This window comes from Mustela nivalis (assembly GCF_964662115.1).
Source record: "Mustela nivalis genome assembly, chromosome: 3".
Classification (NCBI taxonomy): domain Eukaryota; kingdom Metazoa; phylum Chordata; class Mammalia; order Carnivora; family Mustelidae; genus Mustela; species Mustela nivalis.
Window position 1 is genome coordinate 44,560,062 of NC_139022.1, and position 72,089 is coordinate 44,632,150.

Sequence of the window (72,089 nt, forward strand, 5' to 3'; positions counted from 1 at the left end):
AGTCAAGACATCTCTGCTGACTTCTGTGGCCTCGACAAGTCCACAAACTGTACATATACCACATGTACATATGTACATGTACATATACAAATACCACTTCAGAAGGCTTGAGGACTCCAGGAATTTGAGAGAAAGAAGCCATGATCTCTGTTAATTAATTCACTTCTGAGAGTAGGACCATCTACTTCATTTTCAAACTTGGGTTTTTAGTGCTGATACAGTTTTTAGAATATATATATTGTGTACATATGGAATATATATAATATACGTATATATAAAATACACAAGTACACAGATGTGTATAGTAGACATACAAAACACCAATATATACAATATATACAAATAGAGAACACAAAATATAAAAACACAAATGCACAAATATAAGATAAATACCATATACAAATGTATGTATAAATGAACATATATTAAAGGTATGTCCTCTTAAATATGTTTGATAAAACCTCTAAAATATCCTTATGTACATTAATGGATACCATGTGCAGCAGGACAAAGCCCAGTGGCTACATTAGGGGAGCAAAATATTAGAATTCATTGCTGATGGAGGTTGAGAAACAGAGTTATATTGAGAAAGTCAATAAAAATAAAAAATAATAATACAAATAAATTTTAAAAATGGGAGTAGTTCACAGAAGATATTGTCCTTGTCCTTTCCAGCAGTCTGACCCATTGAGGAGGGGAGGGTTGGTAAGTAGTGATAGAGAGGAATCATGGACAAACACCCAGAGGATGGGACTCACTGGCTTCCCAACTTGTCATGGTGTTGACGTGCCTCTACCCACCATGTAGGATGATCAAGAACATCCTCCCCCAAAACCTTTCCACCAGAAGCCGCCGGGTTTGTGCCTATGGGATTGAGGGACTACGTCCAGGAGGAAGTGCTTAGCAGCATCACAAAACTAGGAGAGAGCCTCAGAAGCAAGGGAAGGATCTCACAGTTGTATCAGCAGAACTTTCCTTGCGGAGGGTAAGAATTTGATGATCTGAGGCAAGAAGCAGCAGCTGGAGACAAACGAGAGTCTGGATATAAATAAAGCTAAAAGGAGGGGCTCTCCTAGGCAGGATGGCTGAGCAAAACTTCTATTCTTCCATGCTTCTCCCTGCCTGCTGAGCCCAGGGCGATTGGAGCACAGGGAGCGCCAGGCAGCTCTGGCTGCTGAGAGCTCATGGGGCACATCCCTTCTCAACTCCACATTCACTGAGATCACACAGGGAGCCTGGAATCGTAGGAGGATTCAGGATTTATGCCATAGAAATAGACAAACGATGTAAAATCTGAGCTTGTTGATTTTTTTTAATGAATACTCCTCAGAGAACCCGATGTTAAGTATTTACCAGCGCACCACTGGGTCCCAGACTGGTAAGAGAAGTCAGAACTTCGCATGTTGAATTGTGTCATGTTTTATAGGGAGCTCTTTCACATCTGTCAGCTTGCTTTGTTGACACAGAGACCGGTGTGACCTTCTGCCGGAGTGTCGGAAGGAGGTCTGTCTCATTAGACTACCGTGGTCCGTTTTGATTCTGAGTCTCAATCAGGCATTTCTGCTCTGGGGATGTGCTCCGACTCCAAAATAACCCCGTCATGAACTCAGTGCCCTGGGTATTTTGTTGCTTCGGAACTGCCAGAGTATATATCTGGGGGCGGAAGGTTGGAGAAAAACAATAGTGTTGCCCTTCCTGACCTGCACTGCATGCCAGGAAGTCTGTGGTTGGTAGTCAGCCGCCTTATCCCAGCCTTTCAGGGGGATCATTTCTAAATCAGAAGTCATTTCTAGAAACTGCAGTCCCTCACAACTCCATATGGGTTTGATAAGCGATTTGACTCTCATCAGATCTCGTCAGGACCTCAGCCTGTGATTATGCACAGAGCCATTAACTGGGCTTTTGATACTGTTGCTTAAGTAGTGAGGGAAAAGGGGACTGCTATTTTAAATGAAAGACCCGAAGGACAATAAAAAACAAACATGTAAGTTTCTTAGAGTAAGTCTGTGGCACCCAGAATAACTCATACTTTCACACAATGGGGAACTATATGTGTTTGATAGAAGAAGAAAATAGCTTCCCCTGTTTATGGCAAGGTGAAATCACTTGTTGAAAAATATGTTTATCTGAACGACACCTGAAGGAGGCTGAGAGCGGGTGCTAGACGATATGGCCACGTCGAGCTGAGTAGATGTGGGAGAAGTGTAGGTCTTATTTCAGAATGAGAAGAATGTGGCTAGTTGACTTAGGGACCCCACAAAATTTGAGAGCAGATTGGTAAGGAATCCTTTAAGGTAGTTTGCCTTAATTTTTTTATTTTTTATTTTTTTTCAAAGATTTTATTTATTTATTTGAGAGAGAGAGAGAGAGAGAGAGAGAGACAGCGTGAGAGAGCATGAGAGGGGAGGTCAGAGGGAGAAGCAGACTCACCATGGAGCCAGGACTCCGGGATTATGACCTGAGCGGAAGGCAGTCACTCAACCAACTGAGCACCCAGGCGCCCCAGTAATTTGTTTTTAAATGTAGTCATCAATAAACGTAATCATTGTTACTGGAGGCTTCTGGAACTCTGGGATTTGTCTGTGACTTTACCATCACGTGTGTCCTTGAAGTGCCCTGGGAGTCATCAAGGTTTTTGTGAGACTTCTTACACCAAGAATTCTCCAGCGTTGGACAGAGGGGGTGTCCAGGTTGGCAACCTTCTGCTACTTCAGCCTGCCGTTAAGCCGTGCAGTTCTCCCAAACTCAGCAGGGTGTGAGGGAGTATGTGGTAGAAGCACATGGAAGCTAAGCTCTGTTGTGCACACCTGATTCACTTAGCTATTCAGGCATTTATCTTCTTACTTTAGGAATGTGTTTTGAGGAAGTTAAAAAATACGAGATTCAATGCACTGAAAATGGGAAAGAATAATGATATAGTAAGACCCCAAAGGGGAGCGAGTATTACTAAGTCACAGTTCATGCAAACACAATCGGTTCCATGTCTTAGAATGTCTTTAAAAGGAAAACTAACCAGTTACCCAGGGGTGGGGCTTGGCAGTTGGTGTTGGGGACAAAACTCTTGCTTTTAAGAAAGATTTCTCCTCTGGGTCTCCTTAATGACAAGGTACTTTCTAGAATACTAAGCAGAATCCTCAACAGCATCTTCAACGGAAATTGCTGAACGGTGTGGGTAGGGATCTCAGTCACAGTGTTTGTCTGTGTGAGCTCACGGCCCTGAACTGCAGGGGAACGGGAGACAAACACAGGGGCCAAGCCTCTGTGAGACCAGCAGGCACAGAGCATTTTGACACTGTAGCCTAACGTGGGAGCAGATTCTTGAGGTTTTAGTGAATAGATGCACAGAATGGGTAGATGGAGTATCCTTGAAATGATTCTCCATAAATAATTATATCATGCAGATGAAAGTTTGATAGAGTGGCTTAGTAAATTCAGCATTGGCTTCTCTGATGGATGTCTTTAAAGGCAGTATTGCTTGTAATTTTACCTTACTAATTGCCCTTTGAGGTCCAGTTTATTATTCCCATTTTTATAGAAGAGCAAATTGAGATGCGAGTTTGATCCATTGCTCAGATTCACTCTGCTAAGAAGAGCAACTTAGGTTGATTTTAGATCTTTTTACTCCACGTCTCTTTTCTTTTCTTTTTTAGTGTGTTTTAATAGATTCCAGTATGTTATGTTTGTATCAGATGTACAATATAGTGATTCAACAGCTGCATACATCAACTGGGGCTCATCACAACAATTGCACTCCTTAATCCCCCTCACCAATTTGACCCATTCTCCCCACCCACCTCCCCTCTGGGATCCATCAGTGTGTACTCTAGAGTTAAGAGTCTGTTTCTTGGTTTCTCTCTCTTTCTTTTCCCTTTGCTCTTTTGTTTTGTTTCTTAAATTCTCCATATGAGTGGAATCATAAGGTATTTGTCTTTCTCTGATTTACTTGGTTTAGCAGAATAACCTATAGCTCCAACTGTGTCGTTGCAAATGGGAAGTTTTCACCCCTTTTTATGGCTTATTACTATTTCATTGTGTGTGTGTGTGTGTGTGTGTGTGTGTATCCTTATATATTTATATATATACACCGTGTCTTCTTTATTCATTCATTTATGGACAGTCCCTTGGGCTGCTTCCATCATTTGGCTATTGTAAATAATGCTTCTCTAAATGTAAGGGTACGCGTATCCCTTTGAATAAGTGATTTTGTATTTTGGGGGTAAAATACCCAGTAGTACAATTCCTGGATCATAGGTAGCTCTATTTTAACTTCTTGAGGAACCTTCATACCGTTTTCCACAGTAGCCACACCAGCTTGTGTTCCCACCAGCAGTGTAAGAGGGTTCCTTTTTTTTTTTCATATCCTTGTCAGCACTTTTTTCTTGTGTTTTTTATTTTAGCCATTCTGACAGGTGTGTTGCAATAACTCATTGCAGTTTTAATTTGCATATCCCTCATGATGAGTGATGTTAAGCTTCTTTTCAAGTGTCTGTTGGCAATCTGGATGTCTTCCTTGGAGAAATGTTGGTTCATGTCTTCTGCTCTTTCTTTAATTGGATTATTTGGTTTTTTGAGTGTTGAGTTGTATAAGTTCTTTATATATTTTGGATACTAACCCTTTATAGGATATGTCATTTGCAAATATCCACTCCCATTCAGTAGGTTGTCTTTTAGTTTTGTTGATTGTTTCCTTCACTGTGAAGAAGCTTTTTATTTTGATATAGTCCCAGTAGTTCAGTTTTGTTTTTGCTTCCCTTGCCTCAGGAGATATATCTAGAAAGATGTTGTTACTGTCAGAGAGATTACTGCCTGTGCTTTCTTCTAGGATTTTTATGGTTTTGGGTTTCCCACTTAGATTTTAAATCATTTTGATTTCCTTTTTGTGTGTGGTATAAGAAAGTGCTCCAGTTTCATTTTTTGCATGTAGTTGACCGATTTCCCCCAACTTTGTTGAAGAGATGGTCTTCTTTCCACTGGAAAGTCTTCCCTGCTTTGCTGAACATTAATTGATCATATAATTGTGCATTTATTTCTGGGTTTTCTTTTCTATTCCATTGATCTATGTGTCTTTGTTTGTGCCAGTACTATACTGTTTTCATTACAGCAGCTTTGTAATATATCTTGGAGTCTGGAATTGTGATGCCTCCAGCTTTGATTTTTTTTTTTTTTTCAAAATTACTTTGACAATTCAGGGTCTTCCATGGTTCCATATGAATTTTCAGATTTTTTGTTCTAGTTTTATGAAAAATGCTATTGGCATTATGACAGGGATTGCATTAAGTGTGTAGATTGCTTTGGGTAGTAGTATAGATATTTTAACAATATTTGTTCTTCTAATCCATGAGCATGGAATGTTTTTCCACTTCATTGCATCATCTTCAGTTTCTTACATCTGTATTTTATAGTTTTCAGGGTATAGGTCTTTCACCTCTTAGGTTTATTCTAAGATATCTTGTCATTTTTTATGCAATTATAAATGGGATTGTTTTCATGGTTTCTCTTTCTGTTGCTTCATTATTAGTGTACAGAAATGGAACAGATATTTATACATTGATTTTGTATCCTGTGACTACTGAATTCGTTTATGACTTTAGTAGGTTTTATTTGGTGGAGTCTTTAGGGATTTCTGTATATAGCATCATATCATCTGCAAATGTGGAAGTTTTACTTCTTCCTTAGCAGTTCAGATGTGTTTTGTCTTCATTGTCTAATTGCTGTGCCTAGGACTTCTAGTACTATGTTCATGAACAGTGGTGAGAGTGGACATCCCTGTCTGGTTCCTGACTATAGGGGAAAAGCTCTCAATTTCTTCTCATTAAGTATGATAATGGGTGTGGGTTTTTCATTTTTCATAGATGGCCTTTATTATGTGCAGGTATGTTTCCTCTAGATGTCCTTTGTTGAAGGCTTTTGTCATGAATGGGTGTTCTACTTTGTCAAATGCTTTTTCTACGCCTATTGAAATGATCATGTGGGTTTTTTTTATTCTTATTTTTTGTTTTGTTTTATTTTGTTTTTGTGTGACTTATTGTGAATATAGAACCAGCCCTTGTATCCTGTTTGATCCTATTTGATCATGGTGAATGAATTTTTTTAAGGTATTGCTGAAATTGGTTGTTGAGGATTTTTGCATCTGTGTTCCTCAGAGATACTGGCCTATAGTTCTCCTTGTTTGGAGTGCCCGTATCTGGACACTCAAGGTAATGCTGGCCTCATATAATGAATTTGGAAATTTAACTTTCTTTTTTATTTTTTTAGAATAGTTTGAGAGGAATAAATATTAACTGTAAGTGTTTGGTAGAATTCACCTGTGAAGCTATCTGATCCTGAACTTCCGTTTGTTGGGAGTTTTTGGGTTACTGATTCAATCTCCTTGGTGGTAACTGTTCTGTTAAAATTTTCCATTTCTTCTTGCTTCAGTTTGGTTGTTTATATGTTTATATATGTTTATATGTTTCTAGGACTTTGATCATGTCTTCTAGATAGTCCAATTTGTGCATACAGTTTTTGTAATATTCTCTTACAACTGTTTGTATTTCTGTGCTATTGGTCGTTACTTCTCCTCTTTCCTTTGTGATTTTATTTGACTCCTTTCTCTCTCTCTCTCTTCCTCTCCCTCTCTCTCTTTTTTTAATGGGTCTGTCTGGAGGTTTATCAATTTTGTTGATCTTTTCAAAGAACCCAGGTCCTAGTTTCATTGTTCTATTGTTTTGTTTTCTTTTCTAATTTTTATATTATTTATTTCTACTCAAATCTTTATTATTTATTTCTTTCTGCTGATTTTTTTTTTTTAATCTCCATAAGGTGCAAGTTTTGGTTGTTTGAGACTGTTCCTGCTTCTTGAGATTGGCTGGTATCACTATAAACTTCCCTCTTGCAACTGCTTTAGCTGGATCTCAGAGGTTTTGGACTCTTGCGTTTTTATTTTCATTTGTTTCCACATATCCTTTGCTTTGTTCTTTGATTACTTGGTTGACCCAGTCATTGTTCAGTAGCACGTTATTTAACCTCCATATATTTGTGGTCTTTCTAGATTTTTGTCTTGTGGTTGGTTTCTAGTTTCGTAGTGCTGTGGTCAGAAAAGATTCTTGGTACAACTTTGATCTTTTAAAATTGCTGAGGTTTGTGTTTTGGCCTAAAATGTGACCTCTTCTGGAGGATGTTCCCTGTGCCCTTGCAAAGAAGGTGCATTCTGCTATTTCTAGATGGAACGTTCTGAGTATATCTCTTAGATCCATCTAGTCCACTACATCATTCAAAGCCCTCTTTCCTTGTGGATTTTCTGTTTGGATGATCTGCCCATCAATGTTCTTGGGGTGTTAAAGTCCCTTACTGTTAATGTATTAATACTGGTTAGTTCCTTTATGTAAGTTATTAACTATATTATGTATTTGAGTAGTCACATGTTGGGTGCATAAGTATTTCTAACTTCTATTTTCCTGTTGGATTGTCCCCTTTACTATTATATAGTGTTCTTTGCCTCTTTTTACAGACTTTGCATTAAAGTCTATTTTTCCTGAAATAAATATTGCTACTCTGGCTTTTTCTCCTCACACTTGTTTAGGTGATAAATGTTTCCCCACCATTGACTTTCTTTTTAAAGATTTTTTAAATTTTTCTTTATTAGTAATTTTTTTTCAGTGTTCCAAGATTCATTGTTTATGCACCACACCCAGTGCTCAATGCAATACGTGCCCTCCTTAATACCCACCACCATGGTCACCCATCCCCCACCCACCTCCCCTCCAAAACCCTCAGTTTCTCAGTGTTCACAGCCTCTCATGGTTTGTCTCCCCCTCCGATTTCCCCCAACTCACTTCTCCTCTTCTTCTCCCAATGTCCTCCATGTTATTCCTTATGCTCTACAAGTAAGTGAAACCGTATGATAATTGACTCTCTCTGCTTGACTTATTTCACTTAGCATAATCTCCTCCAGTCCTGTCCATGTTGATACAAAAGTTGGGTATTCATCCTTTCTGATGGAGGCATAAGACCAGATCTTCTTTATCCATTTGTTTGTTGAAGGTCTTCTTGGTTCTTCCCACTGTTTGGCGACTGGAGCCATTGCTGCTATGAACATTGGGGTACAGATGACCCTTCTTTTGACTATATCAGTATCTTTGGGACAAATACCTAGTAGTGCAATTGCAGGGTCAGAGGGAAGCTCTATTTTTAATTTCTTAAGGACTCTCCACACAGTTTTCCAAAGTAGCTGCACCACCTTGCATTCCCACCCACAGTGTAAGAGCGTTCCCCTTTCTCCACATCCTCTTCAAAACATGTTTACTGTCCTGTTGATTTTGGCCATTCTAACTGGTGTAAGGTGGTATCAATGTGGTTTATCAATCTCCCTGATGGCTAATGATGATGAGCATTTTTTTCATGTGTCTGTTAGCCATTTGCAAGTCTTCTTTGGAAAAGTGTCTGCTCATGTCTTCTGCCCATTTTTTGATGTGATTATCTGTTTTGTGTGTGTTGAGTTTGAGGAGTTCTTTATAGATCTTGGATATTAGCCCTTTGTCTGTAGTGTCATTTGTGAGTATCTTCTCCCATTCCATGGGTTTCCTCTTTGTTTTGTGGACTGTTTCCTTTGCTGTGCAGAAGCTTTTGATCTTGATGAAGTTCTAAAAGTTCATTTGTGCTTTTGTTTCCTTTGCCTTTGGAGACATGTCTTGAAAAAACTTGTTGTGGCCGATGTTGAAGAGGTTACTGCCTATATTCTCCTCTAGGATTCTGATAGATTCTTGCCTCACATTGAGGTCTTTTAACCCCACCATTGACTTTCAACATGTATGTGTCTTTACGTCTAAAATGAGTCTCTGTAGACTGTTTTGCCAGTCTTCAGATTGCTTTCTGGTTTGTTGACATGGACATAAATGATACCTCATGGTAAACAGGGGACAGAGTGAGCTTAGGGTCCTCCTACTCTGCCATCTTCTCAAGCTCCATCCAGTGCCCATTTCTTGAGAAGTAAACTTTCTGCTCCTGTTTCCCTTGCATCTGGTCACTGAGGGAATGACCACAAAAGCAGCATGGCTGGGGCCATGAGACCCTGCTTACTCTGGGTCTTCTCTAGTCCCAGCACTGGGCTCACTGTGCCTCTAAAAAGACACATCAGGCAAAGTCTGGGCTTTTGACTATCCCAGAGAAGCAGTAGAGTACGTCTTAAGCATTTTCATTTGGTAACCATTATTACAAACATACTTCCATGGGAGAGTTGAGATTCCCCCATGAGAATTGAGTATTTTCAAACTTGCTCAGGTTGACCTTTGGGGAAGGTAGTGGGTAGGAGAAACTGGTAAGTAAAAGCTAACAGTTGGAAAATCTCTACTAAGGGTGGGTTATTTCAAGGTGAGGTTACTCAATGTGATTATCACAGACCAACAAAAGAAAGACAAATTATTTTTTTCTGCACAGCTTCTCTGAGCATTTAGAAGGCTGTTGGGTATGTGAGATGCCATGAGCACATGTGCCAGCAGAAACTCCCTAAATATACTCTGCACAAGACTTTTCTTTGCAGAGGATCCTACAGAACTAACACTGTGCTTGGTTTTTTTGGGCAGTGTTATCCTACAAGTGTGATTCTCAATTGGAGTTGCCTAGAAAATACTTACGGCCACTGATTTTTGAGCTCCAAACCAGAACAATTACATTAGAATCTCAGTGGTGAGAGAGCACTGGCATTTTTTTTTTTTCTTTTTTAAAAATTCTTCAAATGATTGTTCTGTCCAGCCATGTTGAGAGTACATAGTCTAGGGGCACTAGGTCTTCAGTAATTTGAAGACCTATCTAGACCTGGATCTTAAAGGATTTTGGTCTAATAAGAGTGGCCAGGTAGAAAAGTGATGTCAGTATCTTTAACTATACAACCCTATTTTATTTTTTTTTTTAAAGATTTTATTTATTTATTTGACAGACAGAGATCCCAAGTAGGCAGAGAGGCAGGCAGAGAGAGAGGGGGAAACAGGCTCCCCGCTGAGCAGAGAGCCCGATGTGGGGCTCGATCCCAGGACCCCGGGATCATGACCTGAGCCGAAGGCAGAGGCTTTAACCCACTGAGCCACTCAGGCGCCCCAATACAACCCTATTTTAAACCCCACTTAACTTTGAGCTACCACTTCCCCTGCCTTCCAGCCCATGTCCTCAAAGATGAGTCTATAATGACCTTACACAGCTCCCATTCAGTCCTAGGTCAAGTGAACTCTGGCTTGTGTTTTGAAACTCACTGCTGATTAAACAAACAACTAATAATCACCTTACCCAGGGTCTGTCCAGATTGCCACAACTGTGGGATGTTATAAATCTGAGATTTATATTGTAACATCTTAAATTTGATTGGTACTATATACATCAACTTTCCCCTTCCTTAGCCTCTTGTCCCTGGTTTGTGCAATACAATTTTATGACATTTAAAAAATATTTTGAAATGCACATTATATGTATCTATCATTGACTCAGGTTCTATTTACTTTGATTAGATACGTTTGACAGTTTTCACTACTCTGTTAGTTATGTACTTCTGAGCTGTTGATTTTCACTAAAAGCATCAACAAGTCGATTGAACACTAAAATAGATTCTCAGGAGAAATTTCTGATTTCAAATGATGCTAATGGTCTTCTTTAATCGACATCTGGATCAAAAAGGCATAACCTTGAGGGAAGCATGGATTTTTTTTTTTTTAAATACACAGGCTATGCCAGGAGCACATGGACTACTGGAAGAACTCAAAACTGGACCTAATTTGAGTCTGAATTCTGTGAAAGAGATGAAAAAAATGTTAGGAAACCATCTGTGAATTGCTCTTCCACATAATACAATGTATATTGTGCATTTCAGGGTTTGAGGCATTCACTAGAACAGCAGCTTATGAAATACCCTCTAAAAAACAAACATGCTGGTCAACAATGTTTGGGTTGCCCTGGGGATATGAGAGTCCAACACAAAGAAATCATCAAGCACACCATCTGAGATCACAGACTTTACACAAGAATCCAAAGGCACAGGAAGATGAAATTTGAGACTTTCTTCAGTATGTGATTAAAGAGAAGGAGAATGGAGTGAATGAATCATGGTGTCCATTAGATTTACTTGGTGACAAGAGCCTTAGAAGAAATAAATTGAGTTCTTGGAGTATGTAATCCTGTCAGCCCATAGAGGTTGGAGTGATTTTGGCTTATAATGTGTCCAAGAACTCTAGCATCCAAACAATGGAGAGAAACAATAAAAAGTCAGAAGGAATATGTCAGGAGAGGTGCCATGCCTAACCTGTGCGGAGAATAGAAACCCCTCACGAGAAAGCTGGGAAGGGGAAATGTGACTCATCATCTGAGTGAGAAACCTCTTATCCTCACAAGGTTTGAAAAGGAACTTAAAAGGCCAATTAAGAGACAGATTGTTGAATTGTCAGTTGAAAGCAAACTGGATTGACCTGGGAAAAGCCCCACACGGCACAAAGTTGTTCTTGAAAAGAATCCGTAAGCCGGCTGACGTGGAGAAGACACTGTGTAAAATGACACGTGAAGGCTGAGTTAAAGAGAGCCCTCCTGGCCACTCTAGTTGACAGAAAGACGGGCACAGGGAGTGGGAAGAGGTGTGGGAGATGAGCAGTATATGACTCAGGCCTGTGGACTGAGGAGGGGTTACTGGACACATGAAGGCAGAGGGACAGGTTCTCCCATTGATGCTGAACGAGTCGGACCTCACTGGGACTTGTTTGTTCTGGGGTTTGGCTGCGGAGTGGGTTACGTCTTCCAAATTCGTACGTTGAATGCTTAACCTCCAGTCTCTCAGAATGTGACTTTATGTGACAACAGGGTTGTTGCGAGGTAGTTTAAGGTGAGGCCATACTGGAGTAGGGTGGGCCCCGATCCTTATGGAAAAAGGGTAGTTGGATGGAGACACGCACCATGGAGAAGGCCATTTGAAGAGTGGAGTTGCCTTGAGACAAGCCTAACAAACACCAGGAGCCGGGAGAGAGGCCTGGAGCAGACCCTTCTGAGGGAGCATGGCCCTGTCGACGTCTTCCTCTCAGACTTCTGCCCCCAGAGTAGTCAGATACTAAATCCTTGTTGTTAGAGCTGTTCACTTTGTGGTTACTTAATATAGCAGTCCTAGGGAGTAATTACAGGCTAGGCAGATGCTCCTTCTTGAGAGCTTCATACTTCTCGGAGCAGGTCCAGAAGACAGCAGAGGTCTGAGACAGAACATGTTGGTCAGGGAGCTGGTAGACAGTGTGGGGAGAACATGGCTGGTGAGCAGGATGCTAGTTTGGGCAAAGGCTGAAGAGGCTGTGTTTGACGGGGATCAGTCCCTACAAATGTGAAAGGCTCACCTGGGGAAGTGGAAAGCAGGTTCTCTGTAGCCAAGCCTGGGACTAGAATAAGGGGTAGAATTCGGGAGAAGACAGCCCCACTGTGCGCTGAACTGCCTTGGAGACGCTGAGAAGGAAGGGGGAGAATTCGTGGCAGAAGGTGGGGGAGCTCAAGTCCTCTGGACTTGAAGTGGATTTGGGCTGGGGCCGACATGGGGCTTCATGCGCAGAGGGTACTGTGGATCCGGAGCTGAAGCTGACATTGGTACAAGCCAGGGGACCCTTGGGCTCTGCACACAGGGGCTGCTTGACAGGACAGCTAAGTGCTGAGGCAGGTGCAGGCTGGGATGGCCCAAGGAGCTCTGTGCCAGGGGTGCACTGGCCAATTGGCAGGAGCTGAAGGGGAGCCAGCCTGGAGTGCTTTGCCTCTGTGTCACCTTGGTGAGACAGATGGGGCTACAGTGAGCTCTGACCAAAAGTGTCCTGGTATGTGCTGTGCAGGGGGCCCTCTTGGTGGGTCTGCTCAATGGGTAGAGCTCTGGGCCTGGGGCTCTTTGAACTGGCAGGTCTTCTGGGTGCCTGGATCCCGTTCCCATCTGCCAGAATGTAAACTGTGCCATTCACCAGACCCTCCAACATGGAGAGAGGTTCAGCATCTTGTCTGCTACTGACGGAGGGCTAGGGCTGGATATGGTACATCCCAACTGTTCTTTAAAACTGCAGGGTGGGGGGCGCCTGGGTGGCTCAGTGGGTTAAGCCTCTGCCGTCGGCTCAGGTCATGATCTCAGGGTCCTGGGATCAAGCCCCACATCAGACTCTCTCCTCAGTGGGGAGCCTGCTTCCTCCTCTCTCCCTGCCCAGCTCTCTGCCTACTTGTGATCCCTCTCTCAAATAAATAAATAAAATCTTTAATACTGCAGGTGGTTTTTTTTTTTTTTTTTTCCCCCCTGTGCCTCAGGCATCCATGGCTGGTGTAGGCCAGTGTCCTGGGCTTGGTGAGACAACTGGCCAGCTGTGGTACCTGCACTGTGCTCTTGCCAGTACTATTAAGGCAGAGAGGGAATGTAAACAGTGGTGCTCAGCAGCTGCTCTGATTCAGAGGCATTGTAGCAGTACCCCTCCCCCCCAACATTTGGCAGGATTGGAGGGCTGGTTCCTTTCTGTCCTAGTTACCCCTTAATCTGGGGCATCTTTTACTGTGCCCCAGCCTCAGTGAAGCTGCCCACTGACCCTCAGCTCTATCCCTCCCCGTGACAGTTCTCAAAGTCAAGGGTGGGAGTTCCCTTCCTTCCTGTGTCTCCATCTGTCTTGGTCTTCTCTACATAGTCGATCTTCAGTTGTACAGAAAGTACTCCGTCGCCCTCACGTCTTCAGGGGGAGCTGCTCTATAAAAAATAAGTGTGGATGTGGTCTGTTTGTGGAGCGGGTGAATTCAGGGTCTGCCTCTGTTGCCATCTTCTATCGCAGCCTCTGGCTCTGTCTTTAGATGTCAAGTGAGTCTCTTAAAGGCAGCACATAGATAGGTAAATCATATACATATTTGTTAATTTATCCTTTCAGCTACCCAGATTAGGGCATTTAGTCCATTTACATTTAAAGTAATTATTGCTAGGTATGTGCTTACTCCTTTGTTACCTGTGGGTAGGTGTGTTTGCCATATAAGGCAAAGCCAATTTTAATATTTTAATGGAATGAAAACTCTAAATGTTCACACCACCTATCCAATCATCCCACTTTTCTTGGTCTTGCTTTTGGTCACAGAGCTGGATTTAAAGTTGTGTTTCATTAAAGGGTGGCTGGGTGGCTCAATGGGTTAAGCCTCTGCCTTCAGCTCAGGTCATGATCTCAGGGTCCTGGGATCGAGCTCCACATTGGGCTCTCTGCTCGGTGGGGAGCCCATTTCCCCCCATCTCTCTGCCTGCTGCTCTGCCTACTTGTGATCTCTCTCTGTCAAATAAATAAATAAAATCTTAAAAAAATTTTTTTTTAAAGAAATATGGATGGAAGGAAAGCCAGAGTAGTGTCTGTCAGTTCTAGTTGCACATTGGAATCACAAAAGATGGAATCGTTCAATGTGGCACCACCAAGATTGGAGGTTGGATTTTTTTTTTAAGGATTTTATTTATTTATTTGACGGAGATCACAAGTGGGCAGAGAGGCAGGCAGAGAGAGAGGAGGAAGCAGGCTGCTGAGTAGAGAGCCCGTTGCGAGGCTCGATCTCAGGACCCTGGGATCATGACCTGAGCCAAAGGCAGAGGCTTTAGCCCACTGAGCCACCCAGGTGCCCCGGAGGTTGGATATGTTAATTATGGGTGGTAGTAGTTCTGGAAGCTGTTTAGCCACATCCCTGGCTTCTGCCTGCTAGATGCCAGTAGCATATCCCTCCTCCTCAATTGTAACAATCAGAAATGTGTTCACATATTGCCAAATGTTTTCCTTAGGGAACAAAATTACCTCCAGCTGAGGAAGAGGGACTAAGGACTGGGGCAGGACAAAGGGATCCATATTTTTAGACATTCCCTGGATGACTTCATTATGGAACCACAACCACGTTTGGAATCAGATTTTGAGCAACTGGCCAGGGAATGTATATTTTGAGATATACATTTGAGATATATATATATTGAGATATAATTGAGCCTATAACCTTATGCTAATTTCAGGCGTACAACAAAATGATTGGATTTAAGGATAGATAGTAAAATGATGACCACAGTGAGTCTAGGTAACATCCATCACCACGCACGTTAAAATTTTTCTTTCTTGTGATGGGAACTTTTAAAATGTATTCTCTTACCAACATAAAAATACTTCAAATTAGCAAAAATTCAAGTGTTTCAGTATTATTATCTATAGTTACTGTACTATCTATACATTACATCCACTGGACTTTGTTTTAATAACTGGAAGTTTGTACCTTTTGATCCCCTTCATTTTGCCCACCCCCCAATCCCTGCGTCTGACAACCTCCAACCCACTCTCTCTATTTACATTTGTTTGTCATGAGATCATACAGTATTTATCATTCTCTGACTTACTTGACGTAGCATAATGCTCTTAAGATCCATCCATGTTGCCATGTGGCAAGCTTTCATTCCTTTTTTTTTTTTTTAAAGATTTTTTAAAAATTTATTTATTTGACAGAGAGAAATCACAAGTAGATGGAGAGGCAGGCAGCAGAGAGAGAGAGGGAAGCAGGCTCTCTGCCGAGCAGAGAGCCCGATGCGGGACCCGATCCCAGGACCCTGAGATCATGACCTGAGCCGAAGGCAGCGGCTTAAACCACTGAACCACCCAGGTGCCCCCTCATTCCTTTTTTTTTAATGGCCCAGTAACACTGCATTGTGTATGTATGTACGACACATCTTCTTTATGCAGTCACCCACACTGTCTCCTTACCCAAGCTATTGTAAATAACGTAGTAATGAACATGGCGGTGCAGATAGATATTTGAGTTTGTGTTTTCATTTCCTTCAGACAAATATCCCAAAGTGCAATGGCTAGATCATAGGGTGGTTCTATTAGTAATTTTTTGGACGACCCTCTGTGCTATTTTCATGGTTGCCTAACAGTTACCATTCCCACTGGGGGAATGTAATATGAATGATGGCTCTGTTTTTCTACATTATCCCAAACACTTAACTATGTCTTGCCTTTTTGATAATGGCCCTTATTTATTTATTTATTTTGTAATAGTGTGAGGTGATAGCTCATTCTGATTTACCCATTTTTCAATGTGGCTTGGTTTTTCTGTTTGTTTTTGTTTTATTTTTGTTTTTTGTTTTTGCTATGGAGTCGTATAAATGGTTCTTGTATTTTGCATATTAACACCCTATCAGATAGATGACTTGAAAGTGTTTTCTCCCATTGGGAAGGTTGCCTTTTCATCTTACTGATCGTTTCCTTTGCTGTACCGAAACTTCTCAGTTTAATATTGTCTCATTTATATTTGTTGTTTGTTGCTTTTGTCTTGGGGGTTGGATCCCCCCCCCCCCAAAAAAAAATTACTGCCCAGGAGCTTACTAGTTATGTTTTCTTCTATTAGGTCTATGTTTTCTGGTCTTAAGTTCAAGTCTTTTAGTTATTTCAAAGTAGTTTTTGTGCATGGTATAAGATAGTGGTATAGTCTCATTCTTTTCTACCGTGGCTGTCCAGTTTTCCCAACTTCCATTTGTGGAAAAGACTGCCTTTTCCCATTTGTATATTCTGGGAGAAATTTTATATTTTAATCAACTTGGTGGCCAACTTTTCTAAAAATCAGAGTGCAAATTTTTAAATAAATGAGTTCTATTGTGAGAATTTAACAAAAGCTGTTTAAGATGAGTATTGTTACATTGCCTCTCTTATTGGATAGAAAATGTTTAAGAAAAATAGATACGAATTATAAAACAACTAGGACAGAGATAGTTAAGTATGTGGCAATCACTATTTAAGAGTAGTTTTAATTACTATTTTGGTCAGCTACAGCTGCCATAACAAAAAGTGGTAGTTTGTGGCTTATACAGTGGAAATTGGGTCCTACCTCCAAATATTATCACACTGGGGGTTAAGGCTTTAATAAATAATTGTTTAATGGTGCAATTCAGTGCCTAGCAATTACCAAGAATTTTGCATTTCTCTTAAGGCTTGAACTAAGTGTGGTAGGCAGAATGTTTCTTTCAAAGATAAAAAGTCTTCATTTCCAGGCACTGTGAATATGTTACCTTTCATGGCAAAAGAGATGGGCAGATATGACTGAATTATGAATCACGATAAGGGAAAATTACCTGGGTGCTCTCACTATGATCACATGGGTCCTTAAAAATGAGAAGGAGGCACAAAAAAGAGGCAGGCACTAGTGTACCATAAATAATAATGATCTCAACATTTACAATCATCTTTTCATTTCCCATGCATTGCCTTTAAAATAAGAGATCAGGTGTCACTTAGCATTTTCTTGGATTTTTCTCTGTTGTTGTAACATCTTGCCTACAAGTACTCTTCACTATTCTTTCCTAAAGCGTTGTAAATCCTCCCTTCATTGATATTTTACTGCAGTCCTTGACTTCTTGGGTAGCACTGTATCTTGTCATTGGACTTGCAGAGAGTTTGTGTCAATTACAGAGTTTAGAGGGACCTTAGTAATCACAACAAATCAGTACTACAGTACAGTAGCAAGAACAAATACCATGAGCCTAAGTCCTGCATGGTGACAGAGGCTCCACATAACACCTTGAGACACTGAGTCGTAGAACTCAGACATCATGACACGGAGAGGCCAGACAAGCACAAGGAGGCCACCTCTCCCAGCCAACACCTGGCATCAACTAGCAGACTTGCCAGCAAGGGAGCCTTGAGTTTTGTTCAGTCCCCAGTGTCTGCTGAGTCTCGACTGAAACCAAATGGAGCTGAAATGACTTGCTATTACTTCAGGCAGCTCAGGCTTTGGTGTGGTTACCCAAACCTAGCAAGAGAAAACTGCCCTAACTTCCACGCTTGTACCAAACCACATGACACCTCTGCTTTAACCTGGCTTTCCAATGTGGTTATACCCCATCTTTCATGAGCAGCTTCACGCAATGTGTTCCTACATTCATCTCCTAAAGAGCCTTGTAGTGTTGTTTTGTTCTGTTCATGCTCATGTAAATCGTAACCGTTCTTCAAGGTCCGTAGTTCAGGCTGTGCGATTGCCTATCCATTGTATTGGCTGGGCCCTATCCAACTGCACTGGAAAATTAGCAGCCTAGGTTTCTTTGGGGGAAACCACCTCTTTGTTACCCCCCATCCAGAGACTTTAACTATGGTGGACTTGGGCTTCCAGTCTGAGGTGGAGGAGGTGCCCACATACCTACCTGGTTGTGGCATCCATCTTCCTAGCCATATGTCTAGTTGTGAGCACATGCCCCGAGCGGGTGCAGTGAGAGGGAATCCTGCACTTTTCCCAGAACAACCTTTTAGTAGCGCCTGCTGAGCCATAAGGCTGGTAGCCCAGGACTGAAGTGGCTAACACAGAGTGAAAGGCCACCTGAGTGTGAAGCCAACCCAGAAGAAAGCAGAGCCAGGTGTCTGCTTTCTCAGGGCATCATGGGAGCCTGTGGCTTCCGCCATGCTTGAAGATTCATCCTCATTCCACCTACCACCTCTTGGTTTTCTGAACCAAGCAATTCCCTTTGTGGCTAAAGGCCAGATCGAGTTAGATTTCTATCATTAGGTAACTGTAGAGTCAGTCTTCATCATCACCGAGACAGTTCTTGAATGCTTATTTCAAATGCGATTCTGCACTTGGAGTTGAGACGGGAGCATCCATAAGACATGGTCCACGAGGCTGATGCTTACTCACAACTCCTTCTGTCCCCTCACTGGGATTCCTCATGATGGAGTTTGGGTATGGCACTTCTCACAGACATTGCACAGTAGCACTAGTTGCACGTGTGCTGTTAGATGCTCTGCGAAGACTGCGGCTTTTCGCTTTATCTGATGATGTAAAAATACATGTAGGAGAGGGTGGGCATGTGATATGTACTTGTAGCTACTACTGCCCCTTTTTCCCTATTGCACGAAGCCTCGAGGCTGTTTGTAGTTATTCAGTGATACGTATAAATTATTGTCTCTAATACTACGTAACATTTATGGAACAACTAGGATATGCCAGACCTAAGGACCACCTCAGTGAATGCTCACAGTAACATGGGGAGACAGGTGTTAGGATTCCCTTTGTTCAGGTGGCAGAAGCTCAGCACATGAAAATGTGGAGAGTTAGAGAATTTGTCCGTAGTCCCACAGCATGTACTTAGCAGAGTGAGGACCCCAACTCCTGTCTCTGTAATACCCCACGCCTCCAAGCCACTACGTTGTGTAAGAGGCATGAGATATGCCGCTTAGAAAATGTTCTAAATACCTGTTTGGAATCCAAGGAAATTGGCTGGATCAAAAAGCCTTGAAAGCCTGAGACATCAGCCCTCTGATTAGAGCAGCGGTGCTGCCCAGACAAGAGAAACAACTTAGCGCGTTCTGGGAGGGTGGATAGGGTGAGCAGGAATTTGGAAGGCATTGCTACAAGCCAGATAGCGGGAGCAAATTTCTGGAGCTTTGTTCTTCCTACATCAGCCACAGATGTGCAGAAAATGACAAGAGTAAAAATTGCAAAAGCCTTTTCCAAAAAGTGTTGCAAATTCCATGGCTGGCAGCCAGGAAAGTGTAGCGTCCCTGGTTGTTCTAAGTGCCTATCAGAACAAAGAGTCGCAGGCTGCTGGGAAAGATGATAGGGTGGAAATGAAGAGCTCATGAGGAAGAAAATAGGAAAATCTAACCAAGGGTAAATGGGGATAATAGGTCCTTGAAGGGTTCAGGCAGAGTTGTACAGAGTTCCGATGTGTACGTGCAGGGAAATAGGCTCTTTGCAAAGCTCGTGGTAAAGTTCCCATCCACCCTTGCAGGAATACAATCGGGTCACTATAAAGATTCTAGTCTTGTTTTGGGGGGGGGACAGGGAGCAGAGAATGAAATGCATTTGCAGGCAAATCGAAACTATGACCATAGAATCTGTTTTCTTCCTTAGAGTGTAATGAAAAATTAAATATTTATTATAAAAGTAGTCATGAAAAAGGCAGATTTTTTTTTTTTCATCTTCATTTTCTGGTGGATGTTTTGCAGATCTCCACAGTCAGTCCTGTGGTCAGAGTGGGCGCTGGAGACCAGGGGAAGTTGTGAGGCTCACCAGCGCACCTTGAGCTGTGGGAACGGCGGTGAGGTAGGCATTTCTGAACTTGGGTTACATTTGCATCCTGGATCCTCAGCTTTGACATCTGAATCCAGGTCATGAAAACACCATTCGCTCTTGGTTATTTGCAGGGTGAGATGGTAACACATGTCCAGCCTGTGCCATTGCGTCTTATTCCTGTGGGCACTCCCTCCCCCCACCCCCCGCCTGCAGTCCCTGCCACAGAGTCTCTGCTAAGTACATGTGGATGATACCTATTGGTTGTGTATTTAGGAGGATGCAAAATCCGTTTTCTCTCTTTATTTTCAACCAGGTTGTGTCAAGCAAATGCTCCTCTAAGAACACTAAATTTGCCCCTTAAGTCCCCTGAAAGATGCTGATGAGAGGATAGAATGACCTATCACATTTAATGACAGAGATGAGTTAAGGGTGGGGGGAGGGGCAGTGACAGAGAACTTTCTTCCACAAATGGCGGCCTGAATGAACATACTCTAGAGACCACGGTCTTAATCTAAAAGCACCTTAAGTAACCAGTTCCACGTGGTCGTTGAAGGATGATGCCAGGCAGCAAGAAGAAATCCTTTGAACCTCGTTCTTTTTTTTGCATCTGTCCCCAGATGAAAAGAAAATGACTTCGAGAAAATTTGCTAGGCTTCGCTTAAAACCATGGCAATTTTGCTAAATGCCATTTCCACTTACCGGTAGCTCTTCCCCCAAATTCTTCCCTGGTGTGAGTGATACGTAAATGCAGCAGAGAGGCACGAGTAAGAGATACTCCCAGTGTGAACAGATGAGATTTACTGAGGGCTAGGGTAGCAGATCGGAGAGGTGGGAGGTGAGGAACCTGGATTCCAGGGAAGTAGTGAGAGCCAAGCAGAACCTGGCTGATCGGTGAGTTACCTCCTTCAGTGGATTCTGTCAAAAGTCCGCCATTGAAACTGTAGTTCTTCATAAAGGCTAAAACACTAAAGCTTTTTGAGAGTAAGTTACTCTCCAAAACTCCTACTCTTTTTGCTGTGCCAGCATTTTACAGTCTCTTTATGTCTTGGATCTGGCTCTTCCTTTTACCAGATTAAATATTTGTGAGCCAGTTAAGGATTATTGTAATCATTTTTTCTTCCTTTTGGCATAATCAATAGAAACATTCTTAACTATTTTATTAAATGAGTCTAGTAATGGCCATCATAGAGTGTGATTTTCATACTCTTGGACTGTATTTATAATGTATAATTAACTTTTAATACACACTGCACACTCTGTGAGGAGCAAAAATATAAGGAAAAAAATCATGATTTGGTCATAAATCTTTAAGTATTAGAACACTTTTTATTTAGAGATTGAAACCGTAATAAAATACAGATTTAGTTTATGGATTATGACATACAGTGGACCAAACCTGTCTTCACTAAATGTTTGGACATTCTCAATTTTCCATGGAAAAATCAGTCGATGGTGATAATTTTCATGTTTTATGTATAAATACAGAACACGCCGGAAGGTATCAGGCTGCAATTTGCAATAATTTACCCACAAGCCAGACACTCCAGATGTTGGTAGCTTTAATTCGCAATAAATAAAAAGCTAAATCAGTTATAATGGTCACAGTGCTTACTCTTCAGTGTTTTCTTTATTACCAGGAACTTTCCGCTGGCTTAGACAGGAGGGGCCCCAGCTCACCCTGGGGGACCTGCTACAGCCCTCCTAGTAATAGCGTGAATGTTCTGAAGGTCTCAGAGCCCAATCCCTCCCTTCTAGGTACTCCGGAGTGCTCGGGCCCTGGGATTTCCTGCCCACACAGCCTGCCTCTGTGAACTGCGCCGCCATTATGGAATCCTCCAGTCCAGAGATGACCAGGGGTGGCTGTTTGGATTGAAGGGAAGAAGTGGCTGCAACTCTCCAGGGGCTGGCTGGAGGTCATGGGCACAAATACAAGGTGAAATCGAGGAGAGAGAGAGAGCAGGGAAAGAGGAGAGCCGGCTTGAGCTCCATGTTTGAGACCAAACTCTGAAAAGTACCAGAATTCTCTACACACACCTCACCTTCCAGGTTATTAAGAAGATACAGTAGGGAAGGTGGGAGGAGAAAATGGATTTTATGTCAAAGGGTTGGGCTGATGGGTGTCTGGGCTTCTCTTTGTTCTCGGCTCTTTCTTCCCAAGTGTTCGGGGTGGATCTCTATGTTATGTTTATGGTTTTGTAGTTTACTATCGGTAACTGAGGGATAAGCCCCCAGAGACCTCAGCCTGGTCTTCACGAAGGACCAGGCCCCTTACTTTGAGCATCGACAACTGTTCATTTTGAATGGAAAGTAAAGACATAGTAATTTAATATGTTAATTATTTCTTTGTCAGAGAGCGAACACAAGGAGAGGGAAAAGCAGGATCATGACCGGAACCGAAGGCAGATGCTGAACTGACTGAACCACCCACGTACCCCAGTAATTTCATTAGTTAAAAAAGATTTTTCTTTCTTTCCGGTGGCCGCTTGTGTTCTCCTCATGGGCTGCCTCTCTGATGTCCTTATCATAGGAACGGATCACGTGGCACTCGTACAGAGTGTTTATTATTGTTGTGTCTGCATAGTCTGAAAAATTGACCCAAAGTTATGCATTTTTTTTTTTCCCCTGGGTTTTTCCCACTTAATGTTTTTAAGATCTGGTAATACTGCTCTTAGGATGGAGCTGATGGCTTCTAATTCCTGCACAGTGTCGGCAGAACACCTTCATCCTCTTTTACTCACCCAGTTCCCCGGGGGAGGGGGCATCCGGGGGGCAGCTCTAGGACTGTGCACATTCTGTGTGATCCTTACAAGCTGAGAATTCCGCTGAGGTATTTACCCATGAGTTAGGTACCGCTGACAGGGATCACGCGAAGGTATTTCATTACTAGGACTGCTGAACCCACTTTAACTCCCCGGAGCAGTCTCCCTAAGTCCGCACCTCTCCACATCTCCACCGGCACTTAGTGTTGCCTTTTGTTCAAAACGTTGCCGTTCTCATGCGCTCACGTGGTCTCTGTATTGCTGCTCACCATCATTATTGACATTAGAAAGGAATTACCAAGTGTTAGAAAATTACACTGTCCTTTCTGAGGTCATGCGGTGCGACTAATGTCTTCTCTTATATAGTCTTGTTTTCAGTGGCTTCTGTCAAGCTTTCGATGTTTCTGCTATTTGCTGTACCTACAGCTGCTCTACGCCAGGTACCACAGAATGCAGCTGGCTGGTGTCGGTGATGCGCGTGTAATTTACAAAGAGGGCACTGAGCTCCGAATAATCACGGTTTCTTCTCCCTGTTGTTCTTCCCTCCTTTTTTCCCTCTATCTCTTCTCTTGTTATATTTTCCTTAAAGAAATACCTGTCTTACTGTATTAGAGATTCATTCTTAATTTTTCAGTGTTTCCTGATGTTTTACGTGTTTGTTGAGATTTGCCACCAGAAGGGTCCCCGGCATCCTTCCTCAGCTCCTCCCTGAGGAAGCAGAGTCCAGGTAAGTGACAAAAGAATTCTGAGACCATCTGCATTACAGAGAAAATAGTCCTATGGCATTAAGGGGGGGACAGATGTGTCTAGAACCTTGTCATTCAGTTCTCAGAGACACGTTAGGGCTTGGCTATAAAAGCACGAGCAGACACATGGGCGCCAAGTAAGAACTTCAAGGTTGCATTAGCATCTTTCCACCTCATTGGAGGTGAGATAGCCCCGGCATGTTCTCCAGGAAAAGGTTTGATGTGGAGTCAGAGAACTTGATGATGCGGCCAAATTGCCCATTTATGTTCATTTATGGTCAACTCTGGTTTTTCTGTTTTTATGTCCATGCCGTGGGCTTTTAGTTTGGATAATAAATATGCATGACTCTCTTCTGGGCTCTCTGCCTTTTGTGCTACTGCTGACACAGTTGGCTTGCAAGCTGTTTCCATCCCAGAAGCAAGGCCGAGTTCTGAGGAGGGGTCAGGAAAAGAGAGTTGAGCATTCTGCTAGGTCGTTAGTCAGCAACGCGGCGGGGGGGGGAGTGGGCACAATTTTGAAACCCTGAGGACACTGGAAGGCAAGAGCCCCATCTGGGGGTAGTTAGGAGTCTGTGGAAGAAATATTTAAAAAAATGTGACATTGTACTGGTAGAATGAAATTTGTTTTCTGGAGGTTGATTTATGAACAAGGTTCATAAAATCTAAGCATGTGTCTCCATCTTTTTACAATGGAGGCAAACATCCCTTTCCCTGTGGCTTCTCTGCTAGGCATTCCAGAGCTCGCGTGAGCAGAGTTTTGTTGTAGGACAGAGTTAGAATCTTGTTCTCTATAAAGGCACGCCAAAGAGCCACACTAAGGCTGCTCAAAGTGCTTTGTGTGCCAGGATTCAAAATCTCACCTATGCTGAGCCATTCTGTCACACGGACTCATGTGGTTAGTGACCTGCAACTTCCTTATTGCTACATGGTACTTTCCCACTAATCAAGAGATTTTGCCTTTTGACCCATACAGTAACATGGAAGAGGACAGCAAAATCTAGAAAAAGAAAAGCAGGCAGGTGAGAATTATCACTTATGGATTGTACCTCTCTGGGGTAAGCGTATTGTTTTGATAGTCTCAGGAAAAATCCTTTTGTCTATCACAAGCTGGGAGAAAATCGGTATCAACCTTCCGCAAATACCTGTAAAGCTCTGCTCAGCGAGGAGCACTTCTAGGAAATAAAACAAAATAAAAATAGCCCCAAGAAGCACAAAGTACAGTCAGTGTAGAATGTTCTTGAATCCGTTTTCGGGAGGTCTGTGAGGTTTCTGTCGTGAGGACCTACAAAAGCAAAAAAAAGATTTCTCTTACTGTTGCTAAATCAGAATTGCACAGGTGTCTGAATGAAGGAGACAGGGCCTGAGGGGACATGGTTTCAGGGTACTGGGTGGGCTTCCTCCTCTGCTGGGTGGTTACTCTTCTCTGTCTCCATCTTGATATGATGCTGGAGATTGGGAAATCCCATTCTTCCTTTAGGATGAATGTGTTGATGAGGTCTTTCCTGAGGGAGGGGTAGACAGGAGGTCAAACTTGTGCCTAGAGCAGGCACTAGACCTTTACCAACAGGGCCTCCCGCTCCAACTCGTTTCCTTTGCTTCTTGCTCTAGGTTGGCGTGGCGGTGCTGGGCCTGGACTCAGAATTCTCAAGTCCTGGATTCAAGTGTGGGTTTCCATCTCATCTGTTGTTTTGCCTTTGGCCAAATGAGAATCCTCATCATTACCTCCCAATGTGATGCAAGCTAATCCTAGTAGTAAATCCGCAAAACACTCCCTATTATTACCTTTTCTCTCAGAAAGGATTATATTCTCAGCACAATACTGCTGAGCATTTCCTGTTCTAGCACCCCCTTCCTGGGGTTTTGATGGACCTGGTTTGGTGTCCGACAGCTTGGAGAACTTGCTTGTTGCTACTCCAGTGATGGTTACGGCTTGGCATGGTTTAGGACCTAGTTCCTGGTCCTCATTATCTTGGGTGTGACATTAGCTAGAAATCAGTAAGAAGGCAACGGTTTCATTCGATGAGAATGAAATATTTTGATAAAATCCTAGGTACATAGAAAGTTGGTCTTTTTTTTTTTGATCCAGCTGGAATTGATGTCTAAAAATTTTATTTATTTTTGAGAGAGACAGAGTGAACACAAGCAGGGGGAGGGGCAGAAGCAGACTCCATGCTGGGCAGGAAACCCCATGCAGGGCTTAAATCCCAGGGCTCTGGGATTATGACCTCAGCTGAAAGCAGATGCTTAACAGACTGAGCCGCCAGGTGCCCTCCAGTTGGAACTTCTAAAGCATATCTATAATGCCTGAATTCAGCGGCCTTAAGTCCGGTTGACTTCCTCTAACATGCTCTGAAGCACAGCTCCTGTTGTTAACATACAGAATACACTGTGTCTTTTTAGATTCTCAATAGCAAGGCTCACTGTTTTAAGCAATCCATTAATATTGTGGTTAACTCCTAGTGTGGATTTGGGAACATCATTCTTAGGACTATTTGATATAACTAGAAGCGGTTAGCAGCAATTAGGTTTCCTAAAATACTGACTTTCCTGCAGTTAATGAAACATTTATATGCTAACACCTGCCTCAAATTAAAGTCTGGCATGCCTTCGTCTTGTCTATGCAGTGTGGTCCAGAACCCACAGCAGAGCACCTGGGAGCTTGTTAGAAATGCTGAGTCACAAGCTCACCCCAGACCGAATCGTCAGAATCCAGATTTTAACAAGAGGGCTGCTGGTGATTTGAATGTCCACTAACGCTGACGAATACTGTCCCAGTAGACCTTACCCACTGTTTTAAAGAGAGATGAAGAAGGCAAGAATTATTGGGTGCCCTTGTCACGGAAGAATAAGGAGAATCCACAGAATCGCTTAATCAGGAATGTGCTCATCTGTGTGGACCAGCCCTAGCCAAAAGAAATAATGAGAGCGACGTGTATAGTTTTAAATGGATACACTGCTCGCTAAAAAAGTAAAAGGGACAGACAAAATCGGTGAGACATTTAGTTTAACCAAATATATCCAAAATCAAACGTGAAGAAGTACTGAGATATTCTGCATTGTTTTTCATGACAAACCTACATGTCTATTAGATTTGGAGCAGCATCTCAGCTTGTATAAGCCACATGTCTAGTGCGCAGTGGCCATATGTGGCAAGTGGCCACCATATTGATGGAGTGTTACAGATGAGGACATGTCCTTTCCACCCTACTCCAGGCTGCCCTGAATTGCTCAGGAAAGGGTACAGCATTAAGCTTATCCACCTAAATGCTGGAGGTGAACAGACCCAGACCCCAGGGTCCACCTCAACCCTCTGGGCTCTCCAAACGACCAGACGTTATCCTGCAGTGGTAGGATAAAATGACAATTGGACACAAAGTGTGTGTAACAAAGTAGACTCTGTTGATTGATAGTTATCATTATTAAAAAGGAGGGCACAGGTTGATTCGATGATTATCGATGAGGGATGCTTCATAGGTTTATCAGTCAAGGTCCACCAATTCTGAAAGTTTGCCTGTCCCCGCTCCTTCTCCCTATGTACACACACACTTCTCCTGAATAGACACCAAGCTCATTTATGCCTGAACATGCCAGTATTTATTTCCTGAGAACATTTTCTTACATAATGAGGATGTAATGATCAATTCATGGACTTAAAACACAATGTTCTTTCCTAGCCCACAGTCCATGTTTACATTTTGCCAGTTGCACAACGTGGGTTTTCCTTCCTTCTCATTCTCGGATTCAGTGAGGATCATATATGACATCCAAGTATATTCTTTTCTCCCGAAACCTAGAAAGTTGTCTCGGGCTTTTCTTTGGAAATAGAGGGTATGGGGAAGTAAAAAGATCTCTCTCTCTTTTTTTTTTTTCCTTGAGAGAGAACAGGCTGGTTACATATAGGCATATCCCCCCTCAACTTGGTTTTATGTCGTGTTTCTTGAGGACTGCCTTCAGGTTATATACTTGGGAAGGTTAGCCAAATAGTTTTTAATGAAGGTACTAGTAAACAGCAGAAAAACAGCACCACTACAAAGACTGAAGGGATCTTCCTGCCCTTGGATCTCTTACAGGTACGACAATTGGCTGAACAAAAAATGGACAAGCAAAGCAATGCAGGTGAGTCAGTCCTCCTTTTGGAGCTGGGAGAACAGTACAACAGCATGATCATGGTGGGACGGGGTGGGGGAAACAGGAAATCACGGCCAGTAAAGAAAGCAAGGTGAGCTTTCCAAGCACAGGAAGTAGAAAATGCAAAGGCAATGAAGTATCGAAGGACAAAAGTATTAAAGAACATGGTGGTTTATAGTCACTGAGGCTAAGAAGCTAGACTGTGCCCACTAAGTATTGCATGTTAAGCTAAGGACTTTGAAATTGATGCTGCTGACAAATATTTGGAAGCATGAGCATGAGATGATTGGATTCATGTTTGAGAAAATAGCTCTTGGGGGCAAGGGAACAGAAAGGCAATAGAAATTGAAGTCAGGGGTTTTACTGAAAGAGCTCAGGACAGACATGAAAAAGGTAAAGAGAAGAGACAGTTGGGACATTTAAAAATTAGAGGAGAGAATCCAAGATGCTTGAGGTTTAATTAATAATAATTAGTATTGATGGTAATGGCAGCTGCCAGACCGTGGGTCCCTACTCTTTGACAGTAGCTGAGAGATCCCATCAATCTTCAGAGCAGCTCCATGAAGCGGGTGCTATTATCAGAGTGGTAATTATAAGACATAAAACTGTTTGAGTGGATGATAACACCAGGAATCTAGGCAGAGACTATGATGTTGCCAGCGGACCACAGAATGACCCTTTACCAGTAAGGCTTTGGAGACCGATCTGGGCTGGTGCTTGGGAGGTGTCACCTTGTTGACGTAAGAGCTGCAGTCATACTGTCTAGCAGGTGACTAAGATAAACACTGAACAGGAACAAACACTACCATATAGTAAGGAATGCTCCAAAAAATGCCAGATGTTAAATGGAAAGAAAAATACCATATGTGTATGGTACACCATTTTTTGGCGTTGCTATAATTGGCCTAGCCCAGTTTAGTCTCATGGTAATTGTGGCTTTCCAGCAGGGCCTGATTTGTAAAGGACACACAGTTTACTACTTTGAGAATAGGAGTTCTGGTTCAACACGGCAACACTGGAAGATCCTGAACTGCCCTGGACCCACAGACCCTACAACTGCATAAGGAATAATTTCCTCTGAAAAAGACCTAGAAACTAGCTGAACACCTCCTACCTGGGACGTGAAGAAGAAGAAAAGACCAGCATTGAAGGAGGTAAGGCAGCGACACCATCTAGCCATGTGACCCACAATCAGAAGGGATTTCAATGCACACAGCTAGGATTTTGCATCCCACATTGGGCACCCCAAATTAAAAACCAATGTGGCTTGCTTCCAGGAGGTCCCCAAGGCTATAGAAATAGTACAAAAGGGGCTCCCGTGCCTGTATTCACCTACCGTCAGGCCCCAGGATGGAAGCAGATCAATCTTCAAGTGGAGGAAGAGGCTCATTTGCTTTTGGAAAGCACCTTCAGCCTCCTTGGTTGCTGTGATCCTGTGGCACCAGGATGCCCGCCCCCCGGGGGGGGAGCTTTTACATGCACCTGGCACCCCAGCCTCTGCTAGCCCAGACTCCTCCAGAGTCCCATAGGACTGTAAGAATCCAAGGTAGTTCTTAGCAGGTGATAACCCCCAGGGTACTGTATTGAGAGATGAAAAAACACCCTTTTTATGGGAAAGAGGCCCATTTTTCATGCAGTTTTGGGCTGAGGTTTAGCGCACACACATCGAGGGGTCTCCAGAGGTGTTCTCAGGGAACATAGGCCGGTCGTTGCCAGCTGGGCACTCACCCTCGGCCGTGCTCTAGCTAGTCCAGAAAGCTTATACATGTGGCTGGTGCCTCAGTGTTTTGTGAGTGCCACTAAGGAGACACCTCCAGGTAGCCTGGCTATGGTGGCCAGCAATGCCTAGGCCCCCTAAGACAAGAGCATGAGTGGAAGTGGGGAGGTGGAGGGAGAGGGAAAGTCTTCAGCAGGCTCCACACCAGCATGGAGTCTGAGGCAGGGCTGGTTCTCATGACCTGATCCCACACTAAGAGTTGAATACTCAAGCAACTGAGCCACCCAGGCACCAACCTCTTCTTCTTTTTAAAGATTTTATGTATTTGAGAGAGAGAATGCACAAGCAGGAGGATGGGGCAGAGGGAGAAGCAGAAGCAGGGAGCCCAATGTGGGGTTTGATCCCAGGACCCCAGGATCACGACCTGAGCCAAAGGCAGATGCTTCACCAACTGAGCCACCCAGGCAGCCCTGGACACAGCTGCTAACTGGGATCCTCCATGCCTGCATAATGACAGATAATGACACACCCTCAATGACTGAGAACCACTAAAAATAAAATCAGTTCTTAGAAAATCTCAAAGGTTTGAAGGAGAACCAAGAGCTAGGGGGAAAAAAAAGGGTTAAAAGATGAGGTTCATCTCCTACCCACGGCCACTTCTTCCAGAGTGGAGAGTGGCTTTTATATACAGGGCATGAAAGGAAAAAGAGATGGCAAAACCTCAGGAAAAGAAGTCCTTAATGAAATGGAGATGAGTGATGTGCCTGATAAGGAGTTCAAAATAGTGATCATACAGTAAATCCGGTAAATACCAAGCTCAGTATTGAGTTTGGTCTCCTTGAGGAGACTGGAAATATAAGAGTGTACCAAATAGGAGTCACCGAGCCAAAGAATACAAAAGTGATATGAAAATCACCCTAAAAGGAGGCCATGCAGACTGAATGAAGCAGAAGAAAAAGGCAGTGAAGTAAAAGACAAGGCAGTGAACTCAGCCCATCAGAATATAACCAAAAAGAAGAGAAGAAACAAAAAAGTAAAAATAGCTTCAGAAACTTAGGGGACAATACAGGTAGACCAGCATTCAACATTCACATTGTAGCACTGTCAGAAGGAGAAGAGAGAAAGAGGCAGAAAAAGGACTCGAAAATGTGTCTGAAAACACCCCGAGCTTGGGGAGGAACAAGACATTCAGATCTGTGAAGATCAGAGAGTTTCAAATAACTTGAACCCAAAGCCAAAAGAGAAAAATCGTGTTAAGCACCAGGAACCCAGGGGTGCCTGGGTGGCTCAGTGGGTTAAGCAGCTGCCTTTAGATCAGGTCATGATCCCAGGGTCCTGGGATGGAGCCCTGCATCGGGCTCCCTGCTTCTCCCTCTGTTTGTGCCCTGTCAATTAATAAAATCTTAAAAAAAAAAAAAAAATCTCCAAAAGATGATCAGATCTCTGCAAGCCACAGACGAGTGGCAGGGTATCTTAAGAATCTTCAGACCCAGAACACTTCTGACAAAGTTGTCATCAGAATTGAAGGACAGATGTATAGTGCCCAGACAAGCAAAAGCTGAAGGAGTTCATCATCACCATTTACAAGCCTACAAGAAATGTTCAAGGGACTTGTATAAGCTTAAAAGAAATGGCACTAATTAGTGACAAGACCTATGAAAGCATAAATCTCACTATTAAAAGTAAATATATAGCAAAGGTGGTAGATCCTATACTTAACTTCTAAGATCACTTAAAAGCCAGTATAAATGTTAAGACAAAAATAGTAAAAATACCTTAATAAAGGGATATACAAAATGTGAGGGGGAGAGAGAAATTCTAAGAGTCTGAGAATGTATTTAAGTCCTTACCAAGTTGAAACAGACTGTACTTACAATGAGGCTTATATACAAGTTATATTCATAACAGTAAGCATGCTGTCCCTTGAGCAACATGGATTTTTTTTTTTTGTAAAGTGGTCCACTATACTAAGTGTATTTTCCTTATGATTGTCCTTTAATTTTAGTAAATACAGTATATAATACTTGTGTAGTACAATATATGTGTTAATCAACTATGCATAGTATTGGAATACTTCCAGTCAGCAGTAGGCTGTGAGTAGTTAAGGTTTGGAGGAGTAAAAGTTATATGCAGACTTGGAATGGCATGAGAGCAGGGGTCAGTGTTCAAGGGTCAACTGTAGACCAACAAATGATGAACATAAAGGAATCTATGAAAACCACCACTGAAAGTCATGAAATTACAAAGGAAGGAAACACAAGAAAAAGGAATAGAAGAACAACAAAAGAGAAAATAAATAAAACGGTATAAGTACATACATTTCTTAATTACTTGAGTATGTCTCCACTTAAATTCTTCAAAGGACACAGTGACTAGACAGAAAGAACAAGACCCATCTCTATTCTAACTACAGTACACTCCAGTTATAAAGCTACACACAGACTGTAAGTGAACAGATAAAAAAGATGCTCTATGGAAAGGAAAGGAAACCTGGAGTAGCTATATTTATAACAGACCAAACAGATCTCAAGATATGTATCCAATTCTCTATACCAATTTTACAGATGACGGGATGAAAGCATAAGTTTTATGCAGCCAGTGAATAAGGGACATTCAAGATTTCAGATTTTTCTATAGCTACTTTAAACAAAAAAGAAAGAAAGAAAAAAAAAAGAAATGAGCAAATATTTGCCAAGTGAAAAAAAAGGACATTACATAATGTGAAAGGGTTCAATCCAACAAGAGGAAAAATATATTGGACCCAACACAGAAGCAGCTAAATCTGTAAAGCAAATATTAACAAACCAAGGAGTAAGAGCAATATAATAATATGAAACTGGAATACCCCTCCCTCACTGATGGATAGATCATCTACACAGAAAATCAATAAGCAATAGGGTCCTTAAATTACACATTAGACAAAGTGAACTCAAAGGATGCCTATGTAACTTTCCATCCAAAAGCAATACAATACAGTACATAGGAAGAGACTCTGAAATCTTAGACCACAGAACGTATTTTAATAAGCTTACAAAGGCTGAGATCACATCTTAATCCTCCATAATAGTATAATAGTATACTTTCTATCTATATTATCTATATCTATATTATCCTACATAATAGTATACTTTCTATAGGAAGAAAACTGGGAAATTTACTAAAAGGGGGGTGTAAAACAAGATGCTACTGAACAACCAATGGGCCAATGAAAAAATCAAACGAGAAATTAAGAAATGCCTTACTCAAAGGAAAATACAACATACCAAAACTTAGGAGATACAGAAAAGCAGTTCAACAAGGGAAGTTCATAACAATAAATGCTTATATCAAGAAACTACAAAAAGATCAACAAAACTAAGAGCTGGTTCTTTGAAAAGAAATAAAACCAACAAACCTTTAGCTAGACACATTAAGAAAAAGGAGAAGTCACCCATATGTCAAAAATCACAAAAAAACAAAAAACAAAAAAAAACAAAAAAAGGAGACCTTATAACTTATACCACAGAAATACAAAAGAGCAGAAGAAGCTGCTAGGAAAAATAAACACCAACAAACTGGACAACCTAGAAGAAACCAATTTCTAGACACACGAAAACTACTTTTTTCAAGACTGAGTCATGAAAAAAATCTGAGCAGACCAATTACTAGAAATAGAATTTATTCAGTAATCCAAAACCTCCCAACACACCAAAGTCAAGGACATATCTTCCCTGGTGAATCCTAACAAAGACTCCAAGATTATTAACATCGATCCTTCTCAGCCTCTTCCAAAAAATCAGTATTCAGACATTTCTGAGTTTATTTTACGAAGCCAGATTTATCCTGGTACTAAAACCAGACAAGCCCACCAGAAGAAAAGAAAACACAGGCCAGTATGTCTGATGAACAAAGATACAAAAATGCTCAATAAAATACTAGCTAACAGAATTCAACAATGTATTGCCAAGATCACACACCATGATTGAGTGGGATTTGTTCCAGTGATGCAGGGAGGTTTCCAAATCCATATACCGACAGGATGCATCATATTAACAAAAGGAAACGTAAAAGTCATGATCATGTCAATAGTTAAAAAAAAAAAAAAAAGCATCTGATAAAACTTAAGAGCCATTTATGATAAAAACTCTCAACAAAATCCCTATAGAAGAAATGTACCTCCAAGTAATAAAGGCCAAATGTGACAAGACCACAGTGCACATTATACCAATGGTGAACATCATATTAACAAAAGGAAGGGTAAAAGTCATGATCATGTCAATAGTTGAAAAGAAAAGCATCTGATAAAACTTAAGAGCCATTTATGATAAAAACTCTCAACAAAATCCCTATAGAAGAAATGTACCTCCAAGTAATAAAGGCCAAATTTGACAAGACCACAGTGCACATTATACCAATGGTGAAAAGATAAAAGCTCTTCCTCTAAGATCAGGAATAAGACAAGTGCATTCTTGCCACTTGTATTCAACATAGTAAATGCCATCCTAACCAGAGCAATTAGGCAACAAATTAAAGATATCTAAGCTGGCAAGGATTAAAACTGTCACTATTTGCACATGACATCTAATAGAAAACTCTAAACATTACACCAAAGAACCCGTTAGAACTAACGAATTTGGTTAAGCTGAAAGATACAAACTCTACATATCAGAGTATGTTTTCTACGCACAAATAATGAAATTCAGAAATAGGAATTAATAAACCAGTTCCATTTGCAATTACAGCCAAAAACCATGAAATGCCTAGGAAAAATTTAACCAAGGAGGTGGAACATTTGTACTCCGAAAACCATAAGAACCTGACACAGAAACAAATACATGGAAAGATATGTAGTGTTCTGGATTCTACCCATTTTGTTAAAACGTCCATACTACCCAGAGCAATCTACAGATTCAATGCAATTACCATCAAAATTCTAATAGCATAGTTCACAGGAATAGAGAAAACCAGTCTCAACTTTGTATGGAACTACCAAAGATCCTCAAACCAAAGCAATCTGGAGAAGAACAAAGCTTGAGGCATCACACCTCTGATTTCAAACTTGATCACAAAGCTGTATTCATCAACACACTATGGTATTGGCATAAAAACAGACACACAGATCAGTGGAAGAAAGATTCCAGGAATAAATTCATACTTTCATGGTCCATTAATTTATGATCAAGAAATCAAGAATACACAATGGAGAAAGGACGGTCTCTTCAATAAATGATATCAGGCAAACTCAGTCTTATACACCATATACAAAAATTAACTCAAAATGGACCTGAATGTAAGACCTGAAACCATCAAATTCCTAGAAGAAAACATAGGGAGTAAACTATCTGATGCTGGTCTTAAGTTATTATTTTTTGGATTTGACACCAAAAGCAAAGGCAACGCAAAGAAAAACACACGAGCCACAGTACAAAGGATCCGAATGAGCATTAAAAAAAAAAAAAAAAAAAAACATACAGATGGCCAACAGGTACATGAAGAGATGCTCAACATCATCATGAGTAGGAACATGCAAATCAAAACCACAATGAGCTATCTCCTCATACCTATTATGGAGACTATTACCAAAAAGACAAGAAATAACAAGCCTTTGGCAAGATACTGAAAAAAGGGAACCTTGTGTGCTGTTGTTTGGAGTGTAAATTGTCGTAGCCTCAAGGAAAACAGTATGGCAGTTCCTCAGAAAATTAAAATTAGAACCACCATATGATCCAACAATTCCACTTCTGTGTATTTATCCAAAAGAAATGAAAACACTAATTTGAAAAGATATATGCACCCCTATGTTTACTGCAGCATGATTTACAATAGCCAAGATATGGAAACAGCCAAATGTCCATGATGGATGAATAGATCAAGAAAATGTGTACACACACACACAAACACACTGGAGTATTATTCAGCCATAAAAAGAAAGTGATGCTGCTCTTTGAAACACAGATGGACCACTGATGGCATTAGGCTAAGTGATGTAAGTCAGAGAAAGACAGATAACTGTATATTCTCACTTATGTGTGAAATCTACAAAAACCCCGGCAACCGCCAAGCTCATAAATATAGAGATCGGGAGCGGATGGTGGGTGGGCAAAACAGGGGGAAGGGTCAAAGGTTCAAACGTCCCATAATAAAATAAATAAGTCACGGGAATGTAATGTACAGCATGGTGATTATAGTTAATAATACTGTCTTGTATATTTGAGAGCTGCTAAGAGAGTGGGTCTTAAAAGTTTCCAACACACCCAAAAAAGCTTTCTAGCTACGCATGGTGGGGAATGGTAACTAGACTTATTAGGGGGATCATTTCTGCACATACTCCGATACTGAATTGTGTTGCGTGTGACAACAGCCCCAGCTTGTGAATGAAGCTGTACCTTGCCCTGAATGAAGTACGCTGGTTTGTCCCAGATTCCCCACTATTTTGTAGTGTAAACTTTCATATGCCATTTAAGCTCTGCCTGGGAATTAGCACTTCTGGAGATCCTGAACACAGAACGCTGCTGTCTCACTGGAAAATAATTTCAGCAAAATATTTAAGGCTTTGAACTCCAAGAGGGATTTTTTTAACTGTTAGTTTTGTAGGGCTAAGATTATAGCTACTAGATCTTGATCAAAATCCAAGGTCTCTTACATTAAATAGATCCCCGCATTAGTGTTTCTTAATAGCTCGAAGTAGCTGTATTATGTATTTTTCATTTTGAGGAACCAAACTGACAATATTTTGCATTATGCGGATCCTGCATTAGTGTTTCTGTACAGCCTGAAATAGTTGTATTATATACTTTTCATTTTGAGGAACCAAATTGAAGATATTTTGCATGTGGAAGAGGAATCATTTAAGGAAATATGAAAACCACTCATCTAGCTTAATGCTTTCTATTACTTTGCAAACATTTATTTCATCCCTTGGTTACTGGCAGCTCTATTACAGTTTAGAGGCAACAATGGAAGATTTTATGGTTTATGCTTCATTGGAAGAAAAAATAGGCTGCAGATATTTGACCTCAGATAATTGTGAATCCCACTGAGGTTGTGCTACGTATTTTTAGCGACGATATGTTTTTTAACCACAAGAAAGTGTGCAATGCCATTTATCCTGGGAGCTTTCTTTTAGGACCCATAATGTCTTTTTGTGGATTTTTAATATATACTGTATATGGTTGTATTGTATATTATATCTCTTATTAACTCTAGTGCCATCACTAATGTTTTAATATGTAACTGGATGTGCCTCAAGGGAGCAGTTTGTGTGTTTTACTGGGAAAGAGCACACAAAAAAATTCTCCCTCCTGTTCCCTTCCATTATAAATTAATATCCACTACCAGGGGACCTCTTATGATATAAAATTGTCATCCAGTGAGTGGTATGGTTGAAATTACCATGGAGGGAAGCCAAGGAGCAGCCAGAGTCTGACGAAGACGGCACCTTGTCTGCTGCACGTGGAACCCCTGGCAGCTTCCTGTAATTTACGATAAATAATTTACATTGCTAATTTCAAAGTTTAATAGTCTGCATTATATTTTCCGTCACAGTCTTCTCTAAACGGCAGTGCCTTTTCTGTACAACATAAGAGTATTCTAATAACATGGAATCATTCTGGCCAGCTCCAGAGTATTCTGCAGTTGCTACAAGAGAAGATTTTAGCCACTCAGAGCGCCTGGAGGACGAACGCTTTTAAGTGGCGTCACTGCCGGCCTTGCCTTTTCAGTCTGGCAGGAGAGGAGTTACAGGGAGAAGTGGGTTGATCCGTAATGACAGTGCTGTGTATTGTAGTGTGGTGGTTGCCTGGCAACTCCACCTGCGGAAACGAAATACTGGACTTGTAGCCGTATTCAGACCCTCTTGCCCAGTTTTACAGGTATTTAATACCTGAAGCTCAGGAAAACACTGAAGAGAGAGGAAAAAAAAAAAAGATTTGCTCATTTGTTGACACTCTATCATGGGAGAAGGTCGCTGGGGGTCAACAAGTAGATGGTACACAATGCTGTGAATAGGCTGGCAAGTATGTGAACATCTCTTAAATGAGGCTGAGCCTCACCTCACTTCCATTCCTTACTTGTGTCTCTGCCAAGGACAGATCTCTTCAAGGGAAGAAGACTTACTTTCATGTGTGAGCTTCTGCACTCAGTATGGGTTAGGTAACATGCGAAGGAGACTGAACCCCCGGTCTTTTTTGTCTGGGGTGCAGACTCAGGTCACACACCCAACCATTACCGTGTATTCTTTGCACATGCTTTCAGAGATCAAAGCAAGCTACGGGTGATGCCCAGTGCCCAGCCTACGGCGTGTGGCTTCAGTCTGGGGCCGGGAGCTTATCACCTTGGCCTTGTGGTCCCGAAAGCTTCAACTCTCTTGCTCCTGACTCAGCTCTACTTTCAGAGTATTTACTGCTTTGGGCTTCAGTACAACTTACCTTCACCCCATCATTGATCCTCCCCTCTATTTAAATCAGGGCCACACAGAAACACAGTGAGGGAAAATTGGCTAAAAGACAGTCCATTTTACCAATGAGAAAACCATCCTTAGGGGTAGGGCAGTATCTCAAAATTCTAGAAATGGATAGGGTCATTGGGTGAAATATATTAAAGTGTGTTTTTAATGCATGGGTTAAGCACCTATATTGCTAATGATATGAAGTAACACTTTTTTATCATTTCCAGGTGTTCTAGTGGCTGACATTTGGTCATTAATCTTCAATACAGACCTCATTTTAGTTGGCTGAGGAAGCTGAAAAGTACTCACTGCTTTGATCTTTGCAGGAATCATATGAATGAAAAGCCTTTTTAGTGGCCACAAAAACACTCATGATTTCCATCAGTTGATTTTATCCTAGATCTGTACATCTGGTCATAAGGAACAAAGGAGTGAGGGAACAGAGCTGAATCAAAATGATCTATTTCCCCTGCCTCTGTCACTTGCTAAGACAGCACAATGTTGTCTGCCACAGCTCAAGAGAGGGCACATTTATTAGATGTGTTCCTGAATCCACTGGCATTCAGTTGGGGAAGGAGTACTCGTGTATTATAGAAAAAAGACTTCGTACAGGAATGAGACATTATCTAATTATCAGAGAAGCTAGGGAAGGAAGGATGAAGAAGTGAGAAATGAAGGACCAGAGAAAGTCACCAGCAGCTTTCCAGAAGCTCTGCGGCTGTTGGATAGGCCAGAGCTTACAGGGGAAGTTGAGGACTGGGCATGGCCAGTTACCAGCACAGGCTGGCCTGACGCCGTGACAGGAAACTGGCGAAGAGCCTCTGGAAATCTATCTCCTGCGGAAGCAACTGCTTCTCTAAGTATTCAGCCGCATGTGTGGTGGTGAGCCTGGGCCACTATAGGTCCGCAATGCTGCCATTCGTGGAAGAGCTGGCCCTAGCAAGGACAGCTGGTTCCCACTGCCCCTCTGAACTGGTTTCCATTAACCATAGGCAGCAGAGAATAATGGCTGCTTCACTTCTGTCTCCCCAACTCATTCCAGTTCTTAGCCTGGGACCATACAGGGAAGAGGATTTTGGAGATAGTCATAAATTACTTGCTTATCTGGGAGCAGCAATCAGATAGGAAAAGGATGACAAAGTCAAAGAAGGTTCAATATTAACCCTGATAGAAAATAAAAATGAGATTGTCACACACGCCATGTTTAAAGGAGGAAAACCCTCCCATGGAGCAGCTCTGGGAGCAAAGTGTTCTTGGAGGAGGTAGGAAATGAGAAAACCTTCCACTAGGAGGGACAAAATAAGCTCACCACTGCCTTCAGTGTCAGTCAGCCTTGGAAATCAAGGGAGCAGAGGGGACTGTAGAGGTTCAAGTCACCAAATCATTTAATTCTGCACAAAGGAAGAAGTCCTTATGAAAAGCAGCTCAAAAACATTCAATGAGAAAAGGAAGGCGCTAGAAAAAAACATGTATTTTGAGTCTTTACAGAAATCAGTTAACAACCACCACACGTATGTGTGAAAGTGGCAGTGTGTTGTGGTTGGGTACCATGTTTCCCCTGTGATTCAGACTTTTTGCCTTTAAATTGTTAATGTGTCAGGTGGCGAGTTAACCCCCAGCACACGACTCTAATCAAGCTTTTTTTTTTTTTTTGCACTAAATTCAGGTCACATTTATAATTTTTAAAAAACCATTACGTTAATTGCCAATTCAGAACAATAAATAAGCTCCAAAAATGACCCAGGAGAATAAAGCATGAGTAATAACAAGATCCAAGGCCATGAAGTGGGTCATCCTTTGAGAGTTCCTCTCTTTCAATAGCATTTCCTTTACTGTGTCTTTAATTTCCCCTCTCATTTTACCTTTCCTCTCCTTGTGAGAAGGCCTGGATCATTACCACAATAGATCAGCCCTTTGATTTCTATTCTCCTTCAAAAAGCAGACATGATAAATGGTCTGCTTCTTTCTGGCATTACTCAATTTGGTTTGTAGTTTAAATCCACATAAAGCCTGCCTACCATTATGTGTTCAATTGTGTCCTCCCCTACCCCCTACAAATTCACATGTTTAAGTCCTAACCCCCAATACCTCAGAATATGACTGACTGTATTTGGCTTGACAGTATTGGAGATAGAGTCTTAGAAAGGCAATTAAATTAAAATAAGGTCATTAGAGTATGCTCTAATCCGGTATGACTAGTGTCCTTAGAAGAAGAGATCAGGACACACACACATGGCAGCCATCTATAAGGCAAGGAGAGAGGTCTCAGAAGAAACCAATTTTTCTGACACCTTGATCTTCGAATTCTAGCCTTCAGAGAAGTGAGAAGATAAACTTTGATGGTTTAAGCCACCTGTTAGGGCAGGCCAAGAAAATTAACACAACTCCTATTTCGAACTGGAAACAATGGATATACTACAGTTAGTTAGAACCACTACATTCTGTCCTCTGAGATAAACCAAATGGATGCAAGGCTAAAGGGTCTATCATTTTTGTTCTCAAAATATAAAGACTGCCAGAGAGGATTTGATAGCTTTACTCCATCTGGGAACTGAGATCACTATCAGCATCAGGGTGGTATAATAAAACATTTAGCACATCGAGAGCCCAAGTTTTGTGTTCGAAACTCCTTCCTCTGCAAGTTAATTCTACTTGTGCCATACAATAATTAACACTAGTTTCCTCACTTGTCAAATCTGAGTAAGAATCATCTGCTAGGGTTCTAGTTCAAGATGTCAGTGTGGGAAGATCCTGAACTCTCCTCCCATGGACACACCAAAAAGACATATGGAATTGTTTCCTGTGGGGAACAAAACAAAACCAGCCAAACAAGTCCCATATAATGGGCGAACAACCAAAAAAACTCATGTCGTGGCAGGTAGAAGACACTGACAAAATCACATCTTAAACCCCACTTGTGGCATGCCGCTCACGATCAGGAGGGAGGTCAAAATCTGAGCTTCTCCTTGAGGAGTCAAGGGTTTGGATCCCACCATAGGCACTATAATTTTTAAGATGTGCACCTGAGAAGTTGAGCCCTAGAAACATCTAACTTTGAGAGTCAAGAGCGCTTTTGTCTTCTAGACCCACAAGAGTACAGCAAACTGAAACAGTTCCTGAAGGGCTTATGCATGGAATCTGCTGCCCCAGAGCGTAGTGTAGAGGTAGCAGACCAGAGGCCACCACTTTCTGTGACAAAGGCTTGTATGTCTTAGCACATTGATCTGCTTACCTCGCTATCTAGAGGCTTCCAGGAATACTTTCTGGGGACAGAGACCTGCAGGCACCATATTTCCACTCTCCCTCTGTCTTGCTCCAGATCAGTACTATCTCCCAGAAAGGAGCTTCTACCCTAGTCTGGCACCCCGATTTTGGCAGCTGCAGCCCAGGGAACACTTACAGGCATTCCCTGCACTGCTGGCCAAAGGGTCTTATGTCTATGGACTCCACAGGACTATAACAAATGGAGAAAGAGTTAAGTGGCTTAAATAAGCACTCATCTCGGGGTAGACTATACTCTTCTCCAGAGACCCTAGAGGGTCTATACTCTTCCTGTTCTCTGACCACCATGTTTCAGTGTCTCCCAGTGCAGGGCTCACACAGGTCTAATACCTTGGCTTTTCTGTCTGGGACTCCAGGTGTTGTCACTGCTGCTCAGGGAAATGGTCTTAATCACGTGGCTCTGGTAGCCCATGTGGCTTACAGTTATGGGTCTCATGAGAACATAACAGAGTTACTGGTTGCCTACCACCCCCAGAACAGAGCCCAGAAAGTGAACTGAAACATACCCCAGTCCTTTTGTCAAAGAGGCCTATTTGCTTATCTTAGAACTTTGGTCTAAAGGAGGATTCTGATCTGGCATTTATCTAGAACAGTGAGATACTCTTTGGGGATGGAGGCTAGTGAATGGCACCTTTATGTCACCCTCTGCCTTGCTCTAGGTCACTGGCATCTCCCAGAACAGAGCTTGTACACTTGTCTGGCACCCTAATATTTGCATTTGCCATTTGGGGGATACCTTTAGATTGTCAGACTCTGGTGACTAATGGGGGTTATACCTGCAGTTCCAAAGTACTATGTATCTTTGCATTTTTTAAAAAAAGATTTTGTTTGTCAGAGAAAGAGAAAGAAGGAGAGAGTACAAGCAGGGGGAAGAGCAAGCAGAGGAAAAAGCAGGCTCCCTGCTGAGTAGGGAGCCTGACAATGTAGGACTTGATCCTAGGACCTTGAGATCATGACCTAAGTCAAAGGCAGACCCTTAACTCACTGAGTCAGTCAGACATCCCCATCTTTGCATTCTTTAAAAGATGCCTTTGAAGGTCTAGTTTTCAATCAGGTGTTGACTGAGATCCTTCCCATTAGGACACTGACAGGTCATGGCATGCCTTCACCTTCTGAGGACCATGAAAAATAAAATCAGTTCCTGGGACAATCCCAAAAGTTTGAGAGATAACCAAGAGCTACGGCATGGTTAAACAATTAGGTTCATCTCCTACATGAGGCCACTCCCTCAAGACTAGGAGTAGTAGTTGTTTTATCTAGTGCATAGAAACAAACAGAATCAAGCAAAATGAAGAAATAGAAATAAGTTTCAAATGAAAGAAAAGACAAAACCTCACAGAATAAAACCTTAATGAAATAAAGATAAGTCATTTATGTGTTGAAAAGTTCAAAAATAATGTTCCTAAAAATAATGTTCTAAACAAGCTTGCTGTACTTGGGTGAATAATAGGTAAACACATAGAGAACTTCAATAATGAGAAAGAAAATATAAGAGAGCACCAGATACAAGTCAATGAGCTGAAGAATAAAATTAGTGAACTGAAAAATACACTAGAGGGGTTTAATAGTAAACTAGATGAAGCAGAACAGATCAGTGAACTTGAAGAAAGGGCAGTGAAAGTCATCCAATTAGGGCAGCAGAAAGAAAACAAAAAAGATGAAGACAGCTTAAGGGACTTAGGGGACAAAATCAAGCAGACCAACATTGACATAATAAAGGTCGCAGATGGAGAAGAGGAAGAGAAAGGAGCAGAAAACTTATTTGAAGATATACTGGCTGGCAACTTTCTTAACCTGGAGCAGGAAAAGTCCTCCAGAGTTAAGGAGTCCAAAGTTTTTCAATTGATATGAACACAAAGAAACCCACACCAAGACACAGTATAAATAAAGCATAAAAATGTAAAGACAAGGAGAGACTTTTAAAAGCAGCAAGGGAAATCAACTTGGTGTGTATAGGGGAACCCCCATAAGCAGACTTTCAGCAGAAACTTTGCAGGAGAGAAGGCAACATGATATATTTTAAGTGCTAAGGAACAAACAAAACAAAACAAAGCTTTCAACAAGGATATTCTACCTGGCAAAGTGGTCATTCAGAATTAAAGAAAAGATACTGAATTTACCAGACAAACAAAAGTAAGGGAATTTACCTAGAAGAAATGTTAAAGGGACTTCTTTAAGCAGAAATGGAAACATGTTAATTAATAAGAGGAAAACATATGAAAGTGTAAATCACATGGGTATAGGCAAGTATGTATTAAAATTGAGAACAATATAATATAAAAGTGGTGGGTTAATCACTTCTAAAACTAGGACAAAGGTTAAAAGACTAAAGCAGTAAAAATAGCTACTTTTTACTGGGGACAAGGGATACCCAAGAAAATTTAAACTGTGAGATAAAAAACATAAAATTAGTGAGGGTAAAAATGCAGAACCTTAGAATGAGTTCAAATTTAGTTGTTAACATAAAATAGACTATATAAATAAAATAAGTTGTTTTATGTAAGCCTCTTGGTAACCACAGAGGAAAAAAACCAAAAAACAAAAAACCTATGGTAGATACACAAAAGATAAAGAGAGAGGTATCTAGGCATACCATTCAGGAAAACCACTGAATCACAAGTAGGGCAAGAAGAAAGGAATAGAGTAACTACAAATCACCCAGAAAACAATAACATGGCAATAAGTACATACTTATACTTAAATGTAAATGGACTAATTTCTCTATCAAAAGAGTAGCTGAAGAGATTTTTAAAAACCATCTATATGTACGCTGCCTACAAGGAATTCATTTTGTATGTAAGGAAAGACTGAAAGTAAAAGGTTGGAAAAAGATACTATATACCAATGGAAAACAATAGAAATCTAGCTATATATAGATAAAATAGACTCTGACAAAATTTAAAATAGACAACATACATATGACAAAAGGGTCAATCAAAAAAGAAGATATAACATTTGCTAATATTTACACATGCAGCACAAGGAACACTTAAATATTAGCTAACCTAAAAGGAGAAATAGACAGGAATATTAACACTGTAGGGAATTTTAATACCCCAGCTTCACCAATGAAGAGATCATCTAGACAGAAGAAAGTAAGGAAACACTGGCCTTAAATGAAACATCAGACTAGGAGAACTTAATAGACATACACAAAACATCCCAACCAAAAGCAACAGGATGCAGATTTTTCTCAAGCATATTAAGAACATTCTCCAGGAAAGGCTGTATGTTAGGTCCAAAACAAGTGTCAGTAAATTTAGGAATTCTGAAACCACACCAAGTGTCTTTTCAAAACACAATGGTATGAAACTTTAAAAAAAAAATGCAAGAAAAAAAGTGGAAAAGTCTCAAATAGATTGAGAAAAACAACATGCTCCTGGACAATGGATCAAAAGCACAAATAAAAAAAAATAAAAAAATAACTTGACACAAATAAAAATGAATACATATATACCAGAACTAATGGGATACTGCAAAACCAGATCAAAGAGGGAAGTTCATAGCAATAAATGCTTACATGAAGATAGAAAAATAATTTCAAACAACCTAAATTTACACCTCAAAAAATTAGAAAAGGAAGAACAAACAAAACTCCAAATTAGTGGGAGGAAGGAAATAACAAAGATCACAGCAGATATAAATGAAATAGAAACCAAAAAGACAATAGGAAAGATCAATGAAACTAAGAATATTTTTTTTTGAGCAGATAAAACTGACAAACCTTATTAGCTAACCTCACCAAGAAAAAAAAGATGTCTCAAATAAAATCAGAAATAACAGAAGGGTTGTTAAAACTGAAACCACAGAAATATTAAGTATCAAAAGAACATAAAAGACTACTAAGAACAAGTAGCAAATTGGACAACTTAAAAGAAATAGAAAATTTTTTAGAAACATAAAACTTACCAAGATGGAACTATGAAGAAATAGGAAACCCAGGGGTGCCTGTGTGGCTCAGTGGGTTAAAGCCTCTTCCTTTGGCTCAGGTCATGATCCCAGGGTCCTAGGATCAAGCCCCGCAATGGGCTCTCTGCTCAGCAGGGAGCCTGCTTCCCTTCCTCTCTCTCTGCCTGCCTCTCTGCCTACTTGTGATCTCTGTCAAATAAATAAATAAAATCTTAAAAAAAAAAAAGAAATAGGAAATCCAACAGACCAATTATTTTTTAGGAGACTGAATCAGTAACTGAAAACTTCCCAATTAAGCAATGTACAGAACCAGATGATAAGTTCTACAAAACCGTCAGAGAAGGATTAATACCATTTCTTCTCAAACTCTTCCAAAAAATAGAGAATGAGGGAGCAATGCCAAACTCATTTTATGATGCCAGCATTACCCTGACCAAAACAAGAGAAGAATACCACAAGAAAGAAAATAGGCCAATATCCCTAATGAATGTATGTGCAAAAATCCACAATAAAATCTTAGCATACAGAATTCAATAGTATTAGAAGGATCATGCACCACAGTTAAGTGGGATTTAATCCAGGGATACAAGGATGGTAAACATCTGCAAATCAATCAAAGTGATACACCAAATTAACAAAATGAAGGGTGAAAATTATATGATTATCACAATGTATGCTGGAAAAACATTTGACAAAATTCGACCTCCATTCCTGATAAAAATTCTCAACAAGTTGGATATAGAAAGGAGGTACTTCAATGTAATAAAAGTAATACATGGCAGACCCACAGCTAATATCATACTCAATGGTGAAAAGATGAAAACATTACTTCTAGGATTAGAAATAAGACAAGGACACCCACTCTAACCACTCATACCCGACAAAGTACCAGAAGCCAGAACTATAAGGCAAGGAAAAGAAAAATAAAGTATCCAAATCAGAGAAAAAGAAGGGAAATGATGGTGTCATACTATATAAGAAAACCTTAAGGACTCCACTAAGAAACTGTTACAACTAATAAAGGAATCAGTAAAGTTGCACGATACAAAACTAACAAACAAAAATCAGTTGTATTTCCATACACTAACAATGAACTTTCGAAAACAGAAATAAAATAATCCCATTTACACTGACATTAAAACCTGTAAAATACCTGGGAATAAATCTAACCAAAGAGGCATAAGACCCTGTACAGTCAAAACCCCGAAACACTGACCAAAGAAACTGAAGGAAACAGAAACAAATGGTAAGACACCCCATTGTGTCTTTTTCATGGATTAGAAAAAATTAATACTGTGAAAATGTCTATTCTATACAAAGCCACTTATAGCTTTAACTCAATCCTTATGAAAGTCCCATGGCATCTCTTAGAGAAGCAGAAAGAATACTACTAAGCTAGTGTGTAAGTGTAAAACCGCCAAATAGCCAAAGCAACCCTGTGAAAGTAAAACATTGCTGGAGGCATCATACTTCTTGATTTCAAACTGTATTACAAAACTGTATTACATACTTCTTGATTTCAAACTGTATTAATATTATGGTATAAGAACAAACACATAAACCAATGGAACAGTACAGAGAGCCAAGATATGAACTCTCACATATATGGTTAACTAATATTCAACAAAGGAGTCCGGATACTCAAAGGGGAAAAGAAAGCCTCTTCAAGAAATGGTGCTGGGAGAACAGGATACCTGTCTGACCCTTCTCACAAATATAAACTTGAAATTCATAAATATTAAAACGTATAATCTTAAACAAAAAACTCCTATAAAATGAGTAGAGGAAAAGAGGGAAAAAGCTCTTTGACATTGTCCTCAGTGATGATTTTTGGAGTTGACATCAAAAGCAAAATAAACAAGTCAGACTTCATCAAAGTAAAAAACTTAGTAACAATAAAGAAACCATCAACAAAATGAAAACACACCCTACTGATATGTGGAAATCATCTATCTGAAAAGCTGTTAATATCCAAAATGTATGAAGAACTACTCCAACTCAGAAGCCAAAGAATGAGTCCAGTTAAAAATAATGGGCAGAGCATCTGAACAGACATTTTCCGAAAGAAGACACAGACATGGGAAACAAGTATGGCAGAAGATGGTCAGCATCACTAATAATCTGGAAAATGCAAATCAAACCTGCCTCATACCCATTAGAATGACTATTATAAAAAGGACAAGAAATATGGAGAAGGATATAGAAAAAAGGGAACCTTGTGTAGTGCTCTCTGGAATATAAATTGTTGTGGCCTCAAGAAAAACAGGATGGCAGTTCCCTAAAAAAATTCAAATTAGGAACACCATATGACACAATAATTCTGCTTTTGAGTATTTATCCAAAAAAACAGAAAAATATTAACTTGAAAAGATATATCACCCCCCCCCCAGTTCAATGCAGCATATGTACAATAGCCAAGATATGGAAGAATGCATTGGATGCCTGCTGATGGAAGAATGGATTTAAAAAAACGGGTTAGAGATACATAGTGGAGTATTATTCAGTCTAAAAGTGGGTTTAAAGAGAACATACCTTAATATAATAAAGACAACATATGACAAAACCACAGCAAACATCATACTCAATGGTGAAAAGCTGAGAGCTTTTCCTCTAAGTTCAGGAGCAAGACAAGGAAGTCTACTCTCACCACTGTGACTCAACATAGTACTGGGGGGGTGCCTGGGTGCTCCAGTCCTTAGGCATCTGCCTTTGGCTCAGGTCTTGATCTAAGTGTCCTGGGATCAAGCCCCACATCACGTTCTCTGCTCTGCTCTGATTCTCCCTGAAATTCTCCCTCTGTGTTCTCTCTCTCTCAAATAAATACATAAAATCTTTAAATGAAAACATGGTACTGGAAGTTCTTGTCTCAGCCGTCAGGGAAAAAAAATAAAAAGCATCCAAATCAGTAAAGAAGAAGTCAAAATATCACTGTTTGTAGATGACATAGAAAATCCCAATGATTCTACCAAAAAGCTATTACACGTAATAAATGAATTAATTAAGAGGGTAGGATATGAAAATCTTATGCAGAAATCTGTTGCATGTCTATACACTAATAACAAAATACCAGAAAGAGAAATTAAGCAAACAATTCCATTTATAACTGCACCAAAAAGAATAAAATACCCACGAACAAGCTTAACCAAGGAGGTAAAAGAACAATCCTCTGAAAACTGACACTTATGAAAGAAATAAAAGATGACACAAATGGACATATATATCATGCTCATGAATTGGAAGAATATTGTTAAAATGTGCATATTACCCCAAGCAATGTACAGATTCAATGCAATCACTATCAAAATACAAAACCAACAATATTTTTCAAAAAACCAGAACAAATAATACTATAATTTGTACAGAATCACAAATGACCCTAAATAGCCAAAGCAATTTTGAGAATGAAGAATAAAGCTGGCAGTATCACAATCTCAGATTTTAGATATCCTTCAAAGCTATAATAATCAAAACAGAATAGTATTCATATAAAAATAGACACACAGATCAATGGAATATAATGGAGAGCCCCCAAATAAACCTATATTATATGGTCAATTAATTTATGACAAAGGATCCAAGAATATACAGTGGGGGGTGGGGAAAGACAATAAATGGTGTTGCAGAAAACTGGACAGCTACATACCAAAAATATCAAACCACTTTATTTCATCAGACACAAAAATAAACTCAAAATGGACTACAGACCTAAGTGTGAGACCTGAAAACATAAAACTCTTAGAAGAAAACCTGAGTAGTAATTTCTTGGATATGGGCCATAGCAACATTTTTCTAGATATGTATCTAAAGGCAAGGTAAACAAGAGCAAAAATAAACTACAGGGACCATACTAAAATAAAAAACTTTTGCACAGAAAAGGAAACCATAGGGGTGCCTGGGTGGCTCAGTGGGTTGGAGCCTCTGCCTTTGGCTCCGGTCATGATCTCAGGGTCCTGGGATCGAGCCCTGCATTGGGCTCTCTGCGCAGCAGGGAGCCTGCTTCCTCCTCTCTGCCTGCCTGTCTGCCTACTTGTGATCTCTGTTTGTCAAATAAATAAATAAAAATTAAAAAAAAAAAAAAAAGAAAAGGAAACCATAAACAAAATCAAAGACAACTTACTGAATGGGAGCAGACTGGCAAATAATATATTCAGTAAGGGGCTGATACCAAAAATATACAGGTAATTCATACAACTCAATATCCAAAAACAAATAATCCAACTAAAAATGATCAGAGGACCTGAATGCACATCCCCCCCCCAAAAAAAAACCATACAAATGGCCAACAAAGCCAGGAAAAGATGTTCAACATCACTAATCATCAGAGAAATGCAGATCAAAACCACAATGAGCTCTTACATCATACCTATCAGAATAGCCAGTATGAAAAAAATCAAAACATAATTAAGTATTGACAAGGATGTGGAGAAAGAGGAGTCCTCTTCCCAGTGGAAATGTAAATTGGTGCATCTACTTTGGAAAACAGTATGAAGGTTCCTCAAAAAATTATTAATAGAAACACCGTATGATCCAATAATTCCAGTACTGAGTACTTATCCAAAGAAAATGAGTATCCTAATTGAAAAAATTATGGTGCACCTCAGTGGATCAGTTGGTTAAGTGTCCAACTCTTGACCTCAGTGTTGTGAGTTCAGGCCCCAAGTTGGGCATGGAGCCTACTTGGGGAAAAAAATACACACACACACACACACACACACACACACACACACATAATATATATATATATATATATTTTTTTTTTTTTTTTACTACAGCATTATTTATAACAGCCAAATTATGGAAGTGACCAAAGTGTCCATTGATAGATGAGTGAATAAAAGAGTGGTGTGTATATATGCAATGGAATATTACTCAGGCATAAAAAAAAATGAAATCTTGCCCTTTGCAGTAAATACAGATGGACTGAGAGAGTATTATGCTAAGTGAAATAAGTCAGAGTAAAAAAGAACAGTATGACTTCACATACATGTAGAATGTAAAAAACAAGTGGACAAACATGTTTTATACACAAACACTAAATACAGAGAACAAACTGATGGTTTTGATAGGGGAAGGGAGTGAGGGAAATGGAAAAAATGGATGAAGAGCAGTGGACGGTAAAGGCTTCTGGTTATGGAATGAGGAAGTCATGAGGAGGAAACACACAGCGTAGGGAACACAGTCGATGGTATTGCATAGTGTTTTATGGTGACAGATGGTAACTACAGTTGTGGTGAGCACAGCATAACATGGAGTTGTCAACTCACTATGTCAGACACCTCAAACTAAACTAACATGGTGGGTCTACAGTACTTCAATAAAAAAGTAGATAAAGAAGGAGTGGGGATGTAATGTACAGAACGGTGTTAGTAATGACACCGTACTGTGTATGTGAAAGTTGCTCAGAGAGTACATCTTAAGAGTTCTCATCACACACACAAAATTTCTAACTATGTGAGGTGATGGATGGGAAGGAAATTTATTGTGGTGACCATTTTGCAATATATACAAATATTGAACCATGAGGCTGTAAACCCCAAACTGGTATGTGACATGTCAGTCAGATGTCATTTAAAAACACTGTAAAAACAAAACCAAAAAGGCTGCATCTGAGTGAATCCAAGTGAGAGAATGTTAATGAAAAGGCTTTGTAAACAGTAAAACACTCAACACCAATTAGTCATTAACATGAGTGACAACCCAAAATGTTGCGTGGTGGTGTCAGATATAAGCACTACATTGATAACTGGAAACAAGAAGTCTCAGTAAACACCTATTAATAATATTTAGATAGTCACAGTGGAATCATACTAGCAAATGTTGTAGAATCTTGCTGGTTCAAAAATGCGACCATTTGTAGAAGAAATGGCAGCCTCAATTTCTACCCAGGGTCTGAAGCTCCGTGATTACTAGCCTGTCAAGCATCTATTTCCTTGTTCCTTCGAGGTATCTCAGGCCATTGTTTTCCTCCTCATCCTAGTGTTTTGCAGCTCACAAGGGTGACTTCTGACTTTCTGAGCAGCTGACTAGGCTCTTCTAAGATCAACGAGGGGAAGCCATCATGAGGGATGGCAAGTGGCTGAGATGGTGCTGCCAAGCTTAGATGACAGCTAGTGACAAGTCACAGGTTGACAAAAAATGCAGCCTCCCCCATTCAGGGGGAACGTTTGCTCTGTCACAAACGGCTCAGTTTGTGAGAGCTAATAGAGCTAAGCTACTCTCAAGGACAATCTGGCAGAAACACTCCTCCTTTTTCTTTCTCTTTCTTTCCTTTTTTTTTTTTAACTTTCTGATACGTGATGATGATAGGAAAGTGGGGGTGGAGCAGGGTGCAGACCCCGGTATTTCCTCTGAAAGGATTGTATTATTAGGGCAAGTAAACCCCTAACCACTGCTTTGACCACAGAGGCCAGAGATGTTTGTGTTTGTTTCAAGACACAGAGCCCAGAGTCGAGGTCTGGTATTTTGCTGGGGACTGCTGAAGAGGAGGGATTTGGCTTCTGGCAGAACATAAAGCCAAGCTGACAACAAAGCTTTCCTTTCAAGCTATCCAAATGAACACATTTCTAATCTGAAATTCAAATACTTGACAACAGAGAGCCTGTGAGCTGGGCTTTGAACAGGAAATTGCTTCATGGTTTTAGCATAATGAATTAGGCAGTTAGACTAAATCCATTTACTAGGAAAAGAATGCTTTCACATGCTCTCTGAAAGAAAGGGGGGGGGGGAAGCCTTCTTAATTTCCTAAATTTCTCAGGACTCAGAGCCACAAATGCTCCATGTAAATTTTATCTGTTGTGTTCTATGGCTGGTATGTAAAAAGGCATCTGAACTCAGTATTCAGGAATGATCTTTGTTAGAAAATGCTGTGCCTTTTCAAGCTGGGGAAATGGAAGGTGAGGAACACAGGTGAGGAGGGGCTCATCCTTCTCTGCATCCTGTATTTTCCCTGACAATGGCGAACGCATTTTAATCCCGAAGGCCCATTTTCTTCCTCATCAGCAGTGTTATTTCGTGCTCTTGGGAATGGGTGGATACGGAGGCAGAGAGTGAGCCCGGAGGCAGAGAGTGAGCCCGGAGAGCAGAAGCAGGTGGAGACCAATGTCTTCCACAGCAGCGCAGGCTTTCCCACATTCCTAGTCCTTGTGGTCAGATTCACACCTCTAGCTCTCAGTCCTGAGCACAGAGGTGGCCACTCCATAAGCTGGGCTGGTGACAACGGAGGGAGCAGGGAGACGTCCAGCAGGGCAGGGGGAGGGCTGCGCCAGGAAAGGTGACGTTTGCTTGTGTCAGTCAGGTCCATGTAACAAGGCCAACCTCCAGAGGGTCTGCTGACAGACATCCTTGGGGAGAGACAGAACTAGGAAAAATAAAAAGGCATGAGTAAGGATAGGGTAAACAAAAAGGACAAAGACCCTGGAAGAAGAGCTGGTTAGATCTTGTCCCGCCGTGCAAGTTTGCCAGAGGAGGGCTGATTTGTAATCACGCCACAGCAGCATTTCCTAGCAGCTCTGACTCCCGGCACAGAAGTGTGGGGCACTGCCTCCGAGCCTGAGCTCAAGACAGCCAAGTCACCAGCGTTCTGTGTAATCGTTCTTACACCAGAGCAAATATGTAACTAGGTCTGACATCTCCGCCTTCACAACTTGCGAGTTAATAAATCCAAACCGTTTCCCGCTCCCCTCCACTATGGTAACAAAATGTCAGTAAATACGCTTTCTTTTTAGTCATTGTTTTCAACTTTCCTAACGGAGAGAGCCGTGAAGTCCTTCCAGTTGGCATGGTGATGGAGACACGATGACAGATTCCATTACGAAGAGACGTTTTAAAAACCATTAATGTGTGCCAAGCATCTAATTCAAGTTTACAGTTGGGAATTAAAAAAAAAAGAACAGGTCCAAATTTCCTCATTGTTAAGGAATCGCCCCTCCTGGCAGGGTGGGGGAGACCTTGGCGTATATACAAAAAGGCTCCACGATCGCCTACCTGAACGGGCACACGATGAATTAAGCTGAGCCATGCTGATGTTTTTAATGCATGAGAACAGTTCTGATCTGGAATAGTAATGATCACCCCAGGAGCAGAATATGAATATTTAATGGACACCGTGCCTCATGAGTTATGCTGGGAACTAGAGCTACTCAAGTCCATTCGGCATAGCCTTTCAACCCAAGGAGTGGGAGATGGGCAGAGAGGAGAGTCTGAGGGTCAAGCAGTTTGCCTTGATCTTGGTAAAGGAGGTCAGAATTCCAAATTCAAGACTGCCACTTAACAATGAGCTTTCCTTTAGAGTAATGTTCTGGAGTCTGGGGGAAGGGAGCCAGCAAAGGGGATATTTGGGCAAGCGGGTATGCACAGCAGTGGGGTTTTCTCTCTTGCCTGTGGAGGCCCAAATCCTTTTAATTGGGGGCAAAGTCGTCACTTCCTTGATCATGGATAAGGTGGACAATGTGTGTGATCCTGGAGAGCAAAGAATTAAACTCCTGTTGAAGCAGATAGAAAGGAATGATATCTGAGCTTTGTTACGGGGTGAAGAGAAAGCTCCAAGGAAGTGTTTCTTAAATATATGTCCTTGCAGATGCTCAGGGCAACTTTATGGACACCTCCCACCACCAAAGGATTTGCAAACCCTGGTTCAAGACCAGAGGCGCCAGGCTGCAAGGAAAGCACCAGGAGAACGAAGTGTGTGGATGAGGATGGTCAGAAGCACCAGAGACAGCCGAAGGACTCCTCAAATGTTTCCACCCGCATCCTTGTGAGCAGAGGATAGAGAGGGAACCTGGGTTGGTGAGGGGAGAAGGTTAGCCTAGAGAGACCTGTTAATTGATGTGTTGATTGAGCTTAAAAAAATCTCAAGTAATTTATTTTCAATCCCAGGATCTGCTCCTGTTTACCTTGATGTAAACACGGTTTCAGATGACTAACATGCTAATCTGAGCTTGAAAAAGAGGCGCCATGCTTCTGGGAGGACGATGCCTGCCTCCCTACCCCTGGGCTGTGTTCACCTTGAGGAACATGGGCCTGGGACCAGCTCTTGACAAAATGAATGCAAAGTGAGTTACTCGAAGCCCACTCCTGACTAATGTCTTCTTTTTTCAGTCCTAAGGCAAAATGGGCAAAGTAATCTAAGGGGAGTGTCCCCCTCCTTCCAGCTCTTCTACGCTGCCTCTGAAGAATTAATGGAAAGCATAGCTTGGTGACTTCCGTCTTTGTCTGTACCTCGACTGCTAGTGATTCAGCTTCTCCGTTGGGATGATTCCACCCCGCCCCCACCTACCTCTGCTATGTAAAATATAGTCAGAAACAAATTGCTGGTAAGAAATCCAAATTGGTGGCAAATGCAAATTTATCCAATCCACGCAAATTATCTTTCTCTTCTCGCCCTTGTGGAAGTAAGAGACTTTAATTAAGTGCCAGCAGAGGCATAGGGCAAGCCTTACAAGTTAAGTATTGAGGAAAACGGTCTAGTTTTTCCATGTCTTTTAAAGGTCATCTTCCTGCTGGGTTTTACCGTATGCTCCCTTAGCCTGGGAGACTCCTGGGCCTGCGTGACTGACCCCTGTGTGAGGGGACTGATAGAACTTTTCCAACATTGCCATAAATCATTCCCCTTTAAAAATGAAAATAAAATCTAACCAAACAAAACAAATTAGGAGAGCTATCAGCCATCTACCTGTATCATTTCATTAATGTTCATTAAAATTTTTTTCATGAAACAGCTACTATTTCATGTCTACATGTGGCATTATTAGAAATCATTTCTTCTTTTCCTTAATTAATTTCTTCAGTTACAAAATGGGCAAAATGCCACCCTTGGTCTTAGACGTAGTCTTGTGTTGACTGTAGAGTCAACTGTACGTCGAACCTCGTACGTCTGTATAGTACCGTGATCTACCTACCACCTACATCCATTTCATTGTGTAATTTCAACTTATTTTTTGTTTTCTTGGACTTTTTCCAAGCAGAAATATCTAAGAAATTATAATTTTGATATGATAGAAGCACATTTAGATGTGTTTCTACGTATATTAAAACAGGTAAGCACACTACTAAAATACAAGACAGAAAAACATTTTTATCTGCCATCAAAATCATCGTGGGAAGCTGAGTAACACTCATAAGACAGCTAACACCAGATCACAGTGTGTTCTACCATGGCCCGTAAGGGATTATACACAGAGGGAGAAGGAAGGACGGAGGGCCCATATTCTGTAGGCGCTGGTAACTCCCAAGGACGAAGCTGAGCATAGATTTCCAAGAGTTCCGAGGAAGAGGAATCTGGGCCAAAGGAAGCCCAGGAGGAGAGGGAATTGGGTCTCCTTTTGGAATTCCAGCGGGAGGCCGAGGGCTATAGAAAGTGCTTTACTGGGCGCCTGGGTGGCTCAGTGGGTTAAGCCGCTGCCTTCGGCTCAGGTCATGATCTCAGGGTCCTGGGATCGAGTCCCGCATCGGGCTCTCTGCTCAGCAGGGAGCCTGCTTCCCTCTCTCTCTCTCTCTGCCTGCCTCTCCATCTACTTGTGATTTCTCTCTGTCAAATAAATAAATAAAAAAAATCTTTAAAAAAAAAAAAAGAAAGTGCTTTACTGACTCCGTCTGTATGCAGAGCTGACACGGCAGCATGGTGGTCCAGCATGCCCCTTCTTTGTCCTGGATCACTAACACTGCAGGAATGGGAGAGAAAATCAATCACTCTTTTTTTTTTTTTTTTTTTTTAAGGATGAAGAAACAGTGCCTGTTAAAGAGGAACAGAATATGCCACTTTTATCATAAGGATGTGGGGATATTTTCCCCAAATATGCCACTTTTTTTTTTTAAAGATTTTATTTATTTATATGACAGAGAGAGATCACAAGTAGGCAGAGAGGCAGGCAGAGAGAGAGAGGAGGAAGCAGGCTCCCTGCCGAGCAGAGAGCCCGATGTGGGACTCGATCCCAGGACCCTGAGATCATGACCTGAGCCGAAGGCAGCGGCTTAACCCACTGAGCCACCCAGGCGCCCCAAATAATGCCACTTTGGACACAAGATTATTTTGAGCTTCAGGCAACTGAAAAGAAGTGGCTTAAAGAAGTTTCTGTTCTCCCCTTATCTGTGTAAAACCACCACATAAATTTGTAAAAGAGCCTCTTGCACTCCCCTCTCTACCGGTAATGACAGAAGTTAGTCATTGGAGACAACTCTAGACCTCTGTCAGCCCAGAGATACCTACATAACAAACCTTGCTAAAACCCTCATCTACCATGTTCCCTCTGTGCATTTGCCACCCCTAGAAGTTCAAAGTCCTTTTCCTGTGCATTATCTTCTTCTCTACACATTTATTGTTTCCTTATTGATTTGTTAAATTGCTCTGTAAGGTAAAGTTCTAACCACCCCTTTGAGTCATTACTCATCACTAGGTACTCCCATGTGTATATGTGATACACATGCTAATACACTTGTTTGTTTTTCTGCAGTTAATTTGTCTTTTGCCACTCTGATTTAAGGGAACCTGAGATGGGTAGAGGAAAAGATTTCTTTCCTTCCCTATGCTACCTTAGTTTCTTCCACATTTATGAGTACCTCTAATGATTTTCTTCTCGCCATAATAGTTGCAACGGAACAACGTCTGTTGATTAAAAAAAAAAAATCAATGTCTATTTTTTCTTTGGGGGCAAACCTGTACTGTACTGGGGGCTAGCTAAATGATTGCTGCTTATGTGCCTGTGGTCCGTGAGCATTGCAAGAGAGACAGATAATTTCCTCAGAGAGTATGCAGATTCTGCCAACGTTTTCAGTTGAAGCGTAATGTTCTTGTGAAAGGGCCCCAGGGAACTGACCCAAGGGTGGCCCACAAGATCGCATGCTGCCACGCCACTGATTAGGGGGAGCACGTGCACCTCATGTCCAGACTGATCCTTGAAGGGTCTGGGAAATGGGCTGCTCTAAGCCAACATCTTGCTCAGGACCATCTTTATTTTCAGCCATGCTCCCTTTGGGGGTTCAAGAATTGTTTGGGAAAATTAAAGAAAATATATGAGACTGTAGGGTCAAGGAATAGGTCTTGCTAATGTTCTTGTTAGTTATTCAGCAAATCACCAAGTAGACCACGTAATATGACGGTTTGCCTGCACTATTATCTAAGGGCTACCATATTGCCCCAGGACAATGTTCTATCACTAATAGTTATGATGATAGTGGTAAGTATCCTGTGCTTACCCTGTAAGGGCCACTCTTCTGAGTTCTTTGCTTCCGCTCTTTTCTTTTTTCTTTTTTTAAGATTTTATTTATTTATTTGATAGAGATCACAAGTAGGCAGAGAGAGAGAGAGAGGAAGGGAAGCAGGCTCCCTGCCGAGCAGAGAGCCCGATGTGGGGCTCGATCCCAGACCCTGGGATCATGACCTGAGCCGAAGGCAGAGGCTTAACCCACTGAGCCACCCAGGCGCTGCACTAATTTATTTTTTTAATCGATTTAATCCTCACTATAAATGATCTTTAATATATAAATGACTGCCATTTTACAGATGGAGAAACTAAGCCCAGAATAGCCTACATCATGTAGCTAGAATGAAGCAGAGCTTAGAGAATCCCAGCAGCCAGGTTTCAGAATCTGTGCTCATAACTACTATGCTATTCTGCTTTGTTTACTAGATATGGGGTGGATGGAGAGAGAGTACAGCAGTTTATGTGACTTAGTGACACCCATGTGTCTGGTCCTATATGGGACCAGAACCTTAGTGGCTCTATCTGCCCTGCCTTTAAGAGAAAGATTATGATTATGATATCCCCTGCCCCTTAAATATCCAACTAAATAAATGAATGGAAGACAGTTTAAGGATTGCCCAGGGAGTGTTTGGGGAAAATATTACCAGGTCAACAAGCAAACCCTGGGTGAAGAAATACTATATGTACCCTAACATTAGTATTTGTCTTTAAGGCATGAGTGGTAAATCAGAGAATTCAGGATCATGTGTTATTTGCTTTTGAAGAGCAGACAGGATTTAAGTTACTTGATTCTTCATCTGTTTTCCTTATTATATCTTCCGATGAAAATCCATTCAGAATGGTCAAGTTCCTTGAAATAGAGTATGTACACATAAACTTCCTTTAATATGATAATTCGGTTGGAGTTACTTTGAATTTTAGAAACCCTTGTCACGATAGCATCTTCAAATTAAAGCTCTGGGCCAGTATTTAGATATGAAAATGCTAAAAGCATAATAGGGCCTGATCATCCTTCTTTTAATGGTATCTAGCATCCATTACCGAATTATATCCCATAGGGTGTTACTCAGGGGCTAGAGCTCTGGAATCATACACCCTAAGCTAGAAATCCATTGTCAGGCTGTGTGACCCAAGGCTAATTATGTAGCTTCTCTGGGCTTCTGTCTCTTCTTGTGTAAAATGCTCTAAGGCTACCGCATGATCCTGAGATGGTCTGGATAATTAGTTCTTAGCAGCATGCCTAATACCTTGTAAATACTTAATAAACGTTAGGTAGCAATGAATAAACACATGTGCAATTTTTATCTATGTTACAATAGATAAAGACTTCATTCAATAAAAATATTTATATTAGAAAAAAGGTCTGGGCTCTAGGTCTTTCACAGAATGGGCGCATGCCAGGTGTTAAATGTGTATCTTAATTATCCAACTGATGGCTTCCCGGTGCATGCTCTTTCTGACATGCTATATGTAAAATAATCCCCCGGAGGCATTCCGGTGAAGAAAGCAGGCAAATAATCCGACTCTGTCTCCTCTACAGTAAGCACAACTGTGGTTTGAAAATAGCCTTTCAAGAATGTAACATCATTTTTTTTCTTAGCTGTTTCCCTCCTGTACTTATCTCATAACTTTGAGGCAGATTAATCCATTAAAAGGTATACTCCTAGTGTTTCGTAATTGCCAGTAAAGTCTAATCAGATAGCAAGTGCTACAGAAGAGCCTTCAAGAAATACTGTAAGATAATTAAAACATAAAGGTTATGCAAAAGTAGCAAATCAATAGAGACAGTAAACACGGTTTATCAACAGTCCTGAGAACCTTTTTTCAATTCTAAAATGTAAATGGACTTGGGGTAGAACACACGGCTAGGATGACAGATAGGATCCCGGTAACAGTTTAATTAACTCCAGTTTCCTGCATGTTAAAGGTTGCCTCAGCCCACTGGCTCATGAAACAAACCCTCTTAGGATTTCGTTAGCTGGTGTCTGATATGAAGACCAGGCAGCCTTTCCTTCTTCCAGGGTTACGTTTTGCCCTCCTCCTCCAGAGGCCTTATCAAAACACAGCCCTCTGTTTTCTCTATAAATACACAGCTATTTTTAATTTCAGCTAAAATGGTTTGACTTTGTAATCAAGGTAAAGGAAACACACACACACACACTGCCTAAGTAATGAGAAGGGATCACTGGGAAGAATTGCGTAATTAAAATGATAGATTAAAATTCACATGTAGTACACATAGAATTTTTGAACCACCATGGCGGCTCTCCAGATGATTCATTTGCTGTTTTTAATTCTTCTATAATGTGGGCTATTTTATAATTAGCTGCCGAACCGTGTCACTTGGTTTGCTCAACCCGATGAAAGGGATAAGACAGAATGTTTGCTATTAATGGATCCTGAAACTGCTACTCTGAGCACCCCCGGTAAAGAATGGCTATTGGCTATTCTTAGTCATTTGACGTAGAATATATCCAATGGTTTTTGTGTTTTTTGTTATTGGGTTTTTTTTTTTTTTTTGGTTTTTGTTTTTTTGCGGTCATGATCTAGTAAAAAGTATAGGAAATGATGGTAAACTTCATTTGAAGAATTGTAATATTAAAAAAAAAATCACTGTGAGAGCCAAGAGTTAGTTAAAAGACAAATTCTTTTTCTAACCTGGTAGAATCAGGTTTCACACAATTAACTTTATCATTAGTAAATAAAGGAGTTACTTAACCTATGCCCTCGCAGAAAGAAGTTCTTGATATTTTGCTTAGTAAAGGGCAAGAAACCTATTACGGCTTATTTATTCACGTTGTTAAAAGGTTATTCTTGAAGACTGGGATATAGAAGCACATTATATGTAATCTTTGTTAATAAAGATCTATTTACTCCACCATTTAAAGGAGCTGGTTATTACAAGATGCTCATGAACAAGAGACTTTTTTTCTGTTGTTCCCATGGGGAAGATTATCAAGCTGTCGGTGAAGGACTCATTTTCTTTAAATTAGAAATCACCGAGGTATCCTGTATAGAGGATATTAAAAGAGAGTGTAGTCATGCTATCTTATTGCAAGATGCGCTAGAGGTAAGTACATCGCTAAGGTTTAGAAATGAGATGTTGAAAATGCCGGCTACCAGGGCTTTAAAAAATTTCTCTTCCAACACGGAGGGTTTTCATTCTGAAGCAGAAATCTAAGCTGGTCCTTTTAAACAATGATTTAGAGGAAGAAATTTAACACCCCTGCGTGCAACATCTATTTTTCAGTAAATCTATACTTTTTCTGCCCTCCGCCATGTTATCAGTCATCCGCATCCCAGAGGAAATGCTTCAGGCTCGGGGTTAAATTAAGGTCCTATCTCTAGCGATTGTCTAGAAAGCTGTCTACATTCTCAAACAAACTTATCTGCATTATATTCAGCCATAAATGCTTCCTGCCAAGCAGAGACACTTTTTTCCTCCACCGATGTCAGTGGTGAGATTACTATGTGCCAGTTGAAAATTAAAATAAAAGCCATAATTACATTTCATTATAAATTGTCAATAGGTTGAACTCCATCAATCAAATTCTGGAATGCCTAAATCAACATGGGTTATGGGATGGCCTGTATTCTCACTTTAAAAAACCAAAAACAAAAGCCAAACAGACAAAACCAGGTCTAATTAGATTCAGTCTTCCTATTTTTCAAAATAATATTCCATAAGTTATACTACGTCATACCATCTTTCTTTAACAGTTCAGGAATATCTCTTCTGCTCATGTGAGTTAAGCACAGCATCTGACAAGACCCCTTGTTTTACAGTTTCTTGCTTGACAAATAAAAAACAGAATAACATATGTAGTATAAATTAGTTTTACTAAACAGAAGAATTGTCTCCGGCATCAGGATTAGTCCATGTCAAAGGTAACTAAACTTTCTGATAAAAATATTAAACATGTCACACTCACTCAATCACATGCGCGCATGTGCACGTACACACAACACACACACACACTCATTTCCCCCCACTTAAACCAAACTTATGCAAGTGCTCTTTGTACATACAGACTGTAAAATATGTATGATCTTACCCCATCCAGTAAGAGAGAATAAACGAGCCACCATGTTTAGGAGCTAAACAAAGCCCAGATCACAAAGAGTGGTGGTGGGCTCCGAGATGATCTGTAAGCTTGGGATACACAGGAGCACCTTGAAGGCCACTGTGAGAACTCTGAGCACTATGAAAGGGAGTGTGGTAGTCTGACAAAGGTTTTCAGAGCATATCCATGTCTGCTGTGTGCAGGAAAAACTAAGGGAATAGAGGTGGAAGTAGGGAGAACAATTAGGGCACTATTGTAGCTATCTGAAGTAGAGATTATTGTGGTTTGGACCACAGCATTGAAAATGGAGAAGGTTAGAAGCCATCAACTTTTACATACACTGTGAAAGAACCTAAAGAATGTACTGTTGGAGGGGACACAGTGTAGGGATAAGGATGACTACAAGATTTCTGGCTGGTAAAACCGGAAAAATGCAACTGCCATTTCCAGAGATGGGGGTGACTTCAGGAGAGCAAGATGTAGGGATGGAAGCAGCTGGTATAAAGGCTTGAAGGGTGAACTCAACCTTGAGACGTCTATGAGACATCCAGTTGGAGAGGTCAATGAGAGAATCTGATACATGAGCCTGGAATGCATGGAAGAGGTCCAGGCTGGAGACACAAATTTAAAGTCATTTCAACATGTATCAATATAGCACTTAAGTCCATGAGGTTGGATGAGCTTACTGAAGAAGCAGATGCAGACAGAGAAGAATTCAGATTCTTGAGCCTGGCGAGCTCGGAGGTTTAGAGAGCTGAAAAGTGGGGGAGAAGGCGCAAAGAAAACCAGGAAAGGTAGCTGGGGAGCTAGGGAGGGTTATCAAGCAAGAGAAGTGTTCCAGAAGTCAAATGGAAATGCTTCAAGGAAAGTGTAATGCGTTGTGTCCATTCTGCTGATACCGACAGTGAGAGTGGGACAGAGACTTGACCACCAGGGAGACAGTGAAGGTCACTGGGGATCTCGGCTAGAGCTCCATCAGCACAGTGATGAGGACAAGACTTCAGGAAAGAAAGGAGCTAGCATGTATATCGTAGGAGCTTTACTGTCAAGAGGAGTAGAAAAACGGGGCAGTGCCCAGAGAGGAGTCTGGGTGGGGTTATTTTGAAGGGAGGGGAGATAATACAATTCATCTGGATGATGATGAAAGTGATCTCGGAGAAAGGAAAACCTTCAGGACACAGGAGAGAAAATAACAGCACATACGTGTGTTGGGTAAGCACCAAATTCTATTAATAAATTACACTTTACAGACTACAAATCCTGTGTGATCTTACAAGTTCACTTCACTTTACATAAAGAGAAATGGGCCAGGGGTTGGGACAGACTAGATGACATCAAAGCTCCCTAACTAGCTGACATTAGGATTGTGTGTTTTCACAAATCTAAACACATATTCAAGACAGGGATGATGGTCACTTTTGTAAAGCGGAACAATGAATATATCCAAAGCATCCAAAGTTCAGTTCTCTTAGTCTGCTGATAAAGGTCATGTCCAGGTAAAAAGTAGATGGTGGTGTCGGTCTTACAACAGAAACACAGGTAAAAAGGTAAAGATACATTCGTCTTGTGTGGTGTTGGTTCAGACTGAATTCAGAACCCAGAGACACAAAGAAAACAACTCTACCACGGCACTACAGGAGCTTAACATTTGTTTCACGGTCTCTCTGGGAGAATGACACAGCCTCAGGTTGGAGACAGAGTACTTGAATGAACACAATTTTAGGGATCGATGTTGTATGTCCTATCATGAATGCTGTGCCTCCCGCTTCCACCTCTGAATATCTAGCCCAGGTGGGAAGGTATGTCCCGTTTTTGTGGCCATCTTTTGAGACCACTTGATATAATCCAGTGGTCCTAGTGTCTGATCTACATTAAGATGATATCCTCTTAGAAAGTTCTTCCATAGTTTTTGTAAGTTCAGCCAGCCTAAAGACCAGAGCAAGAACAACTTCCTATCGTTCTGCACCATGATGGGAGCTAGTGCTTCATTCCACGAAGCATATGCTTTATACGTGTGCTAGTCGGGTTCTTTCATGTTGCTAGAAAATAGGTATTTTGGGTGACCTCAATGGAAAGCTATTTACTGCAAGGAGAATAAGGAAGACAAAAAATAATTTCAATGGTTACATATCCAGGTATTGGGAGATGGCAATGCTATTCAAGAAATAGGACATTATTAAAATGCCTTGTATCTCCAGTGAATGTAAAAAAACTTTTTTTTTTTTAAGATTTTACTTATTTATTTGACACAGAGAGAGAGAGAGATCACAAGTAGGCAGAAAGGCAGGCAGAGAGAGAGAGAGAGAGGAGGAAGCAGGCTCCCTGCTGAGCAGAGAACCTGATGTGGGACTCAATCCCAAGACCCTGAGATCATGGCCTGAGCCAAAGGCAGAGGTTTAACCCACTGAGCCACTCAGGTGCCCTCTAGTGAATGTATAACTCATTTGCCCTGATCTTTGGACGACATTATCCCTTTGTTTAAGTCATTACCCGCAAAAGCCTCTCTGCTCCCCTCCACTCTGAAGCTTGTGCTTGCTTATGCATGGGTTTCCAGCCTGGGAGATTGCTTATTTCTAAATCCATGTATTTCGGCCTCTAACTGTTTCAGCAATGCTGCACCCTCCTCAAGAGAAAGGCTAAGATTTTTCCGGGTTTTCCAGCAACACCATTGGCTGCTGCTTCTTTGTGGACTCATTTCCAGATTTAAAATCTTCCCCACCACTACGTGTTGTGCTTTCATGAACCTCAGTCCTGGTCTCTCGTCTCATTTCCTGTCATTCATCTGAATGACAGATGATGTCATTCAGCCATGTTCTTGGCTTTGACCAATATCCACGCCCATGTAATTTCAACTGCTCAGCTGCTTCTCTCCCTCACCTATCAGCTCAAGTGTCCCTTGCTAGAAGTGGTCACATTTGCCCCATCCTGCCTCTCACTATGACTCTATCCTCCTTAAAATCTGTTGTACAAGGACCCGTTTTGACACCTACGTAGGACACTTGACTATTTATTTCTTTTGCTAAACTGTAAGATGCGGGAGGGAACCTGTGTCTGTTTGGATTAAGCACTGTGTCACCAGTTCCCTACAGACCATTTGGCACTTTGTAGGATTTCAAAAATTAATGAAGTATCAGATGAAACCACCTCTAATTTCGAGTTTTCCCAGGGAACAGAGTTCCTGTGTTAAACGGTGTCACAGGCAGGCCCCCATGTCTGATGTATCAGCAACAATCTGACGAGTGGTGTGATATGGAACAAAACAAAGAAACTCCCCCAACCATTTTCCCTGGAAGTAAATTTGGGGAGTAGGAGGCACGCAGGCTAAATTTTAACACTTTATATCATCTCTATTTACAGCTTATTAATTTCCAGCATTTCAGTATAAGACTGACTCAGCTGCTAAGAGTATAGAGTATACAGCTTATTAATGTCCAGCATTTCAGTATAAGACTGACTCAGCTGCTAAGAGTATAATATATATTCATCACTGTAACTCCCAGTAACCCCTGGGAGATTCATGTGTGTCAATGACTCACTATACTCCATAAATATTCATTGACAAGATAGACCAGGACAGATGTTGTGGAAAAAACACACAAAATAGAAAACTGTTTGGGTGTGCTTTGATTCTCAAAATTTGGAGTTGTTGAGACAAACAAGTATTTTCTTTCTTTCATTTAAAGATATGATACCGGAGAAAGTATGTCAATTGTTTAAGATTTAATGACATTTTCCATTTCTTAGAGCTGCAAATAATCTGATCCCAGACTACTGGGCTCTACACTATTTTTTTAATCAAGATAATCATTTTAAAAATTTTATTAGTTTTGTCTTGAACTCTATCCACACTTGTAGATTAATTGGAATAAAAATTATTTAATAAGTTATTAGTCATAACTAATTCATAGCTGATAATTAGAAATAAGCCTTTCTTCTGCATTGGTATGCTCTATTATTGATTTAACTTTCATTATTCCTGGTCATTTTTCCCCCTATAATCTGCGTGGGGTCCCTTAGCCAACTATCTTTTGCATTACATCAAAAATAAAAAAAAAAAGAGTTTAAGTCCAAAAGCAACTAACTTTATCAATTTTTTATAAGTGAGTAATGTTACTATTACTTAACAACAACAACAACAACAACAAATAGGATTGTTGACCTATCCAAAGCAATATATAATATCCCTGGTAGGGGCAAAACAAAAGAGTACAACTAATTACTATTTTTTGTTTCTATACCAAAATGAGGACTTTATTAATGACATTATTAAACAGTAGAGAGAATTAAATAAATTAAAATTTTTAAGTAAACCCAATACAATTACCCAATTACAAATGGAGTAATTGGAGGAACATGAATATATACCAACAAAAGGAAACACAAAGAGATAGAATTTTATGAAAACTATGTTATCTTTTGAAAAGCACAAGATTAATTTTTCTAACTGAATGAAAAGAAGAAAGGAATGTGAATTACTGCATCACAAGTACATGTTTTACTTCAAAGAAAAAGAGTATGAAAAACCTAAAGAGACGGGAGTTCTCCTTAGCTCCCCTATTCTTGGGGAGCCTGGGTGGTTCAGTCAGTTGAGTCTGACCCCAGATCTCGGCTCAGTGGTCATGATCTTAGGGTCCTGAGATGGAGTCCAGTGTCAGACTTCGCACTAGGCATGGAGTCTGGTATCCTCTCTTGCCCTCTCTGTCTCTACCATCCTGCCCACCCTCCAACCCTGAAGGCAATCACACATGCATCCTCTTTAAAAAAAAAAAAAAAGGGAAAACAAATCAAATTCTTAAACTTTAGTTAGTATTGTTCCAGGACCTGCTATGAAAGATATTGACATCTAAACATGAGGGCAACCAAAAATTCCCCTCTCATTCTTTCCTCTTTATTTCCTGGTTTTCAGTAGTTGTTAAGTGTTATAACATTTACATTGTATTCTGTAATCATATTTCCTTAGTTTTTACAGTCTAGATGGCATATTTGTCTACTTGTACATATCCCTTTCTCTATTCTTAAATTCTTTGTTTTTATTTATTTAGAAAAAACTTATCAAGACAAGGAAGGAGACATTTAGGAAACTGGGGAGGACAAAAACCTGAGGAGGACACCACTGATGATTTCATTGGCCTCTTATACTGACTAGTTAATTTCTTCCCATCCTCCTATATTTTTAATTTTTTTAAAACCTAGAGATTAAAGAGCTATATTTCTGAACTTTAATAATATCATTCAGACTCTTGTTATTTTTGTCTAATTATATTATTATTCCCAAGGACAGAAATTCATAAGAAGAATATATTTTTTTCTAAGCTCTTAGCAGAGTTGGCCATATGGTTTGCATAGACCAATGGAATTTGAGGAGAAATGGCATGGCAGCATGGAAAGTAAATATTTTTTAGCTCTTATCTATCAAAATGCATAGTGGACATTTCATTCGAGCATTATTTTTATTTCTAAATAGCTCTTCTAAGACAATGTTCGACTATGAACACAGAGGTGTATACAGGTGTTCATGCACCACTGTTCATTTCTAACAGTGGACCATTGGGCATAACAGGGTAAGGACCAAATAAATTATAGGACTATCCAGAATTTAGACTAAAGATTATGTTGGCATAGGTCTATATTTGGAAGTTGGAAAGATCTTCAAGAGATTGTCAAAATATTGTTTAAATGAAAAAGCAAGTTGCAGGAAAAAATTACATATTAAAATTCCAGGTACATGCAAACACTGAATGTATGTGTTATATATGTATATATGGGGCCAGGAAAAGGTAAAAGAATACATTTAATCATGCTAGAAATGGTTACTGCTGGAGTGGTGATGGCTTTGGAGCCTGAGGAATGGGATAGGAAGACATACTTTGTCATTCTGTATTGGTATTTTCACAATGTATTTGTGTTATTATGTAATAAATAAACTAAAAGCTAAAAGGACACCTGACTGTTTAATGGATAATCCTTAACACTGTTTTGATAGGTGATGTGAGGAGAGAATTGGGATGAGAGAAGCAAAGAAAGCCATCATTTACTGAGTTAATAGGTCTGTCGCTGTGTCATGCATTCTACTTAGTGATGTTCATGCCATTCTGGGATAAAATAGTATAATCCACCTGTTAGAGATGAGGAAACTGACTCCACAATCTTTACTTAACCCAGTATCACGCTACTGGCAAATAGCAGAGCCAAGATCAAGACTCAAGTCCTCTGTAACCACCATATTGTTGCAGTTCTTAAGACAAGCCAATGGTCATTATATAGGTTTCATTTATATTGTAACAACCACAGAAAGCTATGTGTTTGGAAGTGAGACAAAAGGATTGCGTAGCATGGATAGGATTTCCAAATTAACCTTGTACTTCTCTAAGTTTTTACAATCTCTTTTCTTCTCCTGCTTTTTCCATACTTGTTTATTCTTCTTTACCAGATTCCTACACCTAGATGTTCTTTGACTTTGAGGTATTCATTTCTCAAAAAGAGTTATTCTCCTTATATTATCTGGCCCTGGCAGAAATTAAATGTCTTTACATGGACTAAACTTAGAATGTGTGAACAAAGAGCATTTGATATTTTAATAATAGATCCCATTCTAGATGATCTTAAAGGTTATTTTAATATTACCAAAGGGAAAATTAGCTAATCCAGGTACTATTCCAAGAGAATTTTATGAAGTTTTTCTAATTTTAGCTGCTTGATTAACTTGGGCCATCAAACCAAAATAATTCTTCCTGTATATACCTAGCAATTTAATATTGAGCTGGGATTTTAAGGAAGACATGACAAGAGTTTATAACTTTGTTGTCTTGTCTAAATAACCTCATAAAATCATACCAAGAATACTAATAGTGCTATAAACTGTATGGATAACATAAACGAAAGCATCCTACTCTATTTTATTTTATATCTATTGAGGGGTAGCTTCTGGTAATTTACATAAAGGCTTTACTAGTTTTTCTTAGTTACTAGAGTGTAATAACCAATATTTTTATGTTTTAGTCTCAGAAACTTAAATAGGAACAAAGGCCCTTCTAATAGAATATATATGGGATTGATTATTTCCTCAAGATAATGAATGCCAACCGTACTTGCCTTAATCTGACAACTCAAATTTTTATTATGCTTCTCCCCACCCAAGTCCATAAAGCTTCTCATTGACCCCAGCCTCAATTGACCAGAGAGAGAGACCATGTCTTGGAATTCTCTCAAAGCTATTATACTGACCTTGAGAGACTGATCTCTTTGGCGTATAGCCTCCTTCAACCCAAAGAAAAGGGGATCGAACTAGGTTTGGCCAAACGGTTTTATGTTCCCTCTCTCCAAATTAGTCTCTGGCTGTGACACATCTATCAGTAAAAAGCTGTCTGAAACTTCCGGCTAAAAAATTTCTCACCATCTGGGGCACCTGCATGGCTCAGTTGGTTAAATGACTGCCTTCAGCTCAAGTCATGATCCTGGAGTCCCAGGGTCTAGTCCCACATGGGGCTTCTTGCTCAGCAGGGAGCCTGCGGCTCTCCCTGACCCTACCCCCATCTCATGCTCTCTCTCTCACTCTCTCTCAAATAAATAAATAAAATCTTATAAAAACAAACAAACAAACAAAACCCCAAAACCAAACTCTCATCATCTGAGCACTGGAACTGTGTGTGTTTTTCATGACAGAAAAACTAGAGAAACATTTTGAAGGAAAATAACTGATATGGAGTCTCCAAACTCATTTTACCCTTTTCATCTTCATCTTCCAGGTTAGTAAGTGACAGAACTTTAAAGAAAACCACATTCCGGAATGAAGCACGTAAATATCTATGAAGTAGTTTGAATTGCTCTAACTGAACAGAAAGTCCTAAAGAATCTTCAAACGACGGCATTTAAAAGGATTTTGGAGATTATGTAATTCAAACCCCTGATTTTCCAAATGAGGAAGCAGCATTCCAGAACATGAAGAAAATCGTGCAAGCCCCAAATGTGTAATGCGAAGAAAACTGAAACTTGATTTAGTTACCTGACTCCTAATCTAATTCTATTCCTGAACTGCATAATTAATCACCAAGAAAGAGTTTGATGACACGGAATGGGGAATTTGAACTTGGGCAAGTATACGTGTGGAATAAGGAAGTATGCTGTACTGAATGGGTACAATAATTGATGCTGTATCAATATAATGTCCATATCTAAATGTAGAAAATAACGTAGGTGTCCTTGGGTATTTATATTATAAATTTTTACAGGTTGATAATTTCCTATCTTGCTTTGGACTTTGACACCATCTATTATTCTGTATGTGTGGTTCTTAATATTACAATCACAATCTCTTCTATTACTTTATCAGAACTTCTCAGCTTTAAAATTTGACATTAACCACATGAATGTACTTTTTCCATTTCGCAAAGAACAGAATTGAGTCCCATAAAAGTTAAGCAATCGGAACTAGGATCTGTATCTTCACACTTTTCCTTTTAGCTTGATAATCAGGTTTATCAGTCCCATAAAGGGGCAATAAAAATTTAAAACAATCACTTTGGCAAACCAAGGTCTCTTTTCAGGCCGTCGTTTTTTCTGTCTCTTCACTTTCAGATGACTGAAGAAGAGTATCAGTCTTGAGGCAGAGGCTCCATGCTGGTTTGGTCAACACTTAAGTTCCATGGTTGTCTCCCTTTGCAATCGTTTTGTTGTTTTTGTTTTGTGTTTTTTTAAGACCATTTATTGTTAAATTAAAAATATTCTCTGCTGCTATGACATAGGGCAACTCCTTCTTGACCAGGAAGGCTAACTTGGAGGACATTAAAGGGTAACACTCATCTCATGGGTGCCTTGACATCAATGGTTTTGACGATACTGTGACATTTGTCAAGACTCGCTAAAATCACAAGATTCTTTCTCTGCTTTTGAATACTAAGATATATGAGATTCATGTGTGATTTGAGTAGCAAAAAATACTTGATGAATTTAAGAATATTATAGACTAAATCTTGAATGCAAGCAAAATAACTGTCACATGTAATTTTGGAGACTACTTGACCACCTCCTCGCTATTTAATAGCAATGACTAAATGCAATTCCCAAAAGCCATTTTTAACTTGAGTTAATTTTGAAGCTATACATGATAACCAAATAAAAATAGGCCAAGTAATACTAAAGAATATAAAATTTGGTATATTAACATTGGATTAAAGGCTAAGAATTTCATGTATGAGAAAGATAACCTCTCTATAATCTGAAATTACTTGTTTTTTTGAAAAATCAAAGAGCAAAATTGATTATACTAATAAGCTGTTAAAGTAATAATTAATATTTATTTTGATGTTAATGGGTGGTCAGATTAGGTAAAAGAGAGGAAGTATTCCATTCTTGGTATAAATATGTCCCTTCTTATTTTTTCTATTCTAATTTTCAGGTATTTGCCATGATATGCCTTTGGTATGCCCCCTAATATTTCATCTCCCATGTGACAGAATTTTAATTTGTTATTAAGCTTGAGGCAAATCAACGTATTTCTTACTAGCTTCCAGACTAAAGGTAGAAGATGCTTCTTAAACTTTCTCATCAAACTTTTTACTACACGTGAAACTTTCTCATCAAACCACGTTATAAATGATGGCTACAGTCTTATATAGCATAAAGATTTGGAAAAAAAAAAAACAACCCTTGACAAAAACAGCAAAACTGTATTTAATAGAAATATGGTAAATGAATTGTCCATTGAAGAGCAACCTGAATTAACACTAGCAGTTTTACAGTAATTTTTTAATGTATGATGTTCCTCATTTAGAAAACTCCAGTAGGCATTTCTAGTTCCTTAAAATAATAAAAAGTTTAAAGAATTGTCTTCTGTAATCTGCTCAACAGAGAAAATTTAAAGACATATTAAAATCAGTTTCACCTTAAAAATTCAGTTTTCAAATGAAAGGCTGATTGCAATAATTGACATTAAGTGCTGTTTTGAGTAGCAAACCAGTGACTTCTTAATTGACATTAAACAGAAAAAGTTTGTGAAATGATATTAAATTAACATTTACATTAAATTAATAAAAAATAGTTGGAGTATGAGAAAAGAACCTTCCCATTAGTGGGAATTTCCATTAATAGAGTTGATATTAAATGAACTTGATAATAGTAGGCATGAGGGAAAAGATGTCTGGCTGACTGGAAATGAAAGAAACTCAGTGAGCAGGGAAGAAACTGCTAGCAATGGCATCAGCTTCAAGAGAAAAGACTTGATTTTTGTTAATGAGCTAGTTAAAGAAATAGCACGAATTGCTTAGCAAAGAAATAAAAAAGGAGGGTCTGTTCAATTGCCCAGAGGAAAAAAAATTTTTTTTTTTTTTAATAAAACACAGCTTTCAAAAGCTGATTATCATCATGTTTTGGAAAAAAGTAGTCTGGAGAAAAGTTCCGTCAGGAGGAAACAGAAATGGGATATTATTTTCAACAGGCATGATTTAAGAGAATCATTTTAATGACTAGTCAGTTTTGTGCTATTTGTTCCTCAGTTTTTACGAGCATGAAGCTAAAAAATAAAGCCTCAGATGTTTATTGACTAAGATAGTCAAGTACTGAATGTTTAATCTATACTTAGAGAATCATTCTGTAAGTGTATGTGGGTTGTTTTACCTCAATGAAGAAAGAAAAGCAGGGAGAAATTTCTGTAACCACTGATCACCCAAATGCCTCCTGTTACAGCTTTACTCTGAAGATTAAGTCCAAAAAGGTTTTGCAGAGCTCATATAATTATGCTTCAAAATGCTCCTTTCCTATTAGCACCATCAGGATTATCATAGGATAGAAATGAGAGATGGTCACAATGACTGACGGTTTGAGCACACTGCCTATTTCTAAAGACAAAGGCTTCAAAACA

At 40.3% G+C, this 72,089-nt stretch overlaps 1 long non-coding RNA gene across 2 annotated transcripts; it reads left to right on the plus strand.

The window, feature by feature from the left end:
• Positions 1-23,123: 23,123 nt before the first annotated feature.
• LOC309861727 lies at positions 23,124-28,794 on the plus strand. Of its 2 annotated transcripts, XR_014310155.1 has the most exons (6): positions 23,124-23,206; positions 23,401-23,493; positions 24,486-24,531; positions 25,121-25,175; positions 27,583-27,628; positions 28,588-28,794. It is a non-coding gene; the product is annotated as an uncharacterized lncRNA (long non-coding RNA). The 2 variants fall into 2 exon arrangements; XR_014310156.1 differs by lacking the exons at positions 27,583-27,628; positions 28,588-28,794 and adding an exon at positions 26,137-26,338.
• Positions 28,795-72,089: the final 43,295 nt, after the last annotated feature.